This window comes from Podarcis gaigeae, assembly GCF_964106915.1.
Source record: "Podarcis gaigeae genome assembly, chromosome: 2".
NCBI classification, from domain to species: domain Eukaryota; kingdom Metazoa; phylum Chordata; class Lepidosauria; order Squamata; family Lacertidae; genus Podarcis; species Podarcis gaigeae.
Genome location: NC_139679.1, coordinates 15,604,696 through 15,676,784, shown reverse-complemented (window position 1 = coordinate 15,676,784; position 72,089 = coordinate 15,604,696). Strand labels below are relative to the sequence as shown.

General features: G+C 44.2%; 1 long non-coding RNA gene and 1 pseudogene across 3 annotated transcripts; both read left to right on the top strand.

Moving 5' to 3' along the window:
* Positions 1–5,090: 5,090 nt before the first annotated feature.
* On the top strand, positions 5,091–5,826 carry LOC310839564 (ubiquitin-like FUBI-ribosomal protein eS30 fusion protein pseudogene; annotated as a pseudogene). Its single transcript has 2 exons — positions 5,091–5,553; positions 5,614–5,826. The product of its transcript is annotated as a ubiquitin-like FUBI-ribosomal protein eS30 fusion protein pseudogene (transcript).
* Positions 5,827–26,129: 20,303 nt separating this feature from the next.
* LOC310839979 lies at positions 26,130–53,626 on the top strand. Of its 2 annotated transcripts, XR_014561711.1 has the most exons (3): positions 26,130–26,292; positions 28,800–28,935; positions 53,359–53,626. It is a non-coding gene; the product is annotated as an uncharacterized lncRNA (long non-coding RNA). The 2 variants fall into 2 exon arrangements; XR_014561712.1 differs by lacking the exons at positions 26,130–26,292; positions 28,800–28,935 and adding an exon at positions 38,106–38,478.
* Positions 53,627–72,089: the final 18,463 nt, after the last annotated feature.

Genomic DNA, 72,089 nt, shown 5'->3' with positions numbered 1-72,089 from the left:
GGAGTTCCTGGAAAGTGAGGCGTGGGAGTGGGGGGGGGGGAATGTTTACAATCAGATTCCAGCAACTCAGTTCTTGTTCCCCCAGATGTATAAAACTGGAATGAACAATACCTTCCATTCCTAGAGTAGGACACGTAGGCAGTCTTGGGAGGACAGTCAACTATGATCTATGGGCATCAAAGATCAACCCGAGCGCCATCCAGCCCGAAGTTAAGGCATTGTCACGTCCATTGATTTCAGTAGGGGAGAAGGTGCGCACGCCTGTTTTATAAAGCACATACTCAACCCTCCGCTTAAAATCAGTGACACTCAAAAAGTGCCTAACATTGGCTGAATCGTGCTCCTTTTAGTAAAAAAGTAGTACGTTCTAAAATTAAAATTTGTCAAACAAGGTTAAATAAAAATAACACCAACAGCTCAGTTGGTCTAGAACTGTAGCCATCTTTATTTTCCATCGTTTTGTAGCCAACATTTCGGGGGGGGGGGGAAGAATTTCATTAAGTAAACAAGGGAGCTGTTAATTCTGTATGTATAGGGGAGAGTGCCTGGAGTAATACGGTACTTCTCACCATCCTTTCTGATGGAAATGTCGCATCCTTGCCATCGAATTCCATTTGAAACTGAAGGATGTAAACATTTGGGACCATATGTGCGTGGCGCTGGAAATATATATTGTAAGCAATGAGATCTGAGGGAAATGAAGTGCACAAAGTACAGGGTGGATGATAATTAGGTAACTAATTAACATACCTAAAACTCAGGATACAGTTGAGGAAATGGACTCTAGTCCACGTATGCTGATGCCATAGTATGTATATTTAAGGTGCCACAACTATCTGTTATTTTCCCTGCAAGAGACTAGCACTGCTGGGAAAATCTTCCAACAGTAGTTGTAAACTGCCTTGAGCTTTGGAGAGGCAACATGGTTATGATTTAAATTAACAAATAGTGTTGGGGGGAGCAACATTTTGACTGTGTCTATTTTTGGCTTAAAAGGTAAAGGGACCCCTGACCATTAGGTCCAGTCGTGGCCGACTGGGATTGCGGCGCTCATCTCGCTTTATTGGCCGAGGGAGCCGGTGTACAGCTTCCGGGTCATGTGGCCAGCATGACTAAGCCGCTTCTGGCGAACCAGAGCAGCGCACGGAAACGCCGTTTACCTTCCTGCCGGAGCGGTACCTATTTATCTACTTGCACTTTGACGTGCTTTCGAACTGCTAGGTGGGCAGGAGCTGGGACTGAGGAACGGGAGCTCACCCTGTCGTGGGGATTCGAACCGCCGACCTTCTGATCGACAAGTCCTAGGCTCTGTGGTTTAACCCACAGCACCACCCGCATCCCTTATTTTTGGCTTACTCAGAAAAAAATAAAGCAGAGGAGAACTTCAGCCAGACCACGAAGTGCTCCTTGGAATCAAGCAGTAGTTCCACCAGGAATAGGAAAATGCCTTTGACCAAGTCTAACCATTAACCTACCTAACTTAGAAATGTCTACACTTCCTGGCAGTGACTCTCCAAGGTTTCAGGCAGGGAAGCTTTCCCATTTCTATCTGGAGATGCAGGGTATTGAACCCTGGGCCTCCTGTGTGCTCTAACACTGAGCTCTGAACCAGGGACTGTCCAATATACTTTGCTGCCTGAGGGAGATAAGATGACACCTCTCTCATCCCATGTACAAAAGGTGGCCAGACTGGAAGCTGAATCTTATAACGGAACAGCATCCTCCACTAAAATTTATCAAAATTTATCAATTTTCTCAAAGGTTTTCTTCTCCTGGAAAAAAGGCCTCCATGATTTTCCTGCTTGGAACCTCCCCCACACATTTGCACACATACACAGAATAGGAGCCTCAATGGTGCCCCTCTGGAGGCTTCACCCAGGACAAAAAAACCAGGTATCCTCCCCCCCCCAGCCGCAAGCAGCGGCGTAGCGTGGGTTGTCAGCACCTGGGGCAAGGCAAGTAATTTGCGCCCCCTAACCCCTAACCTGCCGCCGCTGCCAGCTTCTTCTTGCTGCTGCCTGGTCTGGTCTGGTTTGGTTCTCTCCCGCGCTCAGCGCTGTGCTGGGCGGCCGCTGCACTGTCCCTCCGCCAGATAGTCCCTCGCTCTCTCTCCGCACCGCACGCCTGGCACCCACCCCCTCCACAGTGGGCGGCGACCTGGCGGCTTGGATCGGATTCGCACAGCCAGCACTGCAGCGAGAGAGAGAGAGAGTGAGCCAGGTAGGGGCAGAGAGCTGCGAGTGTGAGCGCCCCCCCGATGTTACGCCCGGTGCGGCCGGCCCCCCCTGCACCCATGCTATGCCACTGGCCGCAAGCTATGGCACTGCCTCAGGGCACTTGGAAATTTCTTTAGGTTTTCAAGGTGTGTGTGGTTTTTGAACATAGGTGGCTGTGGGTGGTGCATGCCTTTTTCATTTCAGTAAATATTTTTCCTGCACTCTTCAGCCTCCTTTGGCCATGCTTCCTGATGTGAAAAAGTCCCATGGGATGACTTTCCTCATGATGTCTTCCTCTGGGTCTTTCTTGAAGCATGTTTAAAGTTTTTTGTATGGAAGAACCCTCAGGTATGTGAAGCCACACCAACTTCTGGGAGCCAGTGTGGTGTAGTGGTTCAGAGCGGTAGTCTCGTAATCTGGGGAACCGGGTTCGCGTCTCCGCTCCTCCACATGCAGCTGCTGGGTGACCTTGGGCCAGTCACACTTCTCTGAAGTCTCTCAGCCCCACTCACCTCACAGAGTGTTTGTTGTGGGGGAGGAAGGGAAGGGAGAATGTTAACCGCTTTGAGACTCCTTCGGGTAGTGATAAAGTGGGATATCAAATCCAAACTCTTCTGTGGTCTGAAATAATACAGATTAAGCATAGGATTACTATCTTCTTGAGAATTGGGCCGTCATAAGCAACATTTTGCTAGTAAAATACAATCAGAAAGGGTAAGAGGAGGAAAACAGCCCACAATGTTGTGTTTGTTCATAAGACACAACACAGAATAGGTAGATTCTGTTCTGTACACAAGTATATCCATTGTAGGCTAGTGACAGCGGTGACTAGGACAAAAGTGGAAACAGGCTCTGAGACACTGCCTTTCTTTGGCATAAGATGCACACATTAATGTATTCATATTCCAGTTCATCCTGTCCATTGCTGAATGCTAGCAGCGTAAGACTGTATCAGATACTTCTTGGTTATCATTCCCATCTTCCAAGGAGCTTAAGTAGGTGGACATAGCTTTTGTCCTCACAGCAACCCTGTGAGTATGTTAGGAAGAGAGGAAGTGACTAGGCCAGCAAGATTAATGGATTTTCCTCCAGGGGTTCTCCAGCCCTAGTTCAGCAGTGAAGTCACAGCACCACAGTGATTGGCAATGACATGTGTACAAACTATCAATCAATTATATACTTGTTTCCTTAATTTCCACAAGTAGATTAATTTATTAAAAAATCTTATATCTTCTATGGTCTTTAATGTTGCCATGAAAGATGAAGAGAGCAGGGGAGAAAAGCAGCAGGAGGAGGGAGGGAGGGAGCGAGGGAGGGAGGGAGGGAGGGAGGGAGGGAGGAAGAAGAAGAAGAAGAAGAAGAAGAAGAAGAAGAAGAAGAAGAAGAAGAAGAAGAAGAAGAAGAAGAAGAAGAAAATGCAGTGAACAGAGGTTAGGAGGCAGGCAGGCAGGCAGATAGATGGACCAATGGAGAAGGAGGGGGGGAGGGAAGGTGGACAGGAGCAGAACATACCCCAATGGTTGTGGAGGAAGTCACTGGCAGAACATGAAAGTGAAAAAAAAGCTAACTTTTTGAATTTCTGGTCCATGGTCTCTCCTGGCTTTGGAGGTGCTGATACACCTCCTTGCCAAAGCACAAGGGGCAGCGGTGGGCATTGATACACCTTCTTGCCAAGGGTGCAAGGGAGGAAGGGGTGCAGATACAATTCCTTGCCAAGGGCACAAGGGAGCCTAGGTATGCCTCTGGCTGTGAGTACACTGACAGGATTACTCCTCCAGAGTGACTATCCTGCACTGACCTTCCTGCTGCCCTGTCCCTTTCCCTCCAGGTAAGTGGCAATAAGACAGCATCATGGCTCTACACAATCTATTCATCCTCCTTGCTGACAAATAAGAGGCATTATTACAGTTCAAAGAGCAACTGTGGAGCAGGGACAGAGAGGAGTCTGGCCAGGGGAGAATATGTGCCATGGAGAGAGTCCTGGGAGCCAGATAGAGAGGTTGGTGGTTCGTGATTTGCTCCTAGGCATGAGAATCCCCATCCCAACATATTGGTAGACTGGGACTAAGCCACATTGGTCTCAGTGGAAGACAGAAACTTATTTTCTCAGCTTCTCATTCAGTAGCATTTGGCAATCGCCTCCCACACTGTTTTGGTACAGGCGTTCATGGCTCACATCAAGATCTGTTGTTGCCTACATATCCTACTACTAGTCAGCTATGTATATCAACTGTAGTAGTCTTCAGCTGCTCAAGAGAAGCACATTTGTTCAACATTTATCCAAGAGGTAATTCCAAAGGAAATGAAAGAGGGAATGTCCAAAACATGTTTATAAAACAAAATGCCTTAACAAATTCTTCCTTTGTGATATTTTTTGAAATGAGGCTGAACTAAGAGCACTAGATTTGGACATAGACATAGGTTGCTACAATATTAAGATAATCCTAAATGAGAGCTGAAGATTCAGTAGGTAGTTCGTTTCACCTTGTTCAGCCAGTTGGGTTGTGAATTATTTTGCAAAAATATATGTAGATTATAAAAACTTTCAGTCTCTGTAAAATAAATTACCTGCTTGTTTTGTGTTGTATTATGTCCCTTGGATCCTGTAGGATTACCTGGAAAATGCCTGGGAATGGGGCAGAGGAGGTACAATATCAGTGGTTATAGACAGAAGGAGATACTGGGAAGGGGTAAGGCCAGGCCATTTGAAGAGAAAGGGGATCTCAGCATTTAAGATCTGTTTCACCTTCTGGTCCTCTCTTCAACAGCAGTATTCTAAGCAGTAATGCCAACCTACTTTCATGCTTTAAGGAAATTTTAAGGCTGCTGCTTAGTGCCTGGTCAGTTCATAACAAACATTGCTCACCTGATCATTTTATTTCTTATCAATAATATGGGAAGTGCCATTTGGATTTTTCTTCCTCAGAAACTGCTGCATCCTCTCTTTCCTTTCCCTTATCTGCATGCGCGGAGCAGCGGTGACTCTTTGGCTCTCTCGGCTCCATCTTGGCAACTGAGTGTGGAACTATGCAACTCTGTATTCGTGCTCAGAATCTGAACAACCTTGAGGTGTCCAGGCAAGAAACAGTAGCTCACCTTAAGGCCCACATCGAGTCCTTGGAGGGCATTGTGCCTGAGGATCAGGTGATCCTCCTTGGTGGGACCCCCCTGGAAGATGATGTGGTCATTGGGCATCAGTGACCTCACAATGCTGGAGGTTACTGCACACATGCTGGGTGGTAAGGTCCATGGCTCCCTGGCTTGTGCTGGCAAAGTGAGAGGCCAGACCCCAAAGGTTGCTAAGCAAAAGGAGAAGCAAAAGGAGAAGGAGAAGGAGAGAAGGGGAGAAGGGGAGAAGGGGAAGGGGAAGGGGAAGGGGAAGGGGAAGGGGAAGGAGAAGGAGAAGGAGAAGGAGAAGGAGAAGGAGAAGGAGAAGGAGAAGGAGAAGGAGGAGAAGGAGAAGGAGAAGGAGATTGGTCGTGCCAAGAGGCACATGCAATACAACCGCTTCTTTCTCAACATTGTGCCAGGCTTTGGCAAGAAGAAGGACCCCAATGCCAACTCCTAAGCAGCACCCAGTTATCTAATAAATCTGATCTTAGCTTGGGGAAAAAGAAAAAGAAAAAAGAAACTGCTGCATCCAGGCTTGAAGGAGATAATTTCACATAGTTCAACTCCATTTCCTTCCACTAGGCCCCACAAGATAATGTCACACTTGGCTTATGTTGTAACAAAAGCTGTTTATTCAGCTAAGGATACAGCTTCTGTGCTGGTGGCTTTCACCTCAGGGCCTTTTGCATGGTTCCCTTGCCCTGGTTGCTACTCCAAGAGTCTGAGTCCTCATGGGGCCTGCACAATCTTGTGCCAGATTTCCTACACTTCCTTCTGCCTTCTGAGCTCCTCCACTCCCTTTCCAGCTGGGGATGCCTCTCCTCCTGCCACCGCAATTCCTGTTTTACTCCCAGCTGTTTTAAGCAAATCTCCATCAAGAATGCAAGTCATTGGCCTGAGACCTTGCCCTTTCATTTTCCAACTTTTTCCCCTCCTTCATGTTGTGCCAGCATGCTTTTCCTCTTTCTTCTCTCCAGCAGCTGGATAGCTCAGTTGGTTAGAGCATGGTGCTGATAATGCCAAGGTTGGAGGTTCAGTCACAGCTGCATATTCCTGCACTGCAGGGAGTTGGACTAGATGAACCTCGGGGTCCCTCCCATCTATACGATTCTATGTTCTATGACCACCCTCTGATCAACCCTCATCTTCTTAAATCCTGGTCTCAGAGGCTTAGCATTTCCCCTATTGTTAACCAGTTATCCTCTTAGTTAGTTTCCTTGGAGTATATGGATACTCCAAGACCCACTACACTTTATCTTTACTCCTCTCTCACTTTCCTTTTCAGTGGTCTGGTGGCTTTGATAGGAAGCTGCCTTTTACTGAGTCAAACCATTTGGTCCATCCAGCTCAGCATGGTCCATACTTGGCTGGCAATGACTCTCCACAGTTCCAGGCTGGTGACATTACCAGCCCTACCTAGAAGAAGAGTTTGGATTTGATATCCTGCTTTATCATTACCCGAAGGAGTCTCAAAGCAGCTAACAGTCTCCTTTCCCTTCCTCCCCCACAACAAACACTCTGTGAGGTGAGTGGGTGGGGCTGAGAGACTTCAAAGAAGTGTGACTAGCCCAAGGTCACCCAGCAGCTGCATGTGGAGGAGAGGGGACGCGAACCCGGTTCACCAGATTACGAGTCTACCGCTCTTAACCACTACACCACACTAGAGACACTGGGAACTGGATCATGGACCTTCTGCACACAAGGCAGCTGCTCTGCCACTGAGCTCCAGCCTTCTGATTCTCTGCAGGTGCTAACATGTTTTGGGCTATCCCTGTGACCAATATACCCCCTAACCTCCCAGTGAGAATGCTGCAACTCCCATTATCCCTACTACCAGCACTACACACTGCTTATACTGAGAGATACTTAACATGTAGCAAGAAACAATAACAGAGAATCTATATGCAACCCTAATTTAAGCTTGGTTTGAGAAAGCTTTTTTTCTATTTAAGGGGTGTATTCCTGCATGGGCAACCTCTTGGGAGGCCAGTGGTAGGAAGAACCAGAGCAAAAAGTGGGAATGTTCAGGGAGGCAGAAGAGGATATATTGTTTAATAATATTCTTAGCAACTTGCACTAGCAAGTTCTATAATTTAGCAGAGTAACATTCTCTTTTTAAACTTACACAGTGGATAACTTGTTGCCAGGCTTGCTTAAGGCTCTAAAATAAGTTTCCTGGTAATTTCCCTTTATTCCCTCCTGTAAAGAATAGACATGACACAGTCTTGTATAAAAGATATAAAATAGTTTACTCACACATTCTGTTCACAGATGGATTCCAGAAGGCAGACTTAAGTCACAAAATCTATACACTTGGAATCTATCCGATAAGGAGGTAGTTCCTTTGTCCTCTCTTGGCTGGAGGCCAAGAGAGCATCTCAGGCTAAGGAGATGTTGCTTCTTTGAGGAATGGAGTCAGAGAGAGAGAGATGGTTGCCTGCCCTGTGCTATTTTGTTACCTGCACATATAAGGTCATGCCCACCTCTGGTCACATGTAGAGGAAGTTTGTCGCAGCCCAGGAGGAAACAGGAAGTTTATCTACTGGCTGGACAAACATCCCTCTCTAGGAATGTTGTATTTGACTGTTCTGTGTTTCACATCCCACATGGAGTAACAGATGGACCGCATTCCAGCCACCCAAAAACCAGAGGTTTGCACCTCTCATGCATACACCTTGCCATCCCTGCAATCAAGAGGCATCATTACAGTTCAGGGACACAACTGCATCCAGCAGGAGTGATGGAGTGAGGCACAAAACATGGACTGGGAAGGATGTGCCCTGGGGAGGATCCCAATGGCCATATGGAGAGGCTTGATGGGGGTCGTATTTGGCCCCCAGGCCTGACGTTCATGCACCCATGCTTTAGGCGAATATACAAAGATTACTTTTGCATGAGTTCTTGTTATGAGTGAAGCTCTCTGCAGCGAAGATGTACAAGTTCTCCTTTTACTTAATGGCCTTGGACCAGAAAAAGAGAACTCTGAAATACTTGTGTTTCTTTTTCACATAACCTGTGAAGTGGTTAATTAAGAATAATTTAGTCCTTTTGAGGAAAGGACATTTCCACAAGGGACACGGTTGCATAAACACAATGTATATTTTATTGGACTTGCATCAGTTTTGATTATGTTTGATGAATGGCTTTTGACAAATGACAAATTTATACTCACATATAAAAACTGAGATTCTGAGGGAAATGTTGAGAATGTCTGAAAATAGATACACATTTTACCATTTGTCCAACATACACCATTGAATACTGATAGTTCACTGAGTTTTTGGACATTTACAAAACATGACCAGTCCCAGACAGTAGCATGCATTTTGAACAAACTGTGTTTTGAGTTAATTGCAGTTTTAAAAAAGCATTTTAAACTGCTTTTTCAAAGACAGCCTCATATACAATCCATGACAGTAGTGCAATGTGGAGATTCCTAAACCTCCATGACTACCAGGATGCCTCTGTCCAGAAGGAGCTGTGCATCAGCTGATGAAAGGTCTTCTGAGACTGCTTGGGCCTCCAGCGTCAAAGACAGATCAAGGAGCACACCCAAACTGCAAACATTCTTCTTGGTGGGTGTCCATTTCCAGTTCTGTCTAGAACAGGTTGAATGCCACAACTCCCATGTAATATGTTAATGATTGCTGCAAAAGGATAAGGCTGCTGGACTGTCTCAAAGACCTCAGCTTTGTAAATGAGCAGACAATTTCTTCTGTGCGGTTTGGTGCCTCAAGAATTGTAGTAGATTAGTATTTTTTGTTGTCTTGTAATGTGCAACTTTACTTCTATCACTATTTGTAGTAAATAAAAATGTATTAAAACTATGTCTATCTATCATCTATCTATCTATCTATCTATCTATCTATCTATCTATCTATCTATCTATCATCTATCTATCTATCTATCTATCTATCTATCTATCTATCTATCATCTATCTATCATCTATCTATCTATCATCTATCTATCTATCTATCTATCTATCATCTATCTATCTATCTATCTATCTATCTATCTATCTATCTATCTATCTAACATCTACAGTGGTACCTCGGGTTACATACGCTTCAGGTTACATACGCTTCAGGTTACAGACTCCGCTAACCCAGAAGTAGTACCTCGGGTTAAGAACTTTGCTTCAGGATGAGAACAGAAATCGTGCAGCAACGGCACAGCGGCAGCAGGAGGCCCCATTAGCTAAAGTGGTGCTTCAGGTTAAGAACAGTTTCAGGTTAAGAATGGACCTCCGGAACGAATTAAGTACTTAACGTGAGGTACCACTCTATCTATCTATCTATCTATCTATCTATCTATCTATCTATCTATCTATCTATCTAGGTTATGCTAAGGTAGGGGTGGGTAACCTGTAGCCCTCTGAGGTGTTGCTGGGCAGTGAAGCCAGAAATTATACGTTTTCCTAGTTACACATAAAAGACAGCTGTGATCTCTTAAGTCAAAAGTATTTTAGTTTCCCCTTTTCACTGAAAATTCCTGCTTTCTGTATCACATTTTCTTAAAGCTAGTGTTTTTTTGCTTTTGCGCATACACACACACACACACACACACACACACACACACACAAACGTATCTATAGGGAAGGTTCATGTCACTGTGAAGGATGACACCAAAAAGGACCATAAAGGGCATTAAATGGAGCAGACACAGTCCACAGCTTTCTAGTTGGCCCTTATTTAAAACATGCACATGATGTATCCCTACATATTAATATCATGTCCCATATTGCTGTCCTGGGCCAATAACTTTTAGTTTCTTGCCCATTTTTAACACATAAATGTGGCAGGGCTGGAGCTACTAGAGATGTAGGACCATTACCATAAAGACCTGTTTGCTTGGCTGAATTTCCCATTCCAGAGCTGAGAATTGGCTTGCATCCCAGGGTGCCCTTTCGTTACCATCAAGTTTTCTCTGCTCATGGAAGGGTTGTGTGAGGAAGGTGATCCCAAATTCATCTCATTCACAATACCTTTTTTTATAGCCCATTAGAGTTCACCCTCCATCCTGTTGTTGTTGTTGTTGTTGTTGTTGTTTTTGTCTTCGTGACCCCATGGACCAGAGCACGCCAGGCACTTCTGTCTTCCACTGCCTCCCACAGTTTAGTCAAACTCATGCTAGTAGCTTCGAGAACACTATCCAACCATCTCGTCCTCTGCCATCCCCGTCTACTTGTGCCCTCCGTCTTTCCCAACATCAGGGTCTTTTCCAGGGAGTCTTCTTCTCTCATGAGGTGGCCAGAGTATTGGAGTCTCAGCTTCACGATTTGTACTTCCAGTGAGCACTCAGGGCTGATTTCCTTCAGAATGGATAGGTTTGATCTTCTTGCTGTCCATGGGACTCTCAAGAGTCTCCTCCAGCACCATAATTCAAAAGCATCAATTCTTCAGCGATCAGCCTTCTTTATGGTGTATTGTTCTGCGCTGCACTGCAATAGGTTTTCTATTAGCACTTTCTTTCAGACTCCATGTGTGCATTTTCTCCTCTGGCTTACTGTTCTTTGGATCAAAGACAAATGTCTATATGTCTTATGTCTGCAGGAACCAAAGCAACCACAACTAACATCCTCTGAGTGAGTTCACACCTGAGGTCATGTAGTACAGCAGTCACAATTGTGTCCTAGAAAGCCCATTGTTCTAATGCAACCTCATTCATGACCTCTCTAGATGGCCTTAGGCAAGGTATCCTTTCTCAACCTCAAACCCTTACAACATCAAAAGCAATACTGACTTATCGGTACTTTACAGGGTTGCTGTAAGGATTACTATAATATTGCATGTGGAACATTAAAAATATTCTGAATGACTGGGGAAATGAGGAAGGTGTCCCAGGCAAGTTCAGATAAATGAATCCAACGACTACCATGCTAGGTGATTTTACCTTCATTATGAAGACCATCACCCTGCGTTCAGAGCCAGATCTTAGAGGAGAATGGTAACTCACATGAAGAACAGCTGTTTATTTCCTTCAGCATCCACCCTGCAAATCACTGTGATTGGAGTGGCCTCAGGACACAATTCACTATGATTTCTAACTAGACCTATCTATCTATCTAAATATAAAATCCCCTCCCCACAACTCTTCAGCCCTTCCCTCTCCTCTGCACCTCTTCTGCTTTCTAGCTCTGGGAGTTCCCCCAATCAGTTTGATTTTATTTCTCAGAAAAAGAAAGGCAAAAGAAAGGAAAAGGAAAGGTGATCTATCATCTATCTATCTATCTACCATCTATCTATCTATCTATCTATCTATCTATCTATCTATCTATCTATCTATCATCTACCTATCTATCTCAAGGCTGTTAGACACCTTGTTAATGGTTTACATTTTGGATCACTATATTAAACCAGTTCTCTGCCTACAGCATCTCTCAAGGATTGTTCTTTTCAGTTTACATGACACAAAGAAGTTGATTGATCCAACTAACTGTGTTGCTTCCTAGGTACATTTTTTTAACCAGAACTTTTGTAGAAGACTTCAGATAGTGACTGTTACATTAAGGCTGCAATCCTATATACACACTTCCCCTTGGGAGTACTGTAAGCCTTGTTCAACTCAACTAGACTTACCTATTAGTAGACAAACATAGGACTGAGACATAGGCTATTAGATATGTGTGCACCACTATCCTTCTCTTTCTAAAATATCCATATACTTTTTCAGTCCTGGTGCAACATTTTCCAAATGTTGAGGGACTAAACTGAGCAAGAAGCTGGTGGAGGATTTTTTTTTAACATCAGAAGAGACTCTTGTTAAACCCAGGTGATATTTCAGCTCATGAAGACAAGGAAGAAGGCCAGTGGAGAATTTTAACATTATGCTAGAGACAGGAGTAGCCAAGGACTTCACAAATTTATATTTTTGTATTGGATCTATAAAGCCAAGACCGCAGGGAATTCCAGAATGCACTGTAGGCTGGTGTCTGCTTCCAGTCTTCATAGATCCACATGGATTGGAGAAATGTGTGTTAGATTATATATATTTTTTAAAAAGAACCTCATGTCTACAAAAATATTAATGTGCACCTGAGAGACGTGGAGGAATCATTTGGCAAGCATCTGTCCAGCAAACTCTTCCCCACTCCTGTTTTTACACCTTCTAAATTTCTGATCATGAATGTCTTCTGGCCTTGAATTCCATTTTTGTTATGAGACATGGAATAGTAAACCAATATACATATACTGTTTAGTACACATATTGATGTGTGTCTGCGAATCACACATATTTATGCAAGGACCGATATGATGTTGGGTAGTTTAGGTGACAAAATCATTTTCTGCAACTAGCAGTCTAGGAACAATTGGAGTATAAATAGGCTTTATACAGATCCAAAATCTACCATATATGTCTGGTATGACATGATGTAATCTTTCCATGCAGTGTCCCTCAAACTGATGAATGTTTTCCAGGTGGGGAAAAGGCAATATATGTTCCAACATTGCTGACGTAAGGCTCAGTCTAGGAATGCTATGAAACAGGTGGAAACATCCATCTATTTTAGTAATTTAGGCACTTGTGCTTAAAGCTGAGTTGGCATTATCAAATAGAACTGAGCTCTTCATGTGGCTCAAACTTATATTTAGTAATAATAACTGGAGCAGTCAACTTTAGTTGATTAATCAGTGCAATGCACCAAAAGCATGCTCCAACACTCCTACACTGGGATGTGATTAGATGTTAGGAGAGGATATATTCATTAGCTATTATCCTTCCTTCCTCATGTTTGTAAGTTCAGCAGAGTGCCATACCTTTGCAGCATTAAATGGGAAGCTTAGATTGGCTAGTTTTAGCATTTTAGTTTAAGTAATCCTGGATGCCTTAAGGCAGACTGGATTTCCCTGGTATTTCCCCCTTAAAACAATAATAACACAAACCGTCTTGTAAAATATAACAATACCTTTTCCTCACTCAGAATACTTGTTGAAGAGTAACAGAGCAGCTTTGTTCAGGGGAGCTTAAAATGGTAATTCAGTTACAAAGACATACTTAAGTCTAACTTAAGTGGAGTCTGAACATGGAGCTCTGAACATGGACTTAGCAGATGCTTTTACATTGCCGGCATGGTGATGAGAGCAAGGGAGGAAGAGCAAGAGAGGAAGAGTACGTGTCCAGGCAGGTAGGAGAATATATATGGTAGCTACGCCCTACTCCTGTCAGGGCACTGTGAGAGTCTCTCTCACAGAGTCTTCTCTAGGAAACTTACAGGAAACTCTGTGAGATTTAGTTCCTATCATGTGCCCATCTAGCATAATATGAATTGTTAGCTTTTTAAATCTCTGTTCTCATATCCTGAATAGCAACTCAAGGTGGCAGGTATAGTTGAAGATCCCAAAACCCAATAAATAAAAACCGGAACATGTGATTAAAAACATAGGAAATATGTTTTGGCCTTTCTCAGCAAGTAAAATTCCTTATTTTGCATTGATACTTCAATGTCTTGATATTTTACTCTTTACCATACATGTTAAAAAGTCATTTTCAATATAGTAAAAAACCAACCAACCACCTTTGCTTCTGTTGAAAAGCTTTTCATTTTGAATCCAGTGTAATATCAAATCTACTTCTACCCAGCAACCATTGGCTGCTGCTTCCCCCACATCGATCATCTCATGTCTTATTGGAAGATTGACTTTTCCTTGGAAAATGTTCTCCTTCCCCTTCTGTGCTGTCTTTATGTCAACATGAAATACCATCTACTGTAATTCCTTTCTTCTTTGGCATCCTGTTAAACATTTTGTGGCCTGCCTAGTTTTTGCCTGATAGGCTGTCCTCTGGTCATCCACATCTCCTTGAATCAGAATATTATGTATCTGCACAACAGCAAATTGCTTCAGAAAGTGATGAACATTCTCCCAAGCCATTTTTTTGTTGCTTACCTTCGGTTCTGTTGTGTGACCAATGCCAGATCCCCCGCCTGGTACCCTCCAGATATTTTGTACTACAACTCCCAACAGCCCGAGCCAACACAAAAGCTGGATGGGGCTTATGGGACATGTAGTACAAAACATCTGGAAGGCACTAGGTTGGCAAGGGCTGTATTAAGCACAACTGAAGAGTTCTGAAGTTCATATTAGGGTAATTAATTTATTAGGCCAGACTGAATAGTAATAGTAGTAGTAGTAGCAGCAGCAGCAGCAGCAGCAGTAGTAGTAGTAGTAGTAATAATAATAATAATAATAATAATAATAATAATAATATATTGCATTCGCCCAGCTTTTTTTCTCCAAGGAACTCAAGGTAGTGCACATGGTTCTTCCTGCCCTAATCCCCACAACAACCCTGTGAGATAAGTTAGGCCAGGCATGGCCAAACTTGGCCCTCCAGCTGTTTTGGGACTACAACTCCCATCATCCCTAGCTAACAGGACCAGTGGTCAGGGGTGATGGGAATTGCAGTCCCAAAACAGCTGGAGGGCCACGTTTGGCCATGCCTGTTGGGTTAGGCAGACAGGCAATGACTGGCACAGTTCACCCAGTAAGCTTCATGGCCAAGTGAATATCACAACATCAAATTTTAGTTGATTATTTTACCTTTGGCAGAAGAATAGTATAACGGATTAGAATGGTAAGGTGGTAGGCGCTAGATTAAAAAATGATCCACTGGATATCCAGGAAGAAGATACAAGAAGTGAAGAATATAAATTGCATTTCCCCCAACAATAATTTCAATCTTAGACAATTGAGCATGTTAGGCTTTGAACATTTATGGCTGACGAAGGCCATGAATGGACAAACAACGTACAGGGTCAAATCAGTTGTTTTGGTAAAACAACCGTCCCATGCACCTTCCCTATTCTCCATAGTAGAGATAGGAAACTTGTGGCCCTCTAGATGTTGTTAGAAATAAGTTAAGAGATCCTGTGTAAGTAGAACAGATTGGGAACAGCATGAGGAAAGGGGTGAGGTGAAGAAAAGATATCTCAAAAACCAGTTCTGCATTTTAATTAGTAAGGCAGGATTCCCTGGGAGCTTCCATTTAATCTAAACTCCATTTAATTCAAATGTAAAAAAATAATTGACAAAAATAAAGGCCTTCTATCCAACGTGAACTGAAACAGATGAGCAATAAAAACCCGCAGGTCTTTTAGGGAGTTTTCAGGGCAAGCTTCTGAGAAGGTCTAACTATCCGAGATAAATATTAGCTGGGATATTCGCCACCACCGATGGTGAATGTGCGATGCCATGTTGAGTGGCCAACGGTCTGTGCGGGCTAATAAAGGCTGGAGATCCGGTCAATTAAAGGGATGGCGAGAGTGAGTGCCCTGTGTGTACAGGCAACCACGCATTAGGTCACTGATGGTGCCTGCAATGCATTATAGACCTGAACTCAGATTTGGTAGAGAAGCTATTTTGATCTGCACGGGAAGACTCGTGGGGGGCGGGGAGCCTCAGAGCAGCCCACAATGGAGACATTTCTTTGGGGAAAGTGTAGAAAGAGGAAGACGAACGGTTGGACTCCCTTCCATGGTGCTTTACGAAGTCTGAAGAGGAGGTATGCAGCCATTTTTTGTTGTTCCAGCAGCCGCACAAACCACGGGAAGAATTCAAGAAGGGTTTTTGCTCTGCAGTTCGTCCAGCCCCTTCACCCGCCCCGAGAGGCTGCGGCTTACAACCATGTCGGTAAACTGATCAGCCAAATAATATTTTGGTGGGGATGATGGGGGTATCACCATATTCTTTATTAGACGGTTGCTTTGAGTTGCTTGGCGTCTTGATTCGCGCTTTCCACCACTTGGCCACCGACCACAGTTTGTTTTGGAATGTGCTTTCCTTTCACACCCCTTTGCACACACTTCTCTGCGATATTTGCGATATTTCTCTCTTGCAACCCACCCACCCTTTTTATTAAATATAGAGAGGTCCTTTCTTTCCAGATGGTCCGGATGCAATGTTTTAGACACTTTGGCGTGGGCTTTAGTTTGAAGATTTAAAGAAAAATATAGATGGGATCAGGGATCATTGTTTGTCAAACTAAAGAAGCGTAGTCGAAAGTGATTGGCTTTAGTGATATTCAGAGCAGACCCACTGAAATGAATGGACACGATTAACTTGATTTCAATGGGTTTACTTTGAACAGGACTCAACTGAACCCAATCCATTATGGCCAAGCAGGCGCAGCACATATGCGTGCGCTAATACACAGAGAGAGTGTTGAGGCACAGTCACACAGGGAGAAAAAAGAGCAGAAGTTGAACTTGATGATCGGAAGAATATAACTCCTTTCAGTAAATCTCCCGATTGCTCGTATGTTAAAACAAAATTGGGTTACAGCTAGGCGGACTGACATTCAGAAGAGATATCCTCCTCTCATTGCCTTAATACCTGTTAGTCCATTGCGGCCCTAGTAGTCATGCTGCCCAAATCTATGCACCTTTTCTCAGAAGTAAATCAGGCCGAAGACAGTGCCACTTACTTCAAAGTAAGGAACCGAGCCTTAGCTCTCTTTCTTCAGGAAATGTGCTGATAGTCATTCGGCAAATATGCCAAATGGAAGGAAAGCTGGGCTCTGCGAAAGGACAGTTTTGCGCAGTTTCATCCCTCCCGAACCTATTTACCCCGAGACAAGTCTCACTGATTTCCAAATTCCTAACGTTCAGGAAGGCATGAAACAAATCAGGATGTGCTCATTAGAATTTGTTGACCAAAACTGAAGACGTTATCCCTAAAATTTAAGGCCGTGGTCTTCTTACGAGTCCTATCAAAAGTCATAACTAAGTCTTTCCAAAAGTTAGGTTGGTTTTGAACCTTTTGATTTGTGAGAGATTTAATCCTTCTCTCTCTCTCTCTCTCTGTGTGTGTGTGTGTGTGTACACACCGCTGCGGCTAGTTTAGTAGAATGGCAAAGGTAGTCACTATACGTTAATAAAAATAATATTTCTGTTTCGTTGCGGTCATTGTTTGCGTACCATCCTACTGTGTCTATGCGTTCTTTACAATTTATCTTGAGAATTAAAAACGTGGACTACTAGTTCGGGACACTTTAGAAGTAGCTGGACTCCCACTCACTCCTCAAAAAAAACCCCCTCCAAACTCTCAACTATCTCAGGATCATAAGTGTCAAAATTAAATGCTTCAGATTTCTCTAGATCTCAGTGGGTCAAAGTAGTGTGTTTAGGATGGCATCCAAATCCCTCCTATTGCAATCAATAGATCACAATAGATCACATAGGGTGGCTGGACCCTACGCTAGGATTCCAAAGCAGTGTAAGAAATTGTATCTAATCATCTGTCTGTCTATCTATCACCTTACCTGTCTATTTACCCTCCTACCTAACCTTCCTAGCCCAACTATCGAATTATTATTAGCTGTGGATTGCGTTTTAAGAAATGTTCTTGTTTTCTTCAAATGTCTGAAAGTTGACTGTGTTAGAAACCAGAATCAAAGGACTTGTTTTCCATTATTTTTCAAAGACGGTTGTTCTTAAAAGGCAACTTGGAATATACAGAAAACCCGTTGTTAGCCAGGCTGGGTCATTTGAAAAATATAATCTCCCACCTGTTTTTCCATTTTTCAGATTTGGGGGGCTTTTCTATCGTGTTTTAGAGCAACAACGAGAGAGGGGAGTGGTGAAAAGACAACCGAGGAAACATCGAGGCAACTCTGTTGCAGTATATGTTTTAGATTCTAGTTCTGGAGAAAGAAGATAGCATTTTAACTCTGAGAAGTCAATAAATCAATTTAAAAGAAAGTTGTGTTCCATACATTGTGTCTTCACGTTTGTAAATACACCCAGAATTGCAGTTCAGTATAATTTTTGCTTTCCCCCCCTCCCCGCGCGACAAAAAATAAAATACATGAACTTGTCTTAGGAAAGAAAGCAGGAAATGATTGGACGTTTTGCGATCAACATGGTATTTGCGAGTGTATATAGTTTAAGAACAGATTTAGAGTTTTAATTCTAGAAACGGCGGGTTTTGTATAATTCAGTTCAACCTAGCAATCCTCCCATACGATAAAACACCGCATTATCGACATCTCTGATATTTCCAAGAGTTTAAGAATATCAACTGATTAATTATGCCTAAACTTTGGTATTGATTTCTGCAAGTTCATATCTAGAATACAGAGACCATTTGAATAATTTACTTTGTGTTTTTAATATATAAAACGCAAATAATAAAATCTCGTAATTATAAATTCTTGAGGAGGGAGGGAATGAAGACACTAGTTTTAAAGCCCAGCATTTATAGTGTTTTTGTGTTTTAAAAAAATCTGTTTGGTATTTTCATTTCGCATTAAAAACGACGGTGTATTTATTCTTTTTTATGCAATTTCCAATTCAATAATAATAATTATTATAATAATACCCCGCCCATCTGGCTGGGTTTCCCCAGCCACTCTGGGCGACTTCCAATAGAATATTAAAAACACGATAGAACATCAAACATAAAAAACTTCCCCAAACAATGTAAAAACTTTCCCACAATGTAATGTTAGCTGAAGATTTGTAGGGAAATCGTCTAATGGTTTTGGGGGGCGGGGCGGCGGCAGTTATGTCAACTAGTCTGTTCTCTGACTACAGTTTTGTTTTTTGTCAAGTGATTAATTTATTTAAATTTTATATGACTCGCTTATTAACTGGGCAGCAAAGAAAAACAAAATGTTTGAACCAAGCAAGATTGAAATCATGTACAAGTTGGCTGAGGGTATGTGGGTGGGAACTAAGCGATTTTAAAAAATAAAAAAAAAAATGTATTCAATTTTATAGGCTTTAAAATAGGACTTTTAATGTTTCAGCTTTCCAGCATTAAAGTTCTGCAGTGGAGAGTTTAGAATCATCATAATGTCAGTACCGGGAGGGTAACAGAATTCCTTTATGGTCAAAGTTGGGCAATTCTTTACTCCGTGAAGTGACTTCAACGGGATGACGTAATATGGGTGAAGATTGCCGCCTCAAGTCAAACTCTCAAGGGAAGCAAGACATGAGAGCTCTATATTAAAGGTACCTCTCTTTCTCTGGTAGTCAGCTTACTTTGGGAGAATTCAACATACCACATATAATGTACTTTAAAAGAGGAAAAACTCATATTGATTTCTGTGGAAATCAAGGTGGAGTTTATTACTAGAGCAGTCAAGTACAACATGTCCTTTTGCCTAGAATGGACACACAGGGGAATGTAGCTCCAGACAGGGAGGACTTCCTGTCATACCTGTTCTGGAGCTTTCTCTGTCTGTGTGTGACCAGGTAGATGGGCATGACCCTAGCTGACTAGATAAAAGAGCTGGTCATGCAACCATCTCTCTTTTGGGCTCTTACTGAGAGCCAGTGTGGTGTACTGGTTAAGAGCGGTAGTCTTGCAATCTGGGGAACCGGGTTCGCGTCTCCGCTCCTCCACTTGCAGCTGCTGGGTGACATTGGGCTAGTCACACTTCTCTGAAGTCTCTCAGCCCCACTCACTTCACAGAGTGTTTGTTGTGGGGGAGGAAGGGAAAGGAGAATGTTAGCCGCTTTGAGACTCCTTAAAGGTACCCCTGCCCGTACGGGCCAGTCGTGTCCAACTCTAGGGTTGTGCGCCCATCTCACTTAAGAGGCCAGGGGCCAGCGCTGTCTGGAGACACTTCCGGGTCACGTGGCCAGCGTGACGAAGCTGCTCTGGTGAGCCGGCACCAGCGCAGCACATGGAAATGCCGTTTACCTTCCCGCTATAAAGCGGTACCTATTTATCTACTTGCACTTAGGGGTGCTTTCGAACTGCTAGGTGGGCAGGAGCTGGGACCGAAGATGGGAGCTCACCCCGCCACGGGGATTCGAACCGCCAACCATGCGATCGGCAAGCCCTAGGCACTGAGGTTTTACCCACAGCGCCACCCGCGTCCCCGACTCCTTAGGGTAGTGATAAAGTGGGATATCAAATCCAAACTACTCTTCTTCTTCTTCTTCTTCTTCTTCTTCTTCTTCTTCTTCTTCTTCTTCTTCTTCTTCTTCTTCTTCTTCTCTCTTACTCTTACTATTGAATTATCCTGGCTCTTAGCCAGCTCATGGCTCAACCTTCACATAGGTTGGAGCCCACAAGTAGAGTCTGAGATGTAGCTTCGTCTTCTTTTCACTGTAACCACAAAATAAAGGCTGCCTTCAGATTACTGCTGTGAACTGAATGTGAGTAAAACTTTATTCTTACTTTTAAAGAAGACCGTGTTGTGTTATTACTATTTTAAGAGGGAAATAAAGGGGAAACTTACCAGGAACAATCCAAACTGGATCGCTTAATTACAGGATTCTAACGAATCATCATCAACTTGCTTCCAATAAGTTGCAAAGGGAATGTGCTCTGCTATTTACTCACTAGCATGCGTGGGGAGTGATAATATCAAAACACTACCATATTTTCCCCTCTATATAAGACAGGGCCCATGTATAAGATGCCCCCTATTTTTGGGGACTCAGATTCAAGAAAATAGGGGGAGATATATCATTGTATAAGACGCCCCCCTAATTTTTGACATTATTTTTTAGGAGAAAAACCTAGTCTTATACATGGAAAAATACAGTATATTCTCTCCTACATTTCTTAATATTCCCCCAATTTCAGCATGCTTATTTCCTCCTTTTAAATCAATGGCACATTATCAGAGCAATCCTACACATGTCAACTCAGAAATAAACCCCACTGAGTTCAGTGGGGCTTGCCGCCAAGTAAGTGGAGATAGGATCACAGTATTAATGTGATAATCTTGGACTGTTTTCACAATTGCTTGCCTCACAGAGTGGTGTGTGAGAGTTTGGCTCTCAATGAACAGGTATATGCCTAGTCATCTACAGTTTTCCCTTGGCATGCGTGTTGTGAAGCATGATTTTCAACTGTTGTAAGCACGCTAAGTGATAAGGCAGCAATTGCAATGAGTGAAGGAATGAGTTCCACTAAAATTGAGGAAGGGTATGGTTTAGCTCTAACTAAGGCTGGGAATTCTGTGTGAACATAGACAGATAAAATAAAAACAAAACCTGCTCCATTAGGCCAACCAGTTTCTTTGTTTGTAGGTTGGATGTGTGATATCCGAAGACAGGCCATTCTCCATAATAGCTCCATAGAAATAATTGCACTTACCAGTAATTTCAGTGAACCTTCTCCGAATGTGATCTGGTTGAGTATTACTCTATGTCTGTAAGTAAACTGTGGGTTGTATCCACCCTGGTGCATTTCATCCTAAAACCACTTTCCTACAATAAGAACATTGGGATTCCATTATTTATCAGTTATCATATAGACTTCCTAACCCCTTTCTTATTCCTTCACAAACCCACCAATCTAGCCAATAAATAAGCACAACAACATGTTATTTCATGATATCTTTGATATGTGGTGTGTAGGATTTTTATTAAAAAGCAGTATACAAATGTATGGAATGAATGAATGAATGAATGAATGAATGAATGAATGAATCCATCCATCCATCCATCCATCCATCCATCCATCCATTGGCTTAACTTTCCTCCATGCAACACACATACACACTTTACAAATATTCTGACTCCCTTCTACCTCTAAATGAAATGTTGCTAAACCACCCAAATATCCCATCTGCCTGGTTTGGTTTGCCATTGCCACAGAAGAGGCCAGAAGGCTTTGCTTGGACTTGAGCTCCTAATCCTTGATGAGTGGGAAGCATTTGAATAGGGTGTGTGAGGAGGGGCACATGGTTCAGACAGGAAAGGCACTGGCAGGGTTAAAGAACAGCTGCTCTCCCCTCCTTTAAGCCCCTACACAGGTGATTTTGTTCATCAGGACCACCTATGCAATTTCTGGCATCATCAGCGGTGCTGTCAAGGGAAGGACTTTGGGGCGGACGTCCAGAATCAGAACCATCGTGTCCCCAAACACATAAGGACTGCTTCATCACATTTTGGATTACTGAAGAAATGACATGGTGCACATTGCCATCTTAAAAAGTAAGACTATCAAGGCCAGAGTCTACATTTATGTAACTGCACCACCAGTTATGAGTAAAAGTATAAAAAGTAAACTTTTTAAATTTTCTGATTCAGTCTGGGACATAACCTTTGAAATCTTGCAACCAATCTCCTCTCCAGAAAACGTGCAATGGCGCTTGGAGGGTGTCCAATATTGTTTTAGGGAAGAGGGAGGAAATTCCAGGGAAATCCGGTGGGTGTGTAGACCTACTGCCTTGAACATCATATTCATCACGTAACCCTATGGAGTTGTTGCATTGCTCCCAGCTAGTGAGGTGATGTGCAAAATACTTGCTTATTTTCTGTCTCCCAACCCCAGCATCATTTCACATAAGAAAATAGGAACCTGCCTGCCTGCCCTATACCGAATCAGACCATTGGTTCATCTAGCTCAGTATTGTATACACTGATTGGCAGCGGCTCTCCAGGAATTCAGGAAGGGGCATTCCCAGCTCTACCTGGAGATGCCTTGGCCTGAAACTGGGATGTTCTACATGGAAAATATGTGCTCTATCACCATTTTCAGTTCCTGCGCTCTTCTAATTTTCAGGGACTCTGGAAACCAAGCAGTGTTCAAACATTCCTTAAAGGCATTATGAGAACAGCCTAATTTGACATCTTTAAGAGGAGATGACTGGCAACGACATTTATTTATTTAATTAAAAGGTGTATCCCAGTGTGGCGATCACACAGGGTCCCCGGACGTTTCACCATCTATTGATCCTAGTGCCATCACTTGATTTCTCGCTGCCATCACCCAGGCCCTACCTGGTACAATACTGAGTCCAGTCATGTTTAAATTGGAACATAAACTTCTGTTTATTTATTGCAGTTTAACAAGCGTGTGGTTTCATAAATGGTATCAGTCAGTTACAATCATAGGGTGCCTATCCAGACTTATAACTTCTGCTACCTGCTCTCACTCTCTCAGATATTTACTTGTCCTCCTAGCTCCTAACTGTTCCTGACTCAACTTATTTCACTACACTCACTCAACCTACCCACAGACTCTATCCCAATTCACTCCCACTCCAACCAACCACCCAACTCCAAACGAAACTCCCCTTTCGCCCCTCCCAGAGCTGGTTTTATAATCCCTCTGACTCCACCCCCCTGGGTTCTGATTGGGTAACTTGTTTAACTAATTCACCTCCAGCACTCTCATATGTTAATGTCACACCCAGTACCAATTACCTGACTGGCCCACATTTCCTATGGGGGGGGGATTATTGCAATGCTTCACCTTAATGCCATCATTATCCTTCCCCCTCCCCAGTCATATTATTATATTGTCCCATGTGCTCATTCCTTTCCTGCAAATAAGGAAGAAATGAATCAATTATTTTCCCCTGACCCTTGAACTTGTCCAGGGAAGCCCCCTCTGACTTTTTAAATAGCAGAACGGCTAACTGAATTTTGCAGTGATTCAGGCCCATTCACACATTCTTTGCTCCCTTCACTCAGTTTCACATTTACTACAAGACTTTTCCTGTACTTAGTTGCAGCATAAACTCATTCAAACTTCAGGAAGCTACTCAAAAGCCACAGGCTTGGAAGTAGGGCAGGGCACTTTCACTGTTCACAATCATGAGTTTTCACTTGTGTTCAGCGCCAAGGAAAAGTGAGATGAGAAAAGGTAATCGATGATGCTATCTCACCTGTTTCAAGGCTGAGCTTGGTTGTTGAAACCAAATTACAGCCCTCAGTGAAAAGTGCCTTTGCAACTCTCTGCAATGTCTTCCACGAGGTTTTGAATATGCAATAATCATCCATATTCCATACACAGGGAATATAACAACAACAACAACAACAACTTATACCCTGCCCATCTGGCTGGGGAAACCCAGCAGCTTTCAACAAAACATTAAAACACAATAATTTATCATATATTAAAAGCTTCCCTAAACAGGATTCCTTCAGATGTCTTCTAAAAGTCAGATAGTTGTTAATTTCTTTGACATCTGATGGGTGGGTGTTCCACAGGGCGGGCGCCACTACCGAGAAGGCCCTCTGCCTGGTTCCCTGTAACTTTGCTTATTGCAGTGAGGGAACTGCCAGAAGGCCCTCAGAGCTGGATCTCAGTGTCTGGGCAGAACGATGGCCACATGACCCAGAAGCTGTCTGCAAACAAACGCCAGCTCCCTTGGCCTATAGAACGAGATGACGCGCCGCAACCCCAGAGTCATCCACGACTGGACCTAACGGTCAGGGGTACCTTTACCTTACTCTCTATGCTGCAGTTTTTACTGAATTGCTTAAAAGAGTTAATCTTATCTGAATAAATGTCATATTTGGCTGTCTTTCTCTTGCTATGTTTGGTAGCTTTCCACGAGACATTTACAGAAGCCACAGTGTCAAAAACAGGTTTTTATGTATAGTTACTACTATTATTTCCAACCTCAAGAAGAAATAGAGCATTCAGATCAGGGCTTGTTTGGGTTCTCTTTCCCTCCTACCCACTTGTCCACAAGAAAGTCTTAGTTCATACAGGACTGGGAGTTGGAATATTAATCTTGGAAGTACTACCATGCCTAATTGGCACAGTTACCTGCACGTAAAAGCATTTAACATATACAATATATGCGTTTGCATTTCAATGTAGAAGCTTGTTGGGACTGACCGCCAGATAAGTGTGTATAGGAATGCAGCAAGAGTGGCTACTAGGGCAGTTTTTAGCTGGGCTTCCTTGGACTGGAATGATGGCCCTCAAATAAATGTACCTCATAGTTATTGTGCGGCATGTGGTATAGTGGTAGTATTTAGTACATTTCAGTCAAATACTGATGCCTGCCTACAGTGGTACTACCAGGGTAGGACTCTGGGGCAGAAAACTAAGACCCAACCCAGCAGAATGAGCAGGTAAGCAGGTATAACTACCTTTTGAAGCAAGCAAAGCAATGGAGGTACCCAGGGGGTGGTGAGGTGGGCCCCCACCAGGAGCACAGGTCCTTAATGGACCCCTGACCATTAAGTCCTGTCGTAACCAACTCTGGGGTTGCGGTGCTCATCTAGCTTTATTGGCCAAGGGAGCCGGCATACAGCTTCCGGGTCATGTGGCCAGCATGACTAAGCTGCTTCTGGCGAACCAGAGCAGCACACAGAAATGCTGTTTACCTTCCCGCCAGAGTGGTACCTATTTATCTACTTGCACTTTGACGTGCTTCTGAACTGCTAGGTTGGCAGGAGCAGGGACCGAGCAACGGGAGCTCACCCCGTCGCGGGGATTCGAACCGCCGACCTTCTGATAGGCAAGTCCTAGGCTCTGAGGTTTAACCCACAGTGGTCTAGCTTAAAAAGGGAGTCTGAGCTTGGAGATCAGACAAGCAGATGTTCTCACATTGCTGGCAGAACGGAAGGAGATGGAAAGGTAGGGTGTGTCCAGACAGGTGGGAGAATATATATAGTGTCTCTCATGGAGTGCTCTTTATCAAGATTACAGGAAAACTCTGTGAACTTCAGCTCCTATCCTGTGCCTCTCTAGCAAAACATGAACTGTCAGTTTGACTGCACTTTAAATGCCCCACAGTACCTTGGTGAGGTTGTTGGGAGTTCTCTGCTGCAGACCACCCTCCTACAATTCCTAGAATTCATCGGATGAGGGAATGTGAAGCAAAGACTATAAGTATGGACACACTCCAAAATAGGAGAAACTTCCCACTTCCCTTTTCTCAAAACTAGAAAGCTCCCAAGTCTTTCAACACAGAGATGATTCTCCAGTACTTTACCTAGATGAGAAGTTCAGCCGCCCTGTACCACTCAGGTAGCTTTATCCTGCGCTTACGCCCATACTCTGAGAAGTCCAACGAATTGTTTTCGTCACAATGCACTCGTTATTACAAGGCTTGTATAATATACAAGCGGTACTCCAGAATCATCAAAATAAGTACAGCACGCAGCAGGTGCCTCAGTTTGTGGGACCTTGTTAACTTCGCAGAAGGAGTTTCTCTTTGAAACCGGGATCAACGGGCTCCAGTCCTGTTTGCTACAGCTGCTCCGACGCTTCCAATAATTCTTGCTTCGGAGATAATGAAAATATATCATTAACTGTAATACGCATTGTACTTATTTTGGTGATTCTGGAGTACCGCTTGTATGTACTACATGCCTTGTAATAGCGGGTACATTGAGACGAATACAATTCGTTGTACTTTGCTTGCCATATACTGTGTCTTTGTATGCTGGCCCGAACCCCTGGTTTTTCTATTTGTGTATGTTTTCATACAGCGGGTTCCTTATTTTTGTGCAATCTCTGAGAAGCTCAGGCTGGCCAGTTCCTCGGGAAAGGCGCGGAGTCAACTTGCGCTTCACGGTTTGGGGCTTTAGGAATCTCACGCTCATAGTTAATACTTTTATATTTCCTAGTTATTTAACTTCTCCCTAGACGCCTTTCTCTCCCGCCGCCCGCCACTTCCCCAACAGAAGCTCGGTTCTTCTTCTATTTTATTTTATTCCTTAGTTTGGGCTCTAATTAATTTTTTAAGTATCTTTTTATTCCTCCTCCTGCTGGGAAATGGTTCTAGTTTAGCCCTATATACTTTTCTCCCCCTCCGTTTTTTTCCCTTTTCGCCCTATCTGGAGCGGCGGTTCAATAAATAACTTTAATGAGGATGGTTTAATTGCTTTTGGATGCGGACTGCAGACGAAACGTTTGGCTGAATTATTTCTTCGGGAGGAGAGTCTGAGTTTTCTTTCCTTATCCAGGCTGCCAAAACTGTCTTCATAAATACTCTCAATCTTCTCTCTCTCTCTCTCTCTCTCTCTCTCTCTCTCTCTAAGTGACTCTGGCGTGTGTGCTTGGAGGGGGGGGGAGATCATTGGAAAGATGCTTATCATTTTTTCTTTATTTACCATTCCCCATTCTGTTCTGGAAGACGCCTCTAACCTAAGAAATGTATTCCATTTGAAAGTTTCTTTGCTGAGCCTGAGACTCCTTAATCAAGAATCGCCCCCCACCCCCGTAATGTTAATCCTCCCACCCTTTCGTCCTTTTCACTCCCTTTTCCCGCCTAATTTTAAGTTCCGCGTAAATCCAGCAAAATAAACATGTCAGCTGGGGAGACTAACAAGTCAGGCCGCCGTGAGTAACTGCCCTGCCGATCTGACAAATACGGTAGATTATGAGCCGGAGTGCGCCATCCATTTGAAAGAGACAGAGGGACTGAGTAGGGCTCCCTGTTGGCTTGGGAGAGAGAGGGTAGCTTTAAAATTGATGGCTCTGTGCGGCCCGTTATTATTAATAATAAAACGTCTCCAGCCTGGTGAGTAATCTTGAAAAGGGCTTTTTGAGTGGCGGGCTCTGAAATGAGTTACCGCTTTCCCACGGGACGCGGGCTGAATCTGGGAATTGGAGAATTCGTAGGACCGGAAGGAAGGAAGGAAGATCCTATATGTACTAAAAGCGAGCTGCCTTATTGAGTGGAGAATGGTCCATTAGGGCATGTGGGGCGCTGCCCCACCAACTTCCGTCGTCCCTCAGTCAGCCCACATCTGCCTATTTTCTCTTTTGCTGTCAACTTCCACTTCCTCAGTTTCTGTAAAACTCGAGAGCAGGCATAGGCAAACTCGGCCCCCCAGATCTTTTGGGACTACAACTCCCATCACCCCTAGCTAACAGGACCAGTGGTCAGGGATGATGGGAGTTGTAGTCCCATAACATCTGGAGGGCCGAGTTTGCCTATGCCTGCTCATGAGGGAGGAGGATGCCAAACTAAAATTAATTGGCTGTGCTCTCTGGCGCCACCTAATGGTAGGCTCCCTGTCTTCCTCCCTACCGGGTCTAATGGACACCAGCCACCATTGCAGTTATCCTAGCGTGGATTCTTATGCACCCCAAAAGGCATCATCTTTGCAGAAGAAGGAGGTGTCTGCAGGCTTAGGAGAACCCAGGGAGAACTGGCAATGCTTAGTGGGTTGGGAATGCTGTCTGGCTATGGAAGGAGGTTAATGGAATGGGGTATCCCAGGAAAGGGCATGGTTGGGTGGAGCCCAGAGCAGGAGTGCTCCACACAGCAACATTATGTTGCATGTCTATGGAGGCCCAAATTAAGATCTGTTGAATATCAGGGAAAGTGGGACATGGGACTGGGTAGAGAGGAAGGAAGATGCATTAATGGACAAACATGGACCAAGGTAGCCTTTCAACCATTGGCGGTTTAATTGATCAGGACTAGAATATCCTGCTTTACTTAAACTAGCTAACGGAAGTTCAGGGTCTTCACCCTTGGGAGGCAATGGAAGGTTGGCATACTACCACACCATGATTTACAGGATTGCAACTAACCTTCAGTAGAAATTATTATGTCAGGCCCTTAGAGAGTCATTAGGTGAATCCAGCACAATTCAATAAAATCTACTCAGAACTAAGTCCCACTGAATTCAATGGGGCTTAATTCCAGTTAAATGAGCATAGGATTTGTGGGAGGATGTGCAGGTAAATCACAAATGCATGATTGCTAGATAGTGATATCCTCTAAACTTCTGTGGCAGAAGGGGAACAACACAAACTTAATATTTACTTCTTCCTGTCACTAAACACTCCTTTTCTTACCTCCAGTGGGGCAGGATGTCTGTTAGCTCTCCTCCAAAGAGGACACTCAATTTTGAACTGGACTATGGACTTCTGCAAACTTTACAGATTATTGGCTTCTGGTTTTCATCACTGTAACTTGAATCCCAGCAAAACGTTTGAGGTGAGTAAACCTTATATTTTCTAGTTAATAGTCAGAGAGTTATTTCTTTGCTAAAAGAGAAACATAAATGGGAGAAGATAATAATCTAAGTCAGCCTAAAACATCCTTGGGTATCATAATTGTTATAAAAGGTTATGCAACCTTGGCCTAATAGCTTATAGAGAGATAAGCTGCACACAGGTGGTGATTTTAACTCTGCTGAAATAGCTATTTGCATTTTTATGCAAGTGAGAAAGGGTAAAGATAATTAATAAATACGTAAGATATAATCTCCTACACATCTAAGTCCATCCAACTAGATTGACCCTGGATTCCCATGACACTGAATGACAGTCAGTTGCTACTGTCTTTAAAAAGCAGATGGGAAGAAAAAAAACCCGGAAAAGGAAAAACAAGGTGCAACTGTCCCTTTCGCTATCTGAATTTTGATCCCAGATTAGGATGCGTTGGTTTTTTCAGGCCTGTGGAAAGGAATAATATGAGACCTAGACAGTTGTTGGGATTTTTGATCTTCTGATTATCTGATGCTTTGGGTTGGTTGTGGTTATATTTGTTTTATCTTTTGTTGGTTTTATGGTCCTTGTATTGATTTGTGCAATTTAATAGATGGTTGTGCACCACCCTGGGAATGTTGGGGGTCGAAGGACCAAATTCAAGTGTCATTTATTCATTTATTCATTCAATTTATACCCTACCCATCCTCCCAAGCAGCCCGGGGAAGCGATAGATAGATGATAGATAGATAGATAGATAGATAGATAGATAGATAGATAGATGATAGATAGATAGATACCGGTAGATCCTTCACTTTGCCGGTTACGTCAGTTCAGATGGAGGTCAGAGTAATGTGCTGTACTGAAGGCATTGCTTTAAAAACAACAACTATGACAGTGTAGTCATTAACAGTTTAAGGACCCTTGGGTCTTTTATTATTTTTTAAAGTATTGTTCAGACTGTGTCCAGGATCTGCACACCCACTGACTTTTCACCTCTTCAGTAATACATAGTAGACTGCTGAAGTCAAACAGGTTGATCCCCATAGAGTTATGGAAGGGAGATAACTGGTTAATTCAGAAGTTGCCAATATTGTGCCCTCCAGATGTTTTGGACTACAACTCTCATCAGACCTGACCATATTGGCTGGGAGTTGATAGTCCACAGCACCTAGAGGGCACTACCAGGGCTTACCTGGGTTTACCTGGGTTAATGAAAGGAACAAACGCGATCAAAAGGTTTAGCTTGGAGCCAGGCAAAATCATTCCTTTATAATCAGGGCTTTGGCTGATTAAACACTGTGTGGCTTTTTAAAGGTGTTTGTGAGAGGTGGGAGTTATTGGGTTGTTTCTTTTTCTGTCTGTTTTTATTATGTTATGTATTTTGTGTTTTCATGCTGTAAACTGCCCCCCCCCCCGATCTTCGGATGAAAGGCAGTACAGTGATACCTCGGGTTACATATGCTTCAGATTACAGACTCCGCTAACCCAGAAATATTACCTCGGGTTAAGAACTTTGCTTCAGGATGAGAACAGAAATTGTGCTCCGTGGCGCAGCAGCAGCGGGAGGCCCCATTAGTTAAAGTGGTGCTTCAGGTTAAGAACACTTTCAGGTTAAGTACGGACCTCCGGAACGAATTAAGTACTTAACCCGAGGTACCACTGTATATAAATTTAATAAAAAATAAAATAAGGGTTTGGGACATTTGCAGTGCAATCATGTCTACTCAGAAGTCCTAATTAATTCAATGGGGATTTCTCCTGGGTAAATGGGGTTAGGTTTGCAGCATGAGACTTCAGTTCTAAGCATGCTTACTAGGAGGCAAGCCCTATTTAATGCAGTGAGATTTACCTTGAAGTCAATATTGTTACAAAAGTCGGGTGTTTCCCGCTCTGTCTGCCAAACAGTGGGCAGAGCCCACGGGGTTCCACGCACTCCCTCAGGGTTTGTGGTCCTTCGGAGAATTGAAGATGCGGCGGGGACTGCCGTAGCTTTAAGAAATTTGGTTTATTCACATACTCACACCTTCAGTGTTCATGGAGGCAGTCCAGATCTTACAGCACGGTCATCTCAAGAGGGGTTTGTCTCCTGCAGCAGTCCAGTGCAAGGCATCTCTCCATTCTCCTGTCCCCTAAACACCAAGCCTCTTTTATTCCGTTGCATTCAGGTCTTTTGATGTTTTGAAGTACCAAAAGCTAATTTCCTCAGGAGTTCGCTGAGTTCATCAACAATTGTAGGATTAAAGACTGGTACACAATTAGGACATTTACATTGTTTAATCAACTTCACATGCTAATTGCTAATGCTCAGAAGTAGGTACACGACTTCCAATACGCATGGATCTTGATCACATTCTCTAAGCCTGACACAGTTTTTACACATAAACATCTCACACCTTTTGCGCAGCCTCCTTTCTAATACACATTGAGACGGTCTTATATCTCAGTTATACAAGTTCTAATTAAATCCTCATATTTACTAAACCTAAACATTTAGCCACAGAGTTATCACAATATGAATAGGATAGCACTGTTGCAAGAGTCCCGATTGTCCGGGAATATAAAACTGAGTGATTGAGTGGAACTGCCTATAGAAAAAGGAGGGAGAAACTCCTAGGTAGTTGTCAATGGAAGAGGGATGAGACGCTCTCCTACTCCCAGCATCAAATCTCAATGGGTTTGTTCTTTCCCAGTCCAGGGAATCTGTTGGGACACACAGACTTCTCCAAACAGCAGGAGGCGGCGGCGGTTTCATCGTGAAATGAGAGCCGGCTTCTGAGCCAATCGACCACTGAGTCACCCTGAGGCTTGGCTCCGGGTTGACTCTACTTGGCGAAGGAGCTCGGTTTCTTTCACTAGAACAAACAGCTCGTTCTCCAGTGCCAGCTCCCTCCGCCTGACAGCTCAGCTCTCCCTGGAGGAGACCAGGGCGCTAGTTCAGATGTCAGTCGGACCAACATTCTGCAAACTCCCAGATGAAGGAAAGAAGCATTTGTTTTGCTTATACAGTGGTACCTCGGGTTAAGTACTTAATTCGTTCCAGAGGTCCGTTCTTAACCTGAAACTGTTCTCAACCTGAAGCACCACTTTAGCTAATGGGGCCTCCTGCTGCTGCCGCGCCGCCGGAGCACGATTTCTGTTCTCATCCTGAAGCAAAGTACTTAACCCGAGGTACTATTTCTGGGTTAGCGGAGTCTGTAACCCGAAGCGTATGTAACCCAAGCGTATGTAACCCGAGGTATCACTGTATTCTTTTCAGTCCTTAGGAACTCAAGAAGCGGCCTTATATACCGAATCAGACCACAGGTCCCTCTACCTCAGTATTGTCTATACACTGATCGGTGGTGACTCTTCAGGATTTTGAGGAGGGCTTTCCAGCCCAGCCTTTGTTGTTGTTGTTTAGTCGTTTAGTCGTGTCCGACTCTTCGTGACCCCATGGACCAGAGAACGCCAGGCACCTCTGTCCTCCACTGCCTCCCGCAGTTTGCTCAAACTCATGCTGGTAACCTCGAAAACACTATCCAACCATCTCGTCCTCTGCCGTCCCCTTCTCCTTGTGCCCTCCATCTTTCCCAACATCAGGGTCTTCTCCAGGGAGTCTTCTCTTCTCATGAGGTGGCCAAAGTACTGGAGCCTCAGCTTCACAATCTGTCCTTCCAGTGAGCACTCAGGGTTGATTTCCTTCAGTATGGAGAGGTTTGATCTTCTTGCAGTCCATGGGACTCTCAAGAGTCTCCTCCAGCACCATAATTCAAAAGCATCAATTCTTCGGCGATCAGCCTTCTTTATGGTCCAGCTCTCACTTCCATACATCACTACTGGGAAAACCATAGCTTTAACTATACGAACCTTTGTTGGCAAGGTGATGTCTCTACTTCTCAAGATGCTGTCTAGGCCTGTCATTGCCCTTCTCCCAAGAAGCAGGCGTCTTTTAATTTCGTGGCTGCTGTCACCATCTGCAGTGATCATTGAGCCCAAGAAAGTAAAATCTCTCACTACCTCCATTTCTTCCCCTTCTATTTGCCAGGAGGTGATGGGACCAGTGGCCATGATCTTCGTTTTTTTGATGTTGAGCTTCAGGCCATATTTTGCGCTCTCCTCTTTCACCCTCATTAAAAGGTTCTTTAATTCCTCCTCACTTTCTGCCATCAAGGTTGTGTCATCTGCATATCTGAGGTTGTTGATATTTCTTCCGGCAATCTTAATTCCGGCTAGGGATTCATCCAGCCCAGCCTTTCGCATGATGAATTCTGCATATAAGTTAAATAAGCAGGGAGACAAAATACAGCCTTGTCGTACTCCTTTCCCAATTTTGAACCAGCCTTACCCGGAGATAACCAGGCTCCAACCTGTATGCAAAGCAGTTGCTTTGTCACTCAACTACATCTCTTCCCCAAGAACCTTAGGGGAACTATGGCAATGCGAAGAGAACAAATATTTTGAAGCAATGGACTTTGTGCCTTTTAATATAGTCCACTGGCCAATCTCCTTGTTTAAAGCAATAGTCACTCCGTGAGCTGATACCAGTGATTTCGTACGCCAATCAATCAGTCAATAACCAACCAACCAACCACATGCATTCTGATTACTCTTCAGATTCCTTTCCCTTCTTTAAATCACAACCCTATTCTTTGGGCAACTCGTTCTTTCTATCAAGAGAAAGACAACAGAAGAAGGCAATTGTGAGGAAAGGAACTACAAATAATGTGATGGTAGTCTATTATGTGGTCACATTTAGCCCTCGTTTATGAGTACAAGCAAATTTCTGGGCTCTCTGTTTCAAAAGGATTTTATGGCGTGAGCAGATCTACCCGAAAGATGAAATAAAATAACTAAGGAGAACTTGAGTGTTGATTTTTTTATTTTCTATATTTGTTTTGGTGGGGAGACGACGCGGAGGATACGAGATAGACTTATAAAATTACGGACCGAGAGAAGCGAAGGAAATCTCTCGAGTCCCCCCCCCCCAACAAGCCTACTTTTATTAAAAGTGTGTGCGTTGTTACTAGACTTCAAGCAACCCAATGAAATTAGTGTGTGTGTGTGTGGGGGGGGAATCTGAACTACCCAAATCAATTGTTTCTGTGGTTGATGGCTATCGTTTTTAAATGGCCCTTTAAAAAACCAGTTTAAGACAAACCCATGAAGAGTAGAACTATCAGATGGCATGGCTGTTAACAATGAGGGATACGTGTTCAGAGAGAGTACGTATATTCCAAACAACAGGTGAAGGCGATGTATTCAAATCCCGCTTGTAGACTTCCAGGAAGCAGCTGGCTGGCTCGGGGCAACATAGAAAACTGCCTCATAGTGAGTCAGAAACTGGGGACTATTTGCATGCAGGGCAGATGTTTTACCACGGAGCTATGGGACTTCCCTATAGGAAGAGGATGCACAGTGCGATAAACAGACCTCTGGTCTGTTCTAGCAAAGCGGGGGTGGGGTGGGGGAGACTTACTTGGGCTCCAAATGTGTAGCGGTGGTGGTGGGCGTGTCAAGGGGATCGAAGATCTGCTACTATTTCCGCAACTGGATATCTGTCTCCAGCGTCCTATAGCCGCTCAATCAACATGAAAAGGGAGCTTTCTTCCCACTCTTTGTGCTTAATGGAGCCAATCAGAGACAAAGGAGATGAATCAGCCGTTGATGGTTATTCTGGGCAAGGTGTGCGCAATGAGAAGTTGTTCCATATGCTCCAAAGCTAAGCATTTAAGGAACACTGAAAACACAAGGTGCTTACATGTCAAGAACACAAGTTCTGTACAATGGAACTTCAAGAGAACCAACATCTAGGTCACTTTGAAAAAAGTTATTGGACTACTCCAAATCATTTGCCCACAGAAAAGAGTAGATCAGGCTGAAAGACAACTCATGGAGATCTGCACTGGCCATTGCAACGCGCTCCCAATTATCACTATCGTATAACTGGAAGATTATTGTATAATTTTAGAAGGCGGTGCGGCTGTGAGGTTGTGTGGCTGTGACTATCATGAAATGATCCTTCACTTCTGAATTTGCCACTACGCCACTGCAAATATTAAAGTTTGCTGTGTGTGAGGTGCCTCTGGTTGCAGTGGTGTCTTAGACAATTTGAGATTCTGGACTTCATAGCCTTCCCCAACCACCCTTCTTGAGATGGAAATTCTTTTAAAGTGTGGTTAGCCAGCCCTGCTGCGTTGGAGGGTCCTGTTCATTCTGCTGAATGGGACTCTGAATTTCTACCCTCAAGTGGTGTCCTGATGGAACCATGTCTCTGCGGCGCGTGGATAGTTGGGAATGAATTTGACATGGATCAAAAATGCCAGGAGGACTATCTCTCTCACCCCGCCGCCTTGTACAGTATAAGGCTACAAGCCTAACACCATTTACCTGGGAGTAATCCCTATTTAGTTCAATGGGACTTACTTCTAAGTAGACACCATCAGGCTTGCAGCCACAGACACAAACGTTCCTCTTCTGGTGACACATAGGTCTTTTGATCACTGCAGATGGTGACAGCAGTCACGAAATTAAAAGACGCCTGCATCTTGGGAGAAAAGCAATGGCAAACCTAGACAGCATCTTAAAAAGCAGAGACATCACCTTGCCAACAAAGATCCGTATAGCTATGGTTTTCCCAGTAGTGATGTATGGAAGTGAGAGCTGGACCATAAAGAAGGCTGATCGCGGAAGAATTGATGCTTTTGAATTATGGTGTTGGAGGAGACTCCCGAGAATCCCATGGACTGCAAGAAGATCAAGCCTCTCCATTCTTAATGAAATCAGCCCTGGGTGCTCACTGGAAGGACAAATCGTGAAGCTGAGGCTCCAATACTTTGGCCGCCTCATGAGAAGAGAAGACTCCCTGAAAAAGACCCTGATGTTGGGAAAGATTGGGGGCACAAGGAGAAGGGGACGACAGAGGACGAGATGGTTGGACAGTGTTCTCGAAGCTACCAGCATGAGTTTGACCAAACTGCGGGAGACGGTGGAGGACAGGAGTGCCTGGCGTGCTCTGGTCCAGGGAGTCAGGAAGAGTCGGACACGACTAAACAACACAACAGGTCTTTTGACACTGTTTGACACCCCGCCTTCCCTCAATACACACTTGCAACAGCAATACAACGCAATCTTGTTTCCAGGACGAGTTTTGCTTTCCTTCATCCAAATCGCATTGCAAACAAACTGGAAACAAAAGGGGCCTTCAAGGAAACTTAATGCCCCAAGGGAAGATCCTAGGATGGGAAGGCAGCCCACTTGGCAAAGCCGTAGGCAGCTGGAGGAGCAGGGGCCCTGCGCCAGGATTTTGAATTCTTGCCACTGGATGCAGTTGTGGGAAGCCACGAGTGAAAGTATTTTATGGGATAGGACCGCTCGTTACATCCCCGTTGGGATATTGAGGCGGGAAGAGGATTGGATCGTGTAGCTTCTTTTACCAATATTCGTATTATTATTTATTGGATGTATACCGTGCACCTTCCGCAAGGAGCCCAGGGCGGCAGTGTACATACCAAAGGTGCCATCTCCCTGGGGCCCTGGGTGCCAGAGCACCCACAAAATTCCCCATGAGGGGGCCAGGCACCCGCAAATTTTGATGTCAGGGCCACGCACGCTGCATGGCACTCATGGCCCGGCCACCCACGGTTGCGGGGGCCAAGCTGGAACTCCTGGTACCACCCACTTAGGGGTCAGCAAACTTTTTCAGCAGGGGGCCGGTCCACTGTCCCTCAGACCTTGTGGGGGGCCGGACTATATTTTGGAAAAAAATAATGAACGAATTCCTATGCCCCACAAATAACCCAGAGATGCATTTTAAATAAAAGGACACAATCTACTCATGTAAAAACACGTTGATTTCCGGACCGTCCGCGGCCGGACTGAGAAGGCAATTGGGCCGGATTCAGCCCCAGGCCTTAGTTTCCCTACCCATGGGTATATAGCAGTGTTCCCCAACCTTGGGCCTCCAGCTGTTTTTGGACTACAATTCCCATCATCCCTGACCACTGGTCTTGTTAGCGAGGGATGATGGGAGTTGTAGTCCAAAAACAGCTGGAGGCCCAAGGTTGGGGGACACTGGTATATAGGACCTGGACGTGGAAGAAAAACCACTGTCTATTTGTACAGTACAGTGGTATCTCGGGTTAAGTACTTAATTCGTTCCGGAGGTCCGTTGCTAACCTGAAACTGTTCTTAACCTGAAGCACCACTTTAGCTAATGGGGCCTCCTGCCGCCGCTGCACGATTTCTGTTCTCATCCTGAAGCAAAGTTCTTAACCCGAGGTAATATTTCTGGGTTAGCGGGGTCTGTAATCTGAAGTGTATGTAACCTGAAGCGTATGTAACCCGAGGTACCACTTTATCTTACTGCCCGGCTAAATGCCCGCTCCGCCCGCTGAAATATATTTTGCTTTGATAGGTACTAGCACATCGAGAAGCTACAGGGGTAAGTAAAGAGGGGCAGAGTCCTCTATGCTTGAAACTCTTTGAAGGCTCGTATTTTTCATTAGCCACGTGCTTCAGGCTTTCCCGTTGAAGTCAATGGGGAAGTTGGGCTGGACTCGACTCCCTACGCTAGCAGGGGACGGGGAGGGTTTTACGACCCGCCAGCCTGTAGGTTATAAATAACGCGCCGTGCACGTGGTTCGAAAGAGCCCATTTCAATAAAATCCAGCGCGGTGACAAACGGTCAAGGATTAAAATGAATAATATATGCCGGGCTGTATAAAAATTACAGTCTTACGAAACCAGCCTATAAATTTAAATTTCCGCTCTAGACTAGCGTGTGTGTGTTTGAGCAGCTCCAAATTGTTCCTTGACAAGAGCAGCCGTGGCTTAGGAGCAGGCAGTTATCGCTAAGAGAAACACACGTTTGTCCTGGGGGAGGGGGGTGTTGTTGCTAGGATGTCCTCATACACACGTTCCTTTACGTATGAAGTGGAGTCTGGGTCATCAAGGCTTCTGCCACCGCAACATTACCTGTTTTTAAGGTGCCGCAAGATGTGATAGCGCGGTCGCATATCACGTTTACTCAAAAGTAAATCCCATTGAGTTCAATGAAACCCACACTCAGAGAAGTGCGGGTCGTGTGCCTGGGAGTCAGTCCCGTTAAATTCAGTAGGACTTATTTCTGAGTAGACACGTGTAGGACCCCCGATGCTCGCGTACATTTACGGTACTTAGCGTGAACGGATGGGGAGAAGAAGCGCCACTCGTTAAACAAATGTCTGGCGACTGTCGGGTCCACTTCCGAACAGAAAAGGAACTCTGCCAGAAAACGCGGTGGGCTGGAGAGACGGAAATGTTGGCAACGGTATTCTGTTCACATCCTCCCCCGACCAAATACAATTTTGTCCTTGCTTTTGACCTGTGGGAATGTTTTGCATGAAACATCCACCAGAAGACAGGTGGCTCCTGTGACGTCACAGTGCTAGTCAGGCAAGAGGGTGACGCCATGTCTCGTCTGATCTTTTACCACTTACCGGAGAAGGATGAAGGAGGAGAGAGGGCTAGGTCCTCCATTGATGCAGAGAACCTGGACTCGTGGATGCTATGATCAAACTTTTCCTGAAAGGTTAGCTCTCCGTTGCTTTGACGATCCTTCATTTTTGGGGGTGTATGTGTGTGTAAAGCAGATTACACTCCTGACCAGATTTAGACTGTAAACTCCTCAGGGCAGGGCTCTCTCATATGCTGATGTTAATTTGGGTAATTGCATGCCTATGCTAATGAAGATTAGTTTTGAACGAGGGATCATCAAAGGGATTAAAAACTGGTCCAAGCGTGAGTTTCTCTTTTGTTTAATTGGATACTAATCCGGGCTAGTGGCTGTTGATTATATAGCTCAGGGGGTATAGTCACCCCAGTTTAATTAACATGGAATAGAGGAGGGCCCTGATTCCGTGTATGTTGTTGTTGTTTAGTCGTTTAGTCGTGTCCGACTCTTCGTGACCCCATGGACCAGAGCACGCCAGGCACTCCTGTCTTCCACTGCCTCCCCCAGTTTGGTCAAACTCATGCTGGTAGCTTTGAGAACACAGTCCAACCATCTCGTCCTCTGTCGTCCCCTTCTCCTTGTGCCCTCCATCTTTCCCAACATCAGGGTCTTTTCCAGGGAGTCTTCTCTTCTCATGAGATGGCCAAAGTTTTGGAGTCTCAGCTTCAGGATCTGTCCTTCCAGTGAGCACTCAGGGCTGATTTCCTTCAGAATGGAGAGGTTTGATCTTCTTGCAGTCCATGGGACTCTCAAGAGTCTCCTCCAGCACCAGAATTCAAAAGCATCAATTCTTCGGCGATCAGCCTTCTTTATGGTCCAGCTCTCACTTCCATACACCACTACTGGGAAATATACATGCGTCCTAAGAATCACCGGAATACCAGTTCTTGGGAATCAAAAGTGGGGACACTACTATCGCCCTCATGGCCTGCTTGTGGGCTTCCTATTGTGGGCCGGCTTGTTGGCCACTGGGGGGACAGAGTACTGGACTCAGTAGGCCTGATCTAGCAGGTCTCCTCTTAGACAGATAAGAATATGGGAAGCAAATATCAGATTTGAGGAGCGTGTGGCTACCTGTTTGCATTTACATACCGAAATGCAGTCTCGTTATTTTTTGCTCAATATGTCGCAGGGCTCAGGTTAGGCCCTCTCGGTGTCAAGAACGTCTTCAATCTTAGTGATTTCTTAGGCGTCAAAACCGATTAGTTGTCTTTGCAAAGACTGATTGCTGCAATAGTGAATGGTTTCTGCATAGTATCAGGGCAAGGGCTCATCCTCCCATTCTCGCTGTTTAGCCATCTACATCACGTCTCAACGCCCCCCCCCCCGAGTGTTCTTATACCCCTTCTCTAGCAAATTTCCGGAAGGCTCTGTGAGCCTCAGCTCCCTGATGCAAAACATGAATTGTTGGTTTGACTGCATTTTAAATATCCCACAGTAGTTAGGCTTCCCAAGAAACCATAGGCAGTTTATTTTATTTTATTAATTACACTTATATACCACATTTATCTTCTAAGGATCTCCAGGTGGTGTTCACACGTGTATGTACATAACTCTATTACATTAAGCCAGATTATTTATTGGGGACAGGTTTACCAGCTGGTGCAGGCAGACAAACACACATAACTACAGGAATATATTCCAGATAAATGGGAATTATGTGAACTGACATCATCGTTAAAAAGCGTTGCCATTGGTTCTGTTTGTGGGGCTCTATCTGGGATAGCCCATTCACACGCATGCAAGTTGTCCTTTTCTGTTGCACATGTGAAGGAGCTTCAGGTTTCACCTCTCTCTCCAGAATGCGTCTCCCCCAATATCCGGACTGTAGCTGTGCTTTCCAGAGCTCTCCAAGTCAAACATTTTTGACGCCACGCTTTGAGGTGGATTACATGTGCACGTTTATCACTTGATATTTCATAACTCAGTAGTTCAACTGAATACAGTGGCACCTCAGGTTACATACGCTTCAGGTTACAGACTCCGCTAACCCAAAAATAGTGCTTCAGGTTAAGAACTTTGCTTCCGGATGAGAACAGAAATTGTGCGGCGCTGCAGCAGTAGGAGGCCCCATTAACTAAAGTGGTACCTTAGGTTAAGAACAGTTTCAGGTTAAGAACGGACCTCAGGAACGAATTAAGTACTTAACCCGAGGTACCACTGTATGTGAATTGCTTCCTCTTAAAAAACGTTGTGTTCGAGGTAATGTGAGAAGATGGAAAACCAGCTTCGGTGCTTCCTTAAGGCGTTTGGAGAAAAGAAGGGATATAAATGTAATAATACATTTTTTAAAAAAGTTCTGCTGGTAATGGTAATGACGACTGTCCCAGACATGTTGCCTGCTGTTTATGGCTAGCCTATTGTTTCAACAGCCAATGATGGCATTAAACAGGCCTGACAGGCTTGCATTCTTTCAAACTCGGTCATGTTTTTAAAAAACGACCATATAAACAATGCGTGCCATTGTTCTTAATATTTTATCTCGCACCATTGTTATATACTGCGCTTCGGAGAGTCATATAAGCAAAAGGCCAGATCTCTGCCCCGGGGTAGATTACAGTTTAAACCGCAAGCGGCTAGGAAGACTATCCGGGAAAGCAATTACACTTACTTGGGCATGTGGACTAAAGGAGTGAAGGCAAAATTTGCAGAATGTAAAATGTGCATACCAACGGGAATTTAGAAATATCTGCAGCTGGCATTCCAAATATGACTATATTCAGCTTAATTATGTTACAGTGGTACCTCGGGTTACATACGCTTCCGGTTACAGACTCTGCTAACCCAGAAATATTACCTCAGGTTAAGAACTTTGCTTCAGGATGAGAACAGAAATCGTGCAGCGACAGCAGGAGGCCCCATTAGCTAAAGTGGTGCTTCAGGTTAAGAACAGTTTCAGGTTAAGAACGGACCTCTGGAACGAATTAAGTTCTTAACCCGAGGTACCACTGTATTCCCTGTGATTGATTAGTTTCAAATAATTATGCAATATAGTTTTAATTAATTCTGCAACTGGTTGTTCCTTCTGCCCTCTCTTCGCATAAGGAAAGCAAAACAAAAATAACCTCTGTGCTGCCCGAGTTACAGGTCCATTCCTGCCAGATTAAACAAACGGTGGGCTTCATTCCAGCGACGCGTCTTTCTTAATTCAACCTCCTACGGTCCACGTTCTGTTGCGGAGTCAGTAGAGGAACCCGAGTGAGGAGCGCAGGAGTTGCAAAAACAACCCCTCCTCTACTTGACATGGGAGCTAACATGAAACAAAGACGCGCTGGAAATGAATTACAGTATTATCATGCTTTTTTCAAATTAACCACGTTGTTTCCTCATTGGAGTGGCTTTTTGTTGCTGCTGCTTGTTTTTGTTTTCCCTTTAAAAGTTCAATCTGGCATCAGGATGTCATCAATCTGCCTTATTATCGCCAGTCAATGAAATACACATTGGCTTTTATGATGTTGCTTCTGAAGCAAACCGAGATACACAAAAGCGGCGGGATTCAAGTAGCAACCAATAAAAAGTTACTGGTGCCGGGAAGCGGCAGACGGGTTGGAAGTGGGGAAGGGGCGCGGGGGGGGGGGGAGGGAGGAGAGACAGGGCCGGCGAAGATCTGCGGTCACTGTCTACCATCTGCAGTTCGGGTGAGGAGGAGGAGGACAATGACGTCAGCGCCCTCTCAGCATCCTATTAATGCCTCGTTTTAAAAGGCCGGAATGCCGCCTCTGAGTCGGGAGGGGAGGTTGCCCCCCCACCCCACCGCCAGTCACGTCCCTCCCTGATACACGACAGAGATAATGATACCTAGGACATAGGCAGCTGAGCTGCTATACACCGAGTCAGAGTAACTGATCCATCCCGTTTAGTGTTGTCTGCACTGATTGGCAGCTGCTTTCCAGGGTTTCAGGCAGGGGGCATTCCCAGCCCCACCTGGAGAAGCCAGGGCTTGAACCTGAGACCTTCTGCATGCTTTGGTGTTGAGCTGCAGCCTTTCACCACCAGCTTTATGGAGCGGACAGTTTAGAAACAACCAAGCCGTGCACTAAGATTCTTGGGAGTGTTATCCCTCTCCCAAGTTTTAGGATGCTCTTAGGATGCTCTCTTATACACCCACTACGGACAGGTGTGGTACCACAAATTCTACCAGACATCTGCATTATGAGCAGTTAAAAAAAACCCTAATCATCCTCAGCACTTGGCAGGGTAATTCAGAAGACCAAACTACCCTGGGATGAGAGAACTCGTTGTTTTATAAAAGGAAATGGTACCCCTGACCGTTAGGTCCAGTCGCGGATGACTCTGGGGTTGAGGCGCTCATCTCGCTTTACTGGCCGAGGGAGCTGGCGTACAGCTTCCAGGTCATGTGGCCAGCATGACTAAGCTGCTTCTGGCAAGCAGAGCAGCGCATGGAAATGCCGTTTACCTTCCCGCTGGAGTGGTACCTATTTATCTACTTGCAGTTGACATGCTTTCAAACTGCTAGGTTGGCAGGAGTAGGGACCGAGCAAAGGGAGCTCACCCCATCGTGGGGATTTGAACCACTGACCTTCTGATCGGCAAGCCCTTAGACGACAGCGGACGGGAGTGGGGGACATCTCAGTTGGAACCCAAATGTGGCTCTCTAAGCCTCTTTCTCCCCAAGCCATATGCCTTTCACTGGCCTCCTTAAGGGCTTTTGCCTGGCTACTAAGTGTCCTTGAGCTGTGACGTTGCCATCTCTCTGGATGAGATCTCTCTAGAAAGAAACCTCTGGCTTCTGTGTGGCTTACTGTAGTAGAAAGATAAGAGTCACACCTGTCACTCTGCCCACTTTTACCTGTATGGGTTCAAACTTTTTCATGTGTTCATACGTGAACGCGTCAGACATGGAGCCACCAGAGTACCTCACTTGCAGTGACCACGAAAGCAATGCAAGTACTTCTTGTTCACGGGGCCTTGTTCATACATGCATGATTGACATGAAATACACCTTGAGAGACCTTTCTCTGCTTTGGAGAGACCCAGGAGTAAGCTCCATGGATTAAGGGTGGCGCCGTGGGTTAAACCACAGAGCCTAGGACTTGCTGATCAGAAGGTCAGCGGTTCGAATCCCCGCAACGGGGTGAGCTCCCGTTGCTCGGTCCCTGCTCCTGCGAACCTAGCAGTTCAAAAGCATGTCAAAGTGCAAGTAGATAAATAGGTACCACTCCAGCAGGAAGGTAAACGGCATTTCCGTGCACTGCTCTGGTTTGCCAGAAGCAGCTTAGTCATGCTGGCCACATGACCCAGAAGCTGTATGCCAGCTCCCTCGGCCAATAAAGCGAGATGAGCGCCCCAACCCCAGAGTCAGTCACGACTGGACCTAATGGTCAGGGGTCCCTTTACCTAAGCTCCATGGAACGCAGTGGGACTTACACCTGAGCAAGCACGCGCAGGCTTGCACAGTCGGTAAGCTAGAAGCCAACCTTGTGCAGACCAGTAAAGTAGCCTATAAAGAAGCCTATATGTGAGAGAGAAATAGGGAGAGAAATAGTTGAAGGAGGGACAGCAGGGAAAAATATATGCCGATGTGAAATGTGCAGGCTTCTGTAAGAGAGATCACATGACGAGTAGTACTGTAATAACAATTATGACTTTATTTATTTTATTTGTAAAATTATTTATATGCTGCCTTTTGGGTCCCAGCCCAATATCATAAAAGCTCAATAAACACAGTGATCTAAAGCAATCAAAATTAACAAAGGCATCATCATTAACAAATATTTAAAAGGCCAGTGAAAACATTTACAAAGACTAGTAAAAGACTTACTGCACTCTTCACTATGCCAGGTGCCTCACAATTCTTAGCCATTTGGTTAGAGGCATACATATGTGTGGTAGGTGCATTTTGTAAGACAGTGTTCGTGGAAGACAATCTTACTCGGCTACGAGTGAATGCCGAAGAAGAAGAAGAAGAAGAGAAGGCGGCAGCTGTGGAACAAGGAAGCCAAAATGATTTTGTTATTTAAATATGGGGCTCCATTTTCTTCTGTCTGCTCTGGGTGAATTCTGGCACAGAATCTTCAAACAAATGCTCTGGAAGAGGCCCACTGAAACATGTGCAACTCCTTAGGAGCAAACAGCTTAAAGATGATAGCCAGAATTGATAAGTAGAAGTTTGGTATAGAAATTGAGAGTAGATAGAGAGAAGACCCTCCAAGACCCTCTAGATCAGTGGTTCTCAACCTGTGAGTCCCCAGATGTTGTTGGACTACAACTCCCATCATCCCTAAGCTCTGGCCTTGCTAGCTAGGGGTGATGGGAGTTGTAGTTCAACAACATCTGGGGACCCACAGGTTGAGAAAGGCTGCTCTAGATGGTCATTTAACCTGTGCTGACCTTCCTTAGGCCAAACTACTATGCTTAGGGTTGCTGACCTCATTTCCTTCTCCTTCCTTCTCCATGCCTCTCTCTTGAGGGGAAACATCAATTTTCGGATCTTTCTCCATCCAGGTGTGGCCATTTGAATAAAATATGGGGGGGGGGCAAGTAAGCCCCATGCTGCATAATCATTCAGAATACATGGCACATGCACATTTTTTGAATGGCAATGCCCATCAACTTGGGGGTCCCTTGGCCCCCTCAAATATTTTATTTTACGGGCCAAATGACCTTGGCTGCTAGGAGTTGGCTCCTAGTTCTCCCTCCATGCTGCAAGAACAAGCAGGGCCTGTTAGCTAGAACTAGGGATCTTTCTTATCAAATATGTATTGTATGTATGTATGTATGTATGTATGTATGTATGTACAGTGGTACCTCGGGTTACATACACTTCAGGTTACATATGCTTCAGGTTACAGACTCCGCTAACCCAGAAATAGTACCTCGGGTTAAGAACTTTGCTTCAGAATGAGAACACAAATCGTGCAGCGGCGGCGCAGCGGCAGCAGGAGGCCCCATTAGCTAAAGTGGTGCTTCAGGTTAAGAACGGACCTCCAGAACGAATTAAATACTTAACCTGAGCTACCACTGTATTGGAGAACAGCCTTTACCAAAGGTGTCATGGACCACCATGATCAACTCCCACCCAGAAACCTACGTCTCCATTCTGGAAGGCCATGTTGATCCAGAATTGGCCTCCACAGTCACTTATGGACTCACTGTTAAGACCGTGTTCATGGAAGACAATCTTACTCGGCTACGAGTGAGTGCCAAAGAAGAAGAAAAAGATTTCTTGCAATGATTGTAGCTTTCTTATTTTCCAAACTCAGGGTCTCAGTGTGATCATACCCAGGGCAAAGTGTGCTCCTCCAGCAGGAATTTCAGTTTTCAGTTCAGCATCAGCCAGCATTTTAACTCCAAAGTCCAATATCTTATACGCCCCCACAGAAGTACATACTGAAATTTTTAATCCTTAACATCATTTTGCAATCATCCAGTAACCTATACATTCCTTTCAACTGCTGCCAAGAAGCATAAAGGGTGTTCTGCTCCTACAGGGGTCAGTTATTTAGTGACAGCAAATCTCTGTGTTAGTATTAATGCTTCCCCTTTAAGGAAATACAGTGCTCCCCCCCCCCTTTTAGACCCCAAGGCAGGTTGGGAAATGTAGGCACAGCAATAGTCTACTTTCTATTGGCTCTGCCAGAGAGCGGGGGAATACCTCTGCAAGTGGCCAGAGCAGGAAGAAACCTCCCTTCCTCTTTTGTAATCTAGTAGCAGTCTAGTTATGGCAAACCCAAGAAGTGCGAACTAACTTCGTCCTTACTTTTCCGTCTGGAGATTTCGCTCTCTTTGTGGATAGTATTAACAAAACTCCACAAAGCTCTCATACATAGATTGATTGAAGATAATCAAGGCGCATGTAGAACTATTATTCCCATTCCAATAGGCTGTTGTATGGTTCTGAATGAAGATGGTTAGAAACATTTTATGAAGTTCTCTGTGGAGCTCTGTAAAGATGAAGTGAGCCAATAGTGTGAAGTGGAATGTCCAGGGTTCAAATCCTAACTCAGCAATTGACTCAGATAAAGGGTCCTTAAGCAAGCCATTGTTCTTCTCAAAGGAGCCAGCTCCTAGGGACCAAAATCCAAGGTTCCTTCTCTCCCCTAATATTTTTTTTGAGAGGGCCAGCCCCCACCCCCAGTTAATGGACATTGCCATACAAATAGTGTGTGCATACCGCATCTTGTGATCAATTATGCTGGGTGGGGCTTATCTCGGTCCCTCCAATATTTTATTCAAGTTGGCATCCCTGGTTTGTTTAGTCTTGGCTGTGAGCCACAACCCCATAACACATGTACCTGGGAGTAAACTCTACTGAACTCAACACAACTTATGAGGAAACATGTGCTGTCAGAGGTATTACAAACCTACCTTACAATTATTCTAATGCTTGTTGAAATCAGAAGTGAAGTGATTCAAACATTTAAAACATATTTTGTAGATGTAGAGTTTTTCTGTTATCAAAGAAGACTCTAACTGGCTTTTGAAGGATGAAATATATATTTTATCCACTGAAATGAATCAAAAAGGGGCAGGGGCAGTGGAGGTTAGGATACACCAGGGTGCATTAGCTGGAGTTACATCTCTTCTCAACAGTAAATACAAATTAACAACACTACCCTTAAAAAAAAAAGAGGAATGTCTTCAATGCAGTTTTCTAAAGGAAGTTAGCTCTCTCTCTAGCAAATAATATTCATGACAAAGGAATGTTAGTGTGTGTGATAACCTGTCCCCAGATCCAGAAAGTGCTGGTGTGAATTCTAACACTACATAAAAACTTGGCGTTTCTCAGAACTCCCCATAAAACGAATGTAAAAGAATTGCTACCCGCAATTCATCTGCAGCATTACAGTTTTTGCAGCCTCTAGGGATGACTCAGCAAATCTTCCTCCATTATCTCAGTAACTGGAGCTTCAGCCGAAAACTCCAGTCTCTAGACACCGGTGTCAGCGACATCTGACGCAGCAAAATCATATACTGCCGAGTCATAAGTGATGGTCCGAGGAGTCTGAACTGAGGGCGAAATCCTGATCCATTAAATTTAGTGGGATCGCCATTAGCTTTAATGCGAGCAGGACTTCAGCCAAAGTGAATTAAAGTCAGTCGAAGGATAATGTTTTCGTTGATGCAGCACAATATTTGTGTTCCAGTACTGGAATTACGACGAATTCATATCATCTACCAAAAGATTATAAATATTGAGTGCCGTCTTCCCCCTACCCACCAAGCCTCAACCTTCACCGGTTCCAAATGTGTGACCCAGATGTAACCATTTCCATTTACACCTGGAGTGTTGAAGTAGACTAGTTAATTAAATACAAACTAAAGCAGAATTAAACAGCTGTAATAGCGTTATCTCACAATAAATCTCTCCTAAGAAATAATCGAGATCCAATCCCGCTGGGAATTTTGTATCTAACAAAGTATGCAAAATATGTGTCCCCTGGTTTGGAAATAGAGACCTCCCCCCCAAATAGTTTATTAGCTCAAGGAATAGGGGCAACTTAGTGAAAGCCCCAACTTGTGGGCTTCCCAGAAGCACATAGCAGGCCACTGTAGACAAAAGTTCTATCAAGTTCAATAGAGTTCCTTGCCAAATAAGTGTGTACTGTACATGACTGTGGCTTTAGAATACATCCTTATACATACCTACCCAGGTAAATCCGTATAGAGATGTAGCCTCAACCTGATCCAGCAGGGTTATTTTTCTTATTACCTTTATATTGACCCTGTAACGTTATAGACTCTTTAGAGTCCCATGGACTGCAAGAAGACCAAACATATCCATTCTGAAGGAAATCAGCCCTGAGTGCTCCCTGGAAGGACAGATCGTGAAGCTGAGGCTCCAATACTTTGGCCACCTCATGAGAAGAGAAGACTCCCTGGAAAAGCCCCCGATGTTGGGAAAGATGGAGGGCACAAGGAGAAGGGGACGAGATGGTTGGACAGTGTTCTCGAAGCTACCAGCATGAGTTTGACCAAACTGTGGGAGGCAGTGGAAGACAGGAGTGCCTGGCGTGCTCTGGTTCATGGGGTCACGAAGAGTCGGACACGACTAAACAACTAAACAACAACAACGTTATAGAAGGTAATGTAGAAAATGGACCCAGATCTCCAGGTGCTAAGGCAGAAGGCTGATCCAGATCTGGATGATCCACTCCCAATTGTTTAAGGATAGCAATAACAAACAGGCTCTTTCCACCCCATTTCTCCCCTAAATCAAGTTGCTGAAACAAATACAGGAGTGTGGTGCTAAAGGATTGTGAGCTCAGCGCTTGAACCAATTCCTAGGCTGAATTTAAAAAGGCATCTTGTCCCTTAATTATGTTTCTCTTTCCCTCCCCCCATTTCACACCTGGCTTGGGTTGGTGGATCTCGAGGTCCTGGTTAAAAAACGAAACAGATCCGTTAATACTAAAGGTTTGTCCGCACCTACCACGCAGGGCTGTTGCACGGTTTACTCTACAGCAAGCTGAGGTCCGTGAAATGCCCTGAGCCCTAGAACTCGCTATATAAAATTATTGAAGGATAACTAAACAGCATCGAATGTACTTTTAGACTCGGCGCAGAATACGTCCTTGTGCCTTTCTGGTTTTTGCAGCCCCGCTGCTTTCCAAAAAGCAGCCTCCGCAGAAGGAGGGAAGAATCATTTGTCCGACTCAATCGCTCTGGGGCGAAGCTTTACTCGGGGCTCAGGCACTGGCTGGAATAAGGTGAACTAGCTCTTTATTCGTCAGGTACAGAGAGCTCCACGCGCTAATCAAAGCTGTGTTGAAAGGCTCCCTTTGGAAACAGTACGCTTTGGGCTCAAGGACAATCTGGATTTGACGCAATGATTGCAACGACGGTCGCGCTTCCAAGTTTCAACGTTCAGCAGGGTTGCAAAAAAATATAATAAAAAAATTAAAAAGTTAAAAAAAATTAGAGGTAATCCCCCACCCCCATCAGGAACCTTTACAAGGGAGAACCGCCCCCCCCCCCCCAAGAATCATGGATTGGCTTTTAATTACTACGGGGCAGGCTGAGTTTAGAAAGCGTTTGGGGCTGTGACAAGGACGATCGCTTTTGGCCTTTGTTGCTACAGCCAAAAGAAAGGATTTATTGTGATGATTCATTTATTCTATACAGCGCCTTCAAATTACTTGGCGTTATGTAAGAAAAAGAAAAGAAAAAAGCCGTCCGCAGTCCCAAAGAGTTATCAACCTAAACCATGAAAGTAGGGCAGGTAGGGAAGAGAAGATTACTTTCTTCAGGAGAGACTGGTTAGGAGGAGATCCTTTCTAAGAATGCAGGGAGATTCTATTATATGGGTAACCTCTCATGTGGGTGGCTGCTTTGAGCAGGGCCCGAATTAGGTTTGATGAGGCCCTAAGCTCCTGAAGGTAATGGGGCCCTTTATATGTCCACATATAAATTGTCCTTTGTCAACAACAAATTGTCACTGTTTTTTGTGTCGAACATATGCTATATTGTAATTTATGGACCTACAGTGGTACCTCGGGTTACATATGCTTCAGGTTACGGACTCCGCTAACCCAGAAATAGTACCTTGGGTTAAGAACTTTGCTTTAGGATGAGAACAGAAATCGTGCTCCGGCGGCGCGGCGGCAGCGGGAGGCCCCATTAGCTAAAGTGGTGCTTCAGGTTAAGAACAGTTTCAGGTTAAGTATGGACCTCCAGAACGAATTAAGTTCTTAACCCGAGGTACCACTGTAGTAGGTATGTAAAGCCATTTGCGCATAACAAAATATGTATTTTATCAAAGTAATTGTTGAACTGAAAAACAGTTAAGAAGAAGTATATTAATAGTGAAGGGACGTGGGTGGTGCTGTGGTCTAAATGACTGAGCCTCTTGGGCTTGCTGATTGGAAGGTCGCTGTTCAAATCCCCGCGACGGGGTGAGCTCCCGTTGCTTGGTCCCTGCTCCTGCCCACCTAGCAGTTCGAAAGCACGTCAGAGTGCAAGTAGATAAATAGGTACTGCTCCAGTGGGAAGGTGAACGGCATTTCTGTGCGCTGCTCTGGTTTCACCAGAAGCAGCTTAGTCATGCTGTTTAGTCATGCTGGCCACATGACCCGGAAAAACTATCTCCGGACTAACGTCGGCTCCCTTGGCCAGTAAAGCAAGATGAGTGCCGCATCCCCAGGGTTCATGAATGGACTTAACTGCTAGGGGTCCTTTACCTTTTTTATATTAATAATGATTTTTTTGGGGGGGGGCAAGAGAGTGGGGCCCCAAGCTATAGCTTGTTTAGCTCATACTTAAATCCAGCACTTGCTTTGAGCTTCCTGGAGCTGTAGTTAATAATTTATTTTATTTACTATAGCACACTAGTGGTTCTCTTGTAGCAAACAGTCTGCGAAGTACTGGATTGTGGGCTTAAGCCAAAAACCTTACAGGAAAAAGTTATGTTTGCTATATTCCCCCTTCCTCCGTGGTGACCTACATTCCAAATTGCCATACATGGCTGCAACCAGGGGTTTAGGGATCATTTTTGTGGGAATGGAGGTCTTGCCCTGCGTTTGCAAAACTCCAAGCAGGGTAGGATCTGTCACACAGCTGGCAGGTGGGCATACATCCTGGCAGAACAAAAGTGGTGCAGGCTGCTGTAGCATAAAGCAGGCATAGGCAAACTCAGCCCTCCAGATGTTTTGGGACTACAACTCCCATCATCCCTAGCTAACAGGACCAGTGGTCAGAGATGATGGGAGTGGTAGTCCCAAAACATCTGGAGGGCCGAGTTTGCCTATGCCTGGCATACAGCAAGGTTTGCTAATCTTTGCCCCACCAGATCTTGCTGGACTCCAACTCACAACAGTGCTGACAGCAGGCCATAATGGCTAGAGCTGATAGGAGTTTATCAACATCTGGCAGTTAGCCCTGCCCCCTTTCCAGGTATAAAGCAAGGCAGGTGACAGTGACCTCAGAGAAGGTGCCACAAAATATAGTATTTGTTGTTTAGTCGTTTAGTCTGACTCTTCGTGACCCCATGGACCAGAGCATGCCAGGCACTCCTGTCTTCCACTGCCTCCCGCAGTTTGGTCAAACTCATGCTGGTAGCTTCGAGAACACTGTCCAACCATCTCGCCTTCTGTCATCCCCTTCTCCTTGTGCCCTGAGACTCCTTGTCTTTCCCAACATCAGGGTCTTTTCCAGGGAGTCGTCTCTTCTCATGAGGTGACCAAAGTATTGGAGCCTCAGCTTCACGATCTGTCCTTCTAGTGAGAACTCAGGGCTGGTTTCTTTAAGAATGGATAGGTTTGATCTTCTTGCAGTCCATGGGACTCTCACGAGTCTCATAGTCAAGGTCATTGAACCCAGGATGACTTTCTCTTCAGAGTGATCTATGCTGTGATTTCAGAGTGATTGGCTTTGCTTTCATCTGCACAGAATGGCAGAAGGGTATATGTTGCAGTGCTGTGTATGCTTAATGTACTTGACGACACATTGCTCTTTTGGATTAATTAGTGGTACAAGTTTGCACATATATATGGCTTGGAACAGCAGAACTTTGTAAGCCTATAAAATGATTTCAACAAAGCAGGGGTGGTTTGCTTTTGCACCACTGGAACTGAATGCATTTCTAGCCATGGGCTAGAAGTATGTACTTGGCACACAATATGCCCATATTTCTCACTGGGAGAGGTGTCTACAAAATTGAAATTTTCTCCCATATTTAGTGGGGTATTGCAAAGGCAAGACAAATTTCTGGTGGGAGCCAGCGTGTTATGGTGGTTGGATTATTGAGACCGGGACTTGGAGGACCAGGGTTTAAATCCCCACTCAGCCATAGAGCTAACTGGGTGACCTGGGCGCCAGTCACTATCTCTCAACCCAACCTACTTCACACGGTTGTTGTGAAGATAAAAGGGAGAGGGGGAAAACCATGTATGCCCCTTTGAGCTCTTTGGAGGGAATGTGGGGTATACATGTAGTAATCAGAGCAGCAGTAGTAAGTAACAACAACAGCAACTACAAATGACTTGTGGACTGCCAACAGGCTTTGCCTGACATAAAAATAAAACTGCATAATTATCCCAGAGAATTCAAATCTCAAAACAAAAGTATTAGAAAAAATATGCAGATTCACACATTGCAAAATGTATTTTATAAACAAAAGCAACTTTCCTTCCTCTGTGTGCTCTCTCTCTTTAAAACTGATGAGTCCTTCCTCTGTTGGACAGAGAAAATAATAATAATAATAACAACAACAACAACAACAACAACAACAACAACAACAACAACAATAATAATAATATATACCCCGCCCATCTGGCTGCGCTTCCCCAGCGACTCTGGCCAGCTTGCAACAAAATATTAAATGCATCAAACATTAAAAGCTTCCCTAATCAGGGCTGCCTTCAGATGTCTTCTAAAAGTCTGGTAGTTGTTGTTCTCTTTGACATCTGGTGGGATGGCGGGTGCCACTACCCAGAAGGCCCTCTGCCTGGTTCCCTGCAACTTGGCTTCTTGCAGCAAGGGAACCGCCAGAAGGCCCTCAGCGCTGGACCTCATTGTCCGGGCAGAATGATGGCGCTTGAGGCACTCCTTCAGAGATACTGAATAAATTATTTGACTGTGAGTGTAAAACAACAATCCTGTGCTCCCTTGGAAAGTATTTGACTTGACCCTGTGCCAGCAGGGTTCAGCTATATCACAATGCAACTTCCATGTCTTCTTCTCCCCCCATAACCCCCAAAATCGACTCCTGGAAGCCCTACTATCCTTCAGAGCTGATTTTGAGGGTGTAAGAGTGGGGCTGAAGGGGAAATGAAAGGAACAGGAGGTCCCAGGTTGTGTACACAAGCCTCTTGCCATGCAGCCCTTTTTATCCAAGGAATTTTTTTTTTTTTTTTACCTATCAGCTTTTAATTCCCATTTTTCTTTATTTTTTTCCCTTTTTCTGGGGGAGGGAAGCACTGCATCTCCCCATAAGATGAAAGACCACATTGAAATGCAAAGCATGATGATGATTGCTATACTTTACTTTTTATATGCTAGGTGTTGCAACATTACAGACAATGTCTGAGAACCATAAATGCCCATGACTGCATCAAAAGAAAGTTACAAGGAGAAACCAATAATTATTGTTGAGAGAGGGAGAGAGAGAGAAAAAAAACCCCAACAGCTCAATCAGAGGAAGCTGAAGGCCAGCCAGTTCACTTTCCTCCTGTCATTTATTCCCGGTATGTTCTTCTCCCCACCCCAACAACAACAACCCTCCACCTTCCTTTCTAATAAATTACCAGCCATACTGTTAAACACTTTACTGGCAGCCTTTAAGAGCATTCTGTCCCCTCAATCCCTAATGCTGTGCTATCTGGCAAAGGTGTTTTTAAACAGTGGACACTAACAGTATTGATTTTTTTGTGAACTTGGAGATGAATGATAAACCTGGGTAGCTGCAGTGATTTATGGCATTTGCTATATCAGGAATGCACTTTCATATTATGCTGTTGTGGTATATACAGTCTTGGTGAACGGAAGTTATTTTTCAGGCTAATGATGATGGTGGTGATGGTGCTCTCATCAGTAAACATGGAGTTTTGCAGAGGAGCATAAGCAAGGGCAGACAAAACAATAAATAAAAGACCTACAAGTAAAACTGTGGTACTTTGACTGCAGTCAAACCCATACTTTTATCAGGAGACTCTGATACAGTGGTTGTTGTTGTTTAGTCGTTTAGTCGTGTCCGACTCTTCGTGACCCCATGGACCAGAGAACGCCAGGCACCTCTGTCCTCCACTGCCTCCCGCAGTTTGGTCAAACTCATGCTGGTAACCTCGAAAACACTATCCAACCATCTCTTCCTCTGCCGTCCCCTTCTCCTTGTGCCCTCCATCTTTCCCAACATCAGGGTCTTCTCCAGGGAGTCTTCTCTTCTCATGAGGTGGCCAGAGTACTGGAGCCTCAGCTTCACAATCTGTCCTTCCAGTGAGCACTCAGGGTTGATTTCCTTCAGTATGGAGAGGTTTGATCTTCTTGCAGTCCATGGGACTCTCAAGAGTGGTACCTCAGGTTAAGTACTTAATTCGTTCTGGAGGTCCGTTCTTAACCTGAAACTGTTCTCAACCTGAAGCACCGCTTTAGCTAATGGGGCCTCCTGCTGCCATCGCGCTGCTGGAACACGATTTCTGTTCTTATCCTGAAGCAAAGTTCTTAACCTGAAGCACTATTTCTGGGTTAGTGGAGTGTGTAACCTGAAGTGTATATAACCTGAAGCATATGTAACCCGAGGTACCACTGTATTTGCTCCAATAGCTTAGAACACAAGGATCTGTCTATATATATAAAAAGTTCTGTCCTGTTAAGCAGCGAGTAGAGTCCAGAATCTGATGGGTACTTAAATGACAAAGTGATGCAGGTAGGAAGGAACGTGTTTGATTCTTAATTACACAGAATTATGGTCTAATTCCAATGCTGAGTGAACACAATGGAGTTTGCTTTGTGCTTGAAATGTAAGAGCAGTCCTGGCCTGAGTGCTCTAACTGCCAATTAGTTTCTGGGCCCAATTCAAAGTGCTGGTTTTGACCTCTAAAGCTTTAAAAAGCTCAGGACCACAATACCTTAAGGATTGCCTCTCCCTATATGAAACCAACCCAAACCCCACAATCATCTTCTGAGGCCCTTCTTCATGTGTCCCCTCAAGAGATCTGGAGAGCAGTAACATGGGAATAGGCCTGTTCTGCTGTGGCTCCCTGTATGTGGAATGCTCTCTTCAGGGAGGCTCACCTGGTACTTGGCTGCAGGAGTTGCCAGAAGGAGGCATAAAAAACACCATCCAACCTCCTTAGGGACTTCACCACCTTCTTGACCAATGAGCCAACCACTGGTCTTGTCCGCTCAATCCTCCTGAGCCTGTTTTTGCATGCAGAGGAAGAGCCTAACTCACCAAGGGTTTGAGACCCATCCACTACTGTCACCTGGTTTATCTGGCCAGTCAAAGCCATTCCTGGGGTGAAACCACATAAACTGGTTGCCCCCCTCTTTCTCTGCCTATGTACATATACAGGTAGCCAACAGTGCAGCTAGGTCTGGATCTCAAGCAAAAGTCCAGAGTGGCAGTCAATAGGGGCAGCATCATACATCTTCTTCTTTGGCGATCACTCGTAACAGAGTAAGATTGTTTTCCATGAACATGGTCTTAACAGTGAGACCGTAAGTGACTGTGGAGGCCAATTCTGGAGATCCACATGTCTTTCCACAGTGGAGACATAGGTATCTGGTTGGGAGTTGATCATGGTGAGGGTTTGCCAAATGTGCCTTCCTCTTAAGCATGTTTCTTCCTTTCATCCTGAGTTCAAGTGTTTTCAAAGTCCACGACACCTTTGGTAAAGGATACTCTCCAATTGGAGTGCTCGCAGGCCAGTGTTTCTCAGTTTTTGGTGTTTATACTACATTTTTAAAGATTTGCCTTCAGAGAGTCTTTAAACCTCTTTTGTTGACCACCAGCACCACACTTTTCATTTTAAAGTTTGGAATAGAGTAGTTACTTTGTAAGACGATAATCAGGCATCCGAACAACATGACCAGTCCAACAAATTTGATGTTGAAAAATCATTGCTTCGACACTGGTGATCTTTGCTTCTTCCAGTACACTGGTATTCGTTCACCTGTCTTCTCAAATTATATGTAATTTTTTTTGGCGACACCGTTGATGGACTCTTTCAAGGAGCTGGCGATGGTATTTAGAAGTGGTCCATGTTTCACAAGCATATAGTAAGGTTGGTAGCACAATAGCTATGTAAACAAGCATTTTGGTTTCCCTGTGAATGTCCCGGTCCTCAAACACTCTGCGCTTCAATCAAGAGAAAGCAGCATTCCAGAACTCAAGCGGTGCTGGATTTCAGCATCAGTGTTGGCCCTTGTGGAAAGATAACTGCCCAGGTAAGAGAAGTGATCGACACTTTCCAATGTTACATCATTGAGTTGGATTTGTGGTGCTGCAGAGGGGTTGTTTTGTGCTTGTTGGTGCAGCACCTTGATTTTTTGGATATTGAGCAATAGGCCAAGCTTTTCATAAGCTTCTGCAAATATATTTAGGATGGTTTGGAGGTCATCCTCTGAGTGTGCACACATTACGTTGTCATCAGCATACTGAAGCTCTGTGGCGGAGGTTATGATACCATTACTCTTTGCTTTCAGCCTACTCAGATTAAAGAGCTTTCCATCTGTTCGATATATGATTTCTACCCTGGTGGAGAGTTTCCCTTTGACAATGTGTAGGATCATGGCCATGAAAATAATAGAGTTGAGGCGATAACACAACCCTGTTTAACACCTGATCCCACTGTGAGTGGTTCACTTTGAGAACCATTGTTATCTGTGATTGTTGCTGCCATATTATCATGGAGGAGTTGAAGTCTGGGCAGCTGATTTTCAGAAGCACAGTCCACAGGGCATTATGAAGGTCAGGTCAATAAATGCCATATACAGGGGTTGGTTTTGCTCTCTGCATTTTTCACAAGGTTCATAGGAACGTGCAAGCCCACTCACCATGACAAGGTGATGATCCAGTGAGTGAGAACGTCATACATACTAGCTCCTCGGCTGGTGTGCATATGCATTGGGGCTGATGGCCTAATGCCAAGTGGCTCAACTTTTTTAAAACCTTTTTTGTTTTTTAATTAAAGTCAGGAGTGGTTGGCCAGGCATGTGCACCTAGTATTATTTTATTTATTTCTAAACATATTTCTATACAGTTATGTAATAAAAAAACCAGGGGCACGTAAAGCATTAAAACATAAGAACGCAATTAAAAACAATGCAGAAAATCATTAAAGAGTATGGCTAATTGTTTTCTGTTCCACCCTTCTGCCCAAAGCAGCCCAGAGTGGCTCAAAGGGCTACAAATGCTCATTTTATTATAATTATTTTACTTAAAAATATATTACCCTTTGTCTACAACAAACTGCTGCTCCCCCCCACCCCCACATCAACATGTTTAGCCTCAGGGAAGCAGAAGCAAACCCCATTTTTAAATCCCTGTAGTCTAGAGATGTTGCTATGTGTTAAGTGATTTTAACATGAGAAAGTGCACATGCTCAGACAAATTCCTTCCTTTTTTCTTCTTCTTGAAATCAGTGATGCTGAAATGTTGGTGCAAAAAGCAAATCAGGAATGCAGAAGCAGCTGTAAAATGGAATGGCGGCGGGGGGGGGTGGAGGTGGAAATAGTCTGATGAAAGCTTCTTGTGTTTTGTCATAGACAAGTGGAACCTGTATGCAGTGTTCCAGTGTGGAGTACTCCTGTTCAGGGTTCCAGACATTGACAATCCCACCATGACATCGGGCCTGTAACAGTCAGCCAGAATTCTGTGCTCACTGAGCATGCTCAGACCTCATTGAGCTGTTCTGGGGCTCTTCCTTTTAGGGTTCCCTCTTCCCCCCTTTTCATACCTCTGCAAACCATGGTGTTTTCTTCAGTCTGCTGATGGATGGCACTGGTGTTACTTCCCTAGAAAAAGAGGTGCCAGAACTTGCCATGGATGCCTCCCTTGTTCTCTTATAATGGCAGTGGCACACACCTGAGAGGTGCCAGAGCTGAGTTCTGTTGAGTTGAGGCTGAAAAAAAGTCCTGGGTGGTACTGTTTGGGCTACATGGGAATTCATAAACATGGCCAAACCAAATATTCTAATGGCACCAATGGGAACTCCCTGCCATTGCGAACAGCAGGCACAGCAGGTGGGGTGTGATTCTGTTTGGGACAGTGGTTGGAGCAAAGGCTTAAAGCCCCTCTTACGTGCCTCGTGCCATTGTTCCAACCCACTCTCCCCATTTAAGAAAGAAATCATTCTTTTTTTTTAAAAAAAAAAAATATTTAAAGATTTTCTTGTTTTACAGAAGCATGTGTAATGTCTCTCGTATTTTTTCCATGTAACATTTTTACAAATCAGTTTCATTTGTTGAGACATTGGGGGGGGAGGTGTGGAGGGGGGGAGATGGGGGGGATGGGGGGGTCGGGTGGCAATGTTTCCATTTTGCTTAATGTATGTAGGGTTTCGTGTCAGCGTTGCTTGTGCAGGTTCTCTGCTGTTCATTTGTGTTTCTTTGGTGGTGAGAGAGGTTGGGGTTGGCCTAGGGTGTGGTTGTTTGTTTGTGATTGGCTGTGGTGGTCTTTGTTTTCGTGTGTGAGAGGGGTGGGTGGGTGTTTGGGATCAGGTTAGATATATTGATTTGTATGCTGTTGGGGACGCAGGTGGCGCTGTGGGTTAAAGCCTCAGCGCCTAGGGCTTGCCGATCGAAAGGTCGGCGGTTCGAATCCCTGCGGCGGGGTGCGCTCCCGCTGCTCGGTCTCAGCGCCTGCCAACCTAGCAGTTCGAAAGCACCTCCGGGTGCAAGTAGATAAATAGGGACCGCTTACCAGCGGGAAGGTAAACGGCGTTTCCGTGTGCGGCTCTGGCTCGCCAGAGCAGCGATGTCACGCTGGCCACGTGACCCGGAAGTGTCTCCGGACAGCGCTGGCCCCTGGCCTCTTAAGTGAGATGGGCGCACAACCCCAGAGTCTGTCAAGACTGGCCCGTACGGGCAGGGGTACCTTTACCTTTACCTTTATGCTGTTGGTGGATTATTGTCATTGTCTTGTTGGGCTGTGTGTGTGATAAAGGGGAGCCATACCGGGATAAAGGCATCTTCTTCTGCTTGTCCCCGTGTCAGTTTCAGTTTATTGGTTAATTTTTCTAGTAGGGCTGTTTCCCATACTATTTAGTACCATTGGTCCATGCTTACTCCTGACAGGTCTCTCCAGAGTCTGGTTATGGTGTTTCTGGCTGCTGAAAGTAGGTGGGTTATGAGTTCTTTGTGGCGTAAATGGGCATTGTTATCTTGGAAGATGTTTAGTAGGGCCAATTCTGGGGTGGTGTCTAATACTTGCTTAGTTATTTTACATATTTCTTGTATGGCTGTTGTCCAGAATAGTTGGATTTTGGGGCACTCCCACCACATGTGGAGGTATGTGCCTGTGGAGGTGCACCCTCTCCAGCATTTTGATGAGGTTCCTGGGCATATTAGCACTAGTTTTCTTGGTGTTAGGTACCACCTGTAGGTGAGTTTCAGAGTGAGTTCTTTTCTTTTCGTTGATACGGATTTAAAGGGGGGTTTAGACCACATTCTGGTCCATTGAGTGGGGTTAATCTCATAGCCTATATCATTCTCCCATTTTTTAAAATTGTATCTATACAACATAAGAACATAAGAAGCTGCCTTCTTCTGAGACAGACCATTGCTCCATCCTGCTCAGTAGTGCCCATACTGGCTGCAAGCAGCTGTCCAGGACTTCAGACATGGTTCTCTCCCAGCTCTGCTGGAAGAGGCCAGGGATTGAACCTGATGCTTCTTCTGCATGCCCAGCCACCCACAGCCCTTCTCAAAGCTGCGGTATGTGACCAATTCCACATCTAAGTTTGGCCCTCGGAGTGGTTAGTAAAGAGGATGAGCATGTGGCGGTGAGCCCCATCTACCTTCACGTTGGAGCTGTGATTTCACAGGTCTGTCTGTCCCTTCCCCCCCTTCCCTCTCAAGTGGCTGCAGATCTGTGAGAGAAAATTGCACAATGCCTCCAGGAATACGATGATGTGGTAGAATGTTTGTTATATGGGTCTCACCCAAGTTTGCACGTCAGTGGCCCAAGAGATTATCCCAGGCATGAAGAGCTCTCATTATTTCTTAATATTCAGTGTCTTGATTACAGGTTGGATAATTACAGCTGCACGGCTTGCAGTTGGAGCTTAGTGGCTCAGAGACTTTCCAAAGCTGTAGTGTATGTACAGTTTCTGAAAGCAGAACAGGAATGGTGTGTGTGCGTGTCTGCGTGCTTGGTGATTCACGAAGGCCTTTCTTGCAAAGAACATAAATCATGGGAAGGATTCGTAAATCAATCCTTTCCCGAGCCCCATAGCCCACAAATGCAAAGGAGCTGATGATTGAAAAGACTGTGCTCTGTAGACAACATTTGAGCCAGGAAGCCTTTTTCTTAAAAAGAAAAAGAAAAAAGGATTAAATTTAAGAGAAGGCTTGATGATCTAAAAGCACCTCACTAATCAAATGCAAACAGGGTACAAGGACAGATGTTAAAAGGAGACAGGCAAAGAGCTTCATAAACTCCTCACAGCTACCATGAAAAACATTCCCATAATGTACTAAAGCATTCCATTTTGGTCATATTTAATGCCTTCTAAGAGAAATCATGAACCTAGGCAGTGCTATTTTTCTAGAAAAAGAGATGAACACCTCCCTTGTTCTTTTATAATGGCAATGGCACATACCTGAGAGGTGCCGGAGCTGAGTTCTGGTGAGGTCCAGATGAAAAACAACAACAATGAACATAGGCTTGGAAAACCCAGCTCTTTCTAGTGTGCTAGGCACCAGGATGGGAAACCTTGCACTCTGGGGACAAATGAGGCCCCCCAGGCATCTCTGTCTCACCTATGAGACTCTCCTCTGGCCATATTCTGTCTCCCCAAGTGACATCCATTACCAATCTTGCTTTGCACGCTCCTTGAATGTTTCTACCTGACTGGAATGTGTCCTTGAACATAACTCTTTATGTTTACCTGGATGGAGAACAGAGAAAGCTGTGTGTGGAGAGATTAGCCAGCTGTGCATAGGTAAAAATTGTATTCCATACCCTCCAAGTGTCCCAATTTTCCAGGGACAGTCCTGGAATTACAGAAGCCATCCCGGTTTCTGATTTGATACTGGAATGTCCTGGTTTCCCTTTTTCTTCTCCCCTACGTCTTGGAGAACAATTAAAAGTGGTGTGTGTATGTGTAGGTGCAAATACTGAATCCTGTTTATAGGGGGGGGGGGAATACTTTCACCAAATGAAGGAAATAGTGAAGCCGGAATATGAAGCCCTTCCTATAATTCTGAAGGGAAATGTAAGCAATCTACTTTAAATTCTTTAACGGCAATGCTTCAGCAGCCAGCGACCCCCCCAATAATATTTATTGAATTTCATACAAACACATTACTTCAATAAAACAAAAATAAGAAAAGTAATAATAAAAGAAAAAAGTGAAATAAAACAAACATAAGAAATAATGACCAGAAATACAACCATAGACACGTATACAGTAAATAAATAAATTAATTAATCAAACTTCCAACTTCATAAACATTTTACTTGACTTCCTCTAATCTCTTCCATCTGAATTTCCTTGTAACTGAATGTAGCAGTTTTCCAATATCATTATTAAAAAACAATATTCCAATTATAATCAAATTTCTTAACTTTTCTTATCGTTAGCAGCCAGCCATTTTTTAAATGAAATGTGTGGAGTGTTTATTCCTTTATTATAAATGGAACCTTACACTGTTTACTCAGAATTAAGTCCCACTATATTAAATGGCCCAGGTAATTGGGTAATGACTGTGCAGCCTTTTTTTTTTTACTCAGAACTAAGTCCCACTGAATCAATGGGATTTGTTCTCTGGTATGTTTCTGATCATTCTCACAGTTGTTGTTGTTGTTGTTGTTGTTGTTGTTGTTATATTCCACCTTTTCCCCTGACGGGGACTCAAGGCAGCTTATAGCTAAAATTTTATTTCATTCCATTTATCTGTGGAAGGTGTTGTATATGATCCATTCTCGCGCACATTTTTTTCCTGTACAACAATCCTGTGAGCACTGGCAGAGGAAGAGGAGTGCGGGGGAGCGCACCACCCCTGGCAGCGCGATCCTGGTAGGGTGCCATCGCAGCTGCCTCCCCGTCCATGCTGGGCGCCATGCCCTGCAGGCGCCACACCCCCAGGACACGCGCCACGCCCCTGCAGGCGCCACACCACACCCCCAGGATGCGCACCAGCCCCGCCTCCTCCTGTTCCCCGCCTCCCCAGTGCCAGAGCATGAAGCTCCGCCACTGCCTGTGAGGTAGGTGAGGCTGAGAAGTTGTAATTGGCTCAGGGTGACTCATGTATATATTGTGTATATGATGTTTACGTGAACAGAAGAAGAAGAAGAAGAGTTTGGATTTGATATCCCGCCTTTCTCTCCCTTTAAGGAGTCTCAAAGCGGCTAACATTCTCCTTTCCCTTCCTCCCCCACAACAAACACTCTGTGAGGTGAGTGGGGCTGAGAGACTTCAAGGAAGTGTGACTGGCCCAAGGTCACCCAGCAGCTGCATGTGGAGGAGTGGAGACGCGAACCCGGTTCCCCAGATTACGAGACTACCGCTCTTAACCACTACACCACACTGGCTCTCCAGATCAAATGTGGGAGAAGCTTCCCCATGTAGAATAGAATGTCCTTATTTTCATCTGAGAAATCTCAGAGGGTATGGATTGATTGCTCTATTCATTTTTGACTCTGGTCCCCCACATGACTGGCATGTGGTTTCTGGAAATTTGCCCCAAAAGGGATGCGTTCCGTAGACTGAAAAAGGATTCCACATCCCTGACATGCATGAAAAGCCACAACAATGGCTGCATTGCAACTTTACCCTGGTGACTGTTTTATAACTCCACACTCGATTCTTCAGTCAATGAATGGTGTATAACACCTTTGGAAATACCTGGGGACTTTTAAATTCTCCAGCTGTTCTTCTAAAATTCATCACCGATTCCTCTTACAGTATCTTTCCCTTCCTTTTCCCCTGTTAAGAAAAAATGATTTCAAAGTGCATTTTAATGTACAGTAGGTTATGCAACTATTTTTATGCAACTAAGAGATTGCTCCCTAATTGTTTTGATGTTGTATCTTAATCTTTTAATTGTATTTTAATCAACTTGTTTTTATTATTGGTTGTTAGCCGCCCTGAGCCCGGTCTTGGCTGGGGAGGGCGGGGTATAAAAATAAATTATTATTATTATTATTATTTATTAATTGTTGTTGTTGTTGTTGTTATGCACACAGCACATGCATTAAATCTAGAGTGCTGTATTGGCATTGCTCATTTTATTATGACCATTACTGATGGTATGAGCTGCATGTGTGTTTAATATAGTCCTACAGAAATATAGACAATGTACATAATACAAAGTTCTGTCAAATTAATCTGATATAAAACATCAGCAACTGCCTATGAGCTTGATATGCACTGCTTTGCAAATGTCGAGTCTTGTTTAAATAGATTGTAATCTCACCCTTTTCATGTATGCTAGTACCCAAACAACTTTTAAAACTCTATGAATTCATCACCATGGAATATGAAATAATGAAGACACAAATGAAATGGATTTTTCAAAATATTAATTAATTTGCTACTGGAAGCTCTTGAGATGTCACCCAATTTATCAACCTCTATGACCACAACCATATAGGGACGCAGGTGGCGCTGTGGGTTAAAGCCTCAGCACCTAGGACTTGCCGATCGAAAGGTCGGCGGTTCGAATCCCTGCGGCGGGGTGCGCTCCCGCTGCTCGGTCCCAGCGCCTGCCAACCTAGCAGTTCGAAAGCACCTCCGGGTGCAAGTAGATAAATAGGGACCGCTTACCAGCGGGAAGGTAAACGGCGTTTCCGTGTGCGGCTCTGGCTCGCCAGAGCAGCGATGTCACGCTGGCCACGTGACCCGGAAGTGTCTCCGGACAGCGCTGGCCCCTGGCCTCTTGAGTGAGATGGGCGCACAACCCCAGAGTCTGTCAAGACTGGCCCATACGGGCAGGGGTACCTTTACCTTTACCTTTACCTATGACCACAACCTCTGCCAAATCTCCCCTGACTTTGCTCCCTTCCTGTCTGTCTTTGTGGTTTCTGGATTTCATTGTGGATGTTGCTGGATTTCATTGACCATCCGGCCAGAGACAGCATGGTCGATGGTTAGGGAGGATTAGGATCTGAAGTTACACAAATAAAAACAAACAAGAGAGAAAACTAAAATCTGCATTTAATGGAGGTATGCCAGAAAAAAGAGTCAAAGACTTTTTAACTATGGAGGAACATTCAAACATACACCCACAGCTGCAGTCTGAAGGGGTATAGTACCATGTTGCATTTCTGAGACATTTGAACTGGCTTATTGTGTAGCATGAGCAAGGCTGGCTGGAAAAAGGGGAGATTTTCTGGTGTGAGAGGAAATACACCATAATATGTCACGCTCTGGCCGGAGAGGTAAGGCAAGATAAGAGCACCATCATCAGTGTGGGACATATTGCAACTGCCACTGCTGTTATTACTAACAGCACTTTACAATAAAATTAATACAACACAAATAAAATGCTACGTATGCTGTAATAACCTATAAAACAAACTGTCAGCACTATTCATAAAATCAATTACATGTCAAATGAAATGCCTGGGTAAAAAGAAATGTTTCAAGGCATTTCCAAAGTGGCAGGAACCCCTAAGCAGGAAGTTTACCACTCCAGAAAAAAAAATCAGAGAATACATTTTGTCCTGGGTTTATTATGTAGCATCCAGGGGTAGCCCAAGTTTTTTTTCCCACTGCCAGAGGTAAAGGGTAAGATTCGGATTTACGTATAAGCTAAACAAGCTATAGCTTAGGGCCCCACTCTCTTGGGGGGCCCCAAAAAATTGAAAGGGGAAAAAAACCTGGATGTACATTACCAAAATATAAGATAAGAAACAAATAAAATAAAACCAACATACAGCAACAGTGTTTTGTGTTGTGTAGGCTCCTATGATATAAGTAATGGGCCCTGCCTGCTAGCCTGCTCCCTAAAATATCACTGGTTTGCTCATTTCTATATATAGGGTGCCTACATTCTGCATGGACTGGTTGCAAATGGCTTTAGATACCTATTAGGTCCATAAATTACCATTCAGCATATATTCAACAACAAAACTGTGACAATTTGTTGTTGACAAAGGACAGCTGGACATATAGAGGGCCCCATTACCTCCAATAGCTTAGGGCCTCATCAAACATAAATCGAGCCCTGGGTGAGAAACACACACACACACTCCTCATACAGAAGCAAATCGAGTCTTACTTCAGTCTTACTTCAATACTGGCAGCATCCTTCACTGTTTGTGAAGGAAGCAGTCTAGGCAAGGAGTCTTAGGGCAGGATGCATATGATCAATGCATCTCTGTTCTCCAGTATCTTGCTACTGCTCCCCTCTCCAAACACCCACTGCCTGAGGCAGCTGCCTCAGTCTGCCTAATGGTAGAGCTGACCCTATCAGCATCTACAGCTGAATGGTTGGGTAGCAGACAATGCGAAGGTTCATTGCCTGTCGCCCTGGAGAACTGCTGTTACTTGGGTAAATAGTCTGACCTGGAACAACGGGGCTTGTTGTGCCCTTCAGTGTCCTGTCCCCCATCCAGATCTCAAACCTTGTCTTCCTCCTGGGTTTTGAGAGAGAAGCTGGGAGAGCACTTTTAGAAACTAGACAATCTTTTCTCTCAATGCTACTGAGAAAGCTCTTTCAATTCCAAACAGTTTCGACAGTGAGCCAAGGAGATCTCATCCATCACTACTGTCATTTTTGTACATGAAAAAGAACTTACCTTTTTGTTCCAAGAAACAGTTAGGGGAGCTTTTGCCTGCAGGCTGAAATGGTACAGTCAAGAGAAACATGTGTATGACTTCAGCTGCTTACTTTTGAGAATGAGACCTTGGCTACAGCCTGGAATGAAGACATAGGGGTGAGGACAAAGGTATACCCTCCAACATTTCTCTGAAGTAAAGAAGGATGTCCTATTCCATAATGATGATGATGATGATGATGATGATGATGATGATGATGATAATAATAATAATAATAATAATAATACTTGGGGTAGCTTCCAACACATATAAAACATAATAAAACTATATAGGGATGCCTTCAGGTGTCTTCTAGAGGTTGTATAATTGCTTATCTCCTTAGCTCTGGGGTCACATAACTCCATACCCTCCAAGATTTATCTGATGAAAATAGGGATGTCCTAAGAAAAAGTGGGAGGGACACGGGTGGCGCTGTGGGTAAAACCTCAGCGCCTAGGACTTGCTGATCGCATGGTCGGCGGTTCAAATGCCTGCGGCGGGGTGCGCTCCTGTCGTTCGGTCCCAGCGCCTGCCAACCTAGCAGTTCGAAAGCACCCCCGGGTGCAAGTAGATAAATAGGGACCGCTTACCAGCGGGAAGGTAAACAGCATTCCGTGTGCTGCGCTGGCTCGCCAGATGCAGCTTGTCACGCTGGCCACGTGACCTGGAAGTGTCTTCGGACAGCGCTGGCTCCCGGCCTCTAGAGTGAGATGAGCGCACAACCCTAGAGTCTGGCAAGACTGGCCCATACGGGCAGGGGTACCTTTACCTTTACCTTTAAGAAAAAGTGGGAGCTTCTGGGATCAAATAAAAAACTGGGAGGGCTTCTGTAAATTTGGGGTGTCCCTGGGAAATAAGGACACTTGGAGGGTCTACAAAGGTATCATGGAAAAGGTAGGATTGTGGGATGTGTTTGAAGGGACGGGGAAGAGAACTCACTTCAGTATACATATATTTAGGGTGGGATTTCTACATATGTAGGGCAAAAAAATGGGCAGTAACTCACTATCATGGGCAGAGGGCAACAGGAAGGAAGAGCTGGAAGAAAATGCTAGAGAAGGTTGTGAGAATGCTATAAAGCTAAGGACCAGGGTTTTGTGCTAGATGCAGAAGCAAATGCTGAGAGCGCCCTTCTCTTCTGATCCTGCACTAGTAACAATTAGTATCACCCTAGATAAGGGATGGGACACGGGTGGCGCTGTGGGTTAGACCACAGAGCCTAGGGCTTGCCGATCAGAAGGTCGACAGTTCAAATCCCCGCGACGGGGTGAGCTCCCGTTGCTCGGTCCCTGCTCCTGCCAACCTAGCAGTTCGAAAGCACATCAAAGTACAAGTAGATAAATAGGTACCACTCCAGTGGGAAGGTAAACAGCATTTCCGTGCACTGCTCTGGTTCGCCAGAAGCGGCTTAGTCATGCTGGCCACATGACCCAGAAGCTGTACTCCGGCTCCCTCGGCCAATAAAGTGAGATGAGCCGCAACCCCAGAGTCGGCCACGACTGGACCTAATGGTGAGGGGTCCCTTTACCTTTTTAGATAAGGGATGGGGTATATTTAGTCCTCTTGGATTCTAGCTCCTATCAATCTCAGCTAGCATGGCCAGTGGTCTGAGATTGATGGGACTTGTAGTCCAGACAGCTGGAGTTCAATAGTTTCCTATACCTGTTTTAGTGCTTTGTAATAGGCATTCCCCCTGAAATTTAAGGAAGTTGCATAAATCACCTTGTGCAGAAGGGATAAGCTTCTCACATGATGCTCATCTCCAAATACATTGGGGGAAATCAATAAAGTGCTTCCAAACTGGAGATTAATATTGTAAAAAATGCATATATAATAAGGGTCATTGTTAAACAGATTTAGTGTGTGTATAAGACTTCTCTTTGGAAAGGGTGAATTTGGATTAAATGGAGTGAGGGCAATTTCAGACAGATTTCAGATGTTCCAAAAAAAGAAAAGAAAAGAAAAGAAAGACAAGACTTGCACGCATAAGGAGAACCAATTCCACAATAATCAGAAATGCACCAAGAGTGGCAAGACTGTAAGCAGGACAGGTTGGTGCCCCCTACTTTAACTCAGCTGTTCTCCTGTGAATGTATTGCAAGCCAAGAAGCCATAAATCTGATCCCTTTATACGCAGCTGTTTTAAATGATTTCCAGTAATCTGGAACAGTGATCCATGGCCAAACATGACTGCTATGTGCTTTTGCAAATTCAGGTAAAGCCCAGCAATGTGGCAGCAATTGAATTCATGTGCAAAGGTTTTCATCTCTCTCTAGACATAACTGGAATCTACTGTTCTCCTTTTAAAATGACACACCAAAACAAGAAAGATAGATTTTTTGCAGGTACTTTAAAACCATGCTTGGCAAACCTGTAGTACTATAAATTATCTGCTAATACAATGAAAGAATGCACCCAAGCAAGAAAGATCAATGAACATTGTCAGTCATTAAGAGGGGGAAGCTGAACATGAAACCTCTAAAAAATGTTAACACTAAATTTATCATTGTCATGTGTCTCTCTCCCTCCTCCACCATTATTTACAGAGTCTCAGAGGCTCTTTAGACAAATAGTTCATTGCGTAGTAAAATTCTTCCTTGAAAAATAAACTTCAGCGTGCAAGTGGTGGACTGCAGGATTGAATATTCCTCTGTGGAAAATAAATTATGTACATATAGAAATGTAGCATGCCAGGATGTGAAGCTAGGTTAGAACCTTGACATCTAGATTTCTAAGTGTAGGGAATTCTTCTTCGTTAGCATTTGAGAATTGTGACAGGGGCAAACTGTAGGCCCTCCAGTTCTTTAACCATGTCATTAACATAAAAATTGATCAGGAAAGGCGCCAAAATGCATCCCTGTTTGACTCCAGTAATGGTCTTAATTCTAGTGGTGAGATGGCTAGCCATATCCACCTTTACTTGTATTGATGTGCCAGTATATAATGTTTTGATGAGAAATAACAGACAGAGGTCTATATTTGTCTTTTCCAATTTTTGCCACAATGCGTGTCTTGGGACTGTATTGAAAGCTGACTTTAGATTGATAAAAGCGACATATAATTTTTGCTTCAAATTATGGATGTATTTACATAGCAGAAAGTTCATCACAAAGCACTGGTCCAATGTGGATTTCCCTCTTTGGAAACCTGCCTGGACTTCAGATATCACCTTATTTGTATCTGCCTTTAGCATTCAGTTATGTAATTCTTCCTTTTACATATATAAAAAACCCTACCGTATTGGCCTGAGTATAAGCCACACCCAAATTTAAGCTGTACCTTTAAAATTGGAGGGGGGGGGGGGAGAAAAAGAAAGGAAAAAATACCCGAATATAAGCCGCTCCATTTCTCGCTGCTCCTTGGCTGCATACTGAGGGGGGGGGGACAGAAAGCTGTGCTATGTTGCCAACGACCTTTTCTCTTCCTCACTCTCTCCCTTCCCGGTCTTGGGGCAGAGGGGGGGGGGGACTACGTCCTGGGGGGGGGCTGCTTTGCTGCGCTCCTGGCACTGTTCGCACCATGCTACTGGCTGCATAATGTAAGGTCGCGAATATAAACCGTACTTTAACCTTTCATGGTTGGAATTTGGGGGGAAAGTGAGACTTATATTCAGGCCAATACGGTATTTCAAATTCAATGCAGATACCAAAATGGGATATTAAAAATCCTGGACAAATGTCAGAGAGACAACAGAAATGGCACCATGTAATGAATAGGATTTGGGTTGGGGGTGGAATTTGATTCAGTTTGCATTTAAAGGTGGACTTAGCTAATTCACAGCTTCCAAAACTACACACAGACAGCAACACAGCAATCCTTCAAAATTCCCTGGCACATATTTGCACCAGCTGCTTATTTTTAAGGCCAGGAGTTCCAACACACCCCTTTAAATTTTTGTTCCATTGCCCAGCTGATCTTATGGCTGAATGAATCTCACTGATATTTTCCCTCCTGTGCAATGAGAACACTATTACTTTTAAAATTTCATTTCTCTTTTGTTTTTAAAGTATTAATCCTTCCACGTAATGAAGTGATTTCAAAAATTAACAAGAATGAAAAAAATGCTAAATGTATAAATACTAGTAAATTGAGTAGTACTGCAATCTTCACCATATCTTCTCAGAAGTAAGTCTCATTAAATTCAAGGTGGCTTATTCCCAGTGAATGGGGTTGGGATTGCAGCTATTGCATAGGAACTACAAAACTAACTCAAAAGGGAAGGATCCTTACAGCAACTGTAGCTTCCTTAATTTGTTTGTTTCTGCATAAAGAAACACTTGTCCTTTTATTCTATTTTATTTTCAATTTTTAAAATTAATTTTCCACATTTATAATGGAAATAACATACAAAACACACAAAAGAAAACATATTACAATACTAAAGAGAAAAAATAAAAATAAAAACACTTATTACTTCTAAGACCTAATTTAACTTTCATTGTTAACTGACTTCCTCAAATCCGCCCTAACTGAATTTCATTGTATCACCTTGTAACAGTTCTCCAAAATCATATGTCTAATATAATTAACTCCTTCAATTTACTATCCTCTTCTCTTTTATTGGTATTCTTAACCTTAATGCTTTACAATCCATTCTTATTCTAATCCTAAGCCTATTTGATACTTCCAAGTAACTTCTAATTATCTTATATTACAATATTTGGCTAAATATTCCTTGAATTTCTTCCAATCTTCTTGATATTCCTCATCTTTCTGGTCCCAGATTCTTCCAGTCAGGTCAGCCAGCTCCAAAAAGTCCAACATCTTCACCTACCATTCTTCTATTGTTGGTATTTCTTGAGATTTCCAATTTTTAGTTAAAGGCAGTCTTGCCACTGTAGTGGCATACGAAAACAATGTAACATCTTTTTTGGGCAATTCCAATCCTATAACACTTGTTCTTTTAAGCTCACAAGTTTGCATAGTGTCAGCAAAACCACAAATGGCTGCTGCAGCGTTTTGTGATCACCCTCAACCACCTCACATTGGAACAGAGGTAGGGGACCTTTTCCAGCTGAAGGGCCACATACCTTTGTATGGAACTTTCCAGGGGCCATAGGGGCCGTATGCCAGTGGTGGTTGAGGCCGGAGACAAGTTGGTAGAGCAACAGACAAGAGGCTTACCATTGTACTATGGAAAAGTCATATGTTTCCACCAAGGCTGTTCAACACACACACTTTGATTTGAGTCTTCATATTTGAAGGCTGACCTGACCCGAATCTTTGCCATGAACTGCATCAGGAACCTTGCACGGTCACATGGTCCTGTGTGTGCGTGTGTATGTTCCATTGTAATATAAAAGAGTCAGTTGACAGCAATGTTGTCCTCTTTTTTTTGACATTTTGGGATTAGGTAAGGACAAACCCGTTTGCCGGTTGGCTCTGGGTGCTGGCGTGCTGCTACAACTGAGGAGCTGTGTTTGGCTCTATGGATTCATCTCTCAGATTATTATTTAACAATGTTATGTGCTTTTTACCTGCTCTTTCGATGATGTATTGGAGCACTGTTCATATTGTGTAGTGTTTTCATTGTTCGCTGCTCACCCATAGTATGAAAGGTGGACTAAACATACTACAGCAGCAGCAACAACAAATGATACTGAGAGCACCTTCCTTGGGCAACTGTTGATTCCCTACCCATCCTGTACTCAGTAGGTGGTCCCAGGAGAGGGCAAGTGGCTTCTTCTATGTGCTCCAATTATTGTTCTTTCTTTTAGAAATCTATCATGGGATTCAAGGTACCCTCTGCCCATCATCTTCTTCTGTGCTTTCCACACAATATTTTCCCCACCAATACTATCACTGCTGCACTCTTGTGTAACTCAGAGCAGTTCAGATAACAGTGGCTGTTTCCATATTGCATGAAAGGGGATAGTTACATGTAGCCTGTGTGTCATTATATATAACTTGTATATAGTTTGGGGGTGAGTATAGCTTATTACCGTATTTTTCACTCTATAAGACGCACCAGACCACAAGATGCACCTAGTTTTTGGAGGAGGAAAACAAGAAAAAAATAAATCTGAATCTCAGAAGCCAGAACAGCAAGAGGGATCACTGCACAGTGAAAGCAGCAATCCCTCTTGCTGTTCTAGCTTCTGTGATAGCTGCACAGCCTGCATTCACTTCATAAGACGCACACACATTTGCCTTTACTTTTTAGAAGGGAAAAAGTGAGTCTTATAAAGCAAAAGATACGGTATGTGATTTGTCCCAGGGTCTCCCAAATTCTGCTGCAAACACTCCCACACTAAATAATGTGAGCTGCATTTTAAATAATAATAATAATAATAATAATAATAATAA